This window comes from Camarhynchus parvulus, chromosome Z (genome assembly GCF_901933205.1).
Source record: "Camarhynchus parvulus chromosome Z, STF_HiC, whole genome shotgun sequence".
NCBI classification, from domain to species: domain Eukaryota; kingdom Metazoa; phylum Chordata; class Aves; order Passeriformes; family Thraupidae; genus Camarhynchus; species Camarhynchus parvulus.
Window position 1 is genome coordinate 4,552,847 of NC_044601.1, and position 72,089 is coordinate 4,624,935.

At 41.2% G+C, this 72,089-nt stretch overlaps 1 protein-coding gene across 2 annotated transcripts; it reads left to right on the top strand.

Annotated features, from left to right (window-relative positions):
• Positions 1-4,098: 4,098 nt before the first annotated feature.
• On the top strand, positions 4,099-30,824 carry PRRC1 (proline rich coiled-coil 1). 2 transcript variants are annotated; one of them, XM_030969109.1, is made up of 9 exons: positions 4,099-4,198; positions 10,463-10,582; positions 13,533-13,922; positions 15,122-15,279; positions 20,861-20,963; positions 23,999-24,162; positions 25,551-25,654; positions 27,827-27,929; positions 29,293-30,824. In XM_030969109.1, the coding sequence occupies exons 2-9, from the start codon at positions 10,483-10,485 to the stop codon at positions 29,500-29,502; spliced, it is 1,332 nt and encodes a 443-aa protein (XP_030824969.1). In that variant the 5' UTR covers positions 4,099-4,198; positions 10,463-10,482; the 3' UTR covers positions 29,503-30,824. The 2 variants fall into 2 exon arrangements, with proteins under 2 accessions (XP_030824969.1, XP_030824970.1); XM_030969110.1 differs by lacking the exon at positions 4,099-4,198 and adding an exon at positions 4,302-4,460.
• Positions 30,825-72,089: the final 41,265 nt, after the last annotated feature.

Consider the following 72,089-nt stretch of genomic DNA (forward strand, 5'->3'; position numbering starts at 1 on the left):
GTGACCCAGGCTGGATCATCCCCCAGCCCAAGAAAATGTCTGGGTTCCTTGGCCAAGTCCCTACAGCAGGACAACTTTTGTATGGCCACGGGAAGTGTGGACGATCCGTTATCCACATGTCTGGTGGGAATCCCCCTATCTGAAAACGACTACCCATTTGTATGTAAGAAACCCAACCCTGGGGACTCCTGGGAAGAATGGACGAGGATTCTCCCACATGCCTCACAAGAGCCCCAAGAATTAGACCTGCTGGGCTCCACTAGGTCAATGTACTGTGTTAACTTTGAGCATAAGGCGAGACCCAACTGGCAATACATGACAAAGACACAAAGCAAAGATGTCTCGCCAAATGACAAACGGTACAATACAGCTGAATGGTGCAATTACACTAACACCACATCATCCGAGTCCATGCCATATCCCAGAGTGCTCCCACAGGAGGTGTTTCTTATCTGCAGCGATAGGGTGTGGGCAGGAATCCCCTCCAGCATCAAAGGGGGTCCCTGCAGCCTTGGCCAGCTGACTACCCTCACCCCAAACACCACCCTATTGCACAATTGGAAGCAGAATAACAAATTGACGTGCCAAAAGAGATCCTTTGAACAATTCGATCCAGATTGCGATAGCCAAATTTAGAATTGGGGAACGACAAAGAGGGTTGCGGTATCCATTTTTCTGCCTTGGGTTGCTGCTGCGAAGGCCCTCAGTGAGCTTTCTCACCTGGGGTAATGTGGGAGATTGGGGACCAGCAAGATATTGCGATGTCACTGTCAGACGGAGCCCCTCCCCTTCTACCGTTAAACCATTAGCCCGTGTTATAAATTACCCTACCCTGCCGTTAATAAACGCCGTTTACTGTTGACCACATTGGTGTTGTTAGTAATTGGACCGAGCAGGCAAAGAGGGTTGCCACCGTGCCGTTCCTGACCCAGGACGCCACGTGTCAAGCGGAGGCAACAGGTGTTGGCTTAGTAAAACAGGCCAACGCGACGTCCGCTGCATTGTCCAATTTACTAGCGGACGAGATCACCAGATGTGCCACGCTGCAAAACAGGGCTGCCGTCGACTTCTACTACTCTCCCATGGCCATGGGTGCGAAGACTTTGAGGGACTTTGCTGCTTCAACCTATCCTCACACAGCAGCTCGATCCAGGCGAACATAGAAGGACTATTAGACCAAATAAAGGACATTAAAACTGAGAAGGCGGCGGCCGACTGGGTGGACAAACTGTTTGAACAATGGGGGATTCCTGAGAGGGCCTCCTCTACTTTAAGAGGCCTGCTGTGGATTTTCATCATAATTGGATCATTGCAATTCCCACCTTGTGCCTCAAGAAAGCTGTCTTAAAGATGGTAGGCGAGGCCTCTTTAATAAACAGAAAAGGGGGAGACGTGGGAGGAGGGGATAGGGAAGATGAGGCAGAGGCGCCCTGGGAGAATTCTAATACCAATCATCTGTAATTCACTATCTCTTCTGGAACATTCCCTGTTCTTCACTCCCCCATTGGACCTCGTCACAAGACCACCGTCTCCCCACATTCTTACAGGTGTACCCCCCAATCACCCCACCTTGTCCCCTCCTCTGAGCCCTCTCCCCACTCGTTGATTGGATCCTGCCTACCTTACCCTGCCTACCTTATCCCCTTTATAAACCCCAGTCCCACCCCAGTTCAGGGCTCCAGCTCACCCTGACACCATCTCCCTTTGACTGTGGTTGTACCCCTGCTTTCCCTCCCTCCTTGAACCCTTGGACTCTCCACAAATAAACCCAGTTGGATCTGCACCGGTGCCTCGAGTCCTCCTCCACCCTGGTCGTGCGAGAGATACCCATCTGGCACAGTACGCACAGTGGACGGGGAGGAGCCGCTCCTCCGGGACCCACGAAGGAGTGACCTGCCCACACCTGCCCTGGAGATCCCCCGTTACGAGGACAATCTCACAGTCCTTGCTTCTTTTCCTACCCCCGTTTCCCCGACATCAGGTAGACAAGGGAGAGCAACCCATCTGCAGTGGACACAGGGTTGCTACCGTCTCCCTGGCTCCCCCCAGGGTCCCCTTGGTACCTTCACCCTGACAGTGGCGGCCACACTCTCAGGGAATCTGTTCCTAAACCTTTTCCCAACTCCTTTGTCCCCGTAGCTAATCCCAAGAATATTCAAGGTTGCTTTATTCCTCAAAACCCATTCCTCGCACATTCCAGAGAAGTGCCACAAGATGGCCACCACCTCATGGCAGCCACCCCGACACCCCAAAATGGCCACCACCTCATGGCAGCCGCTCCCGCGCCACAAAAGGGCTGCCACCTCGTGGCAGAGATTTCTCATCCCCAGAATCCCTTCCTTCCCACATGACCCCACCACCTTTCCCCCCTCCTCTTGCCCTGCATCAAGGCTGAGGACGTTTTTTGTCACTGGATTAACAGAGTTTTGGGAAAGTCAGAGATCACGGAAAAGCTTCAGCTTTTGTTCACCCTCTTAATTCTTGTTTTTCTATCATTTTTTAAAATTATCGCTGCATGTTTTATGTATTCCTTAACAAAGCATATAATTAAATCATTAGTCACAAATAGCTCATCGTTCTCATTGATACAAAGCAATGCGCATCAACATATCAGGCAAGCATTTACAAAAAAACTGAAGGCATGTATTCCTTCTGCTTCTCTAACTGCTAATATCCCCTGCTTATCTCTGTTCTCTTGGTTAACATCCTTGGTCTTGTTCCTTTCAATGGGGGCTTCCAACTAGCTTGTTTTACCATAGTCTAGAGGCACAAAAGATTGCTATTTTCTCCCGCAGACATCTCCAGGCACACACAGCATGAGAGTACATTGACTCTAGAAGCACTTCACTCACAGCATCCCTCTAACAAGGAATTCTAAATTATTAACTACATCTGGGAACATATTGAAGAGCTAACGCACTTGAACTTTTAATCCAATTGGATTTGAGCACAGCAAAGAATTCTGGCAGTATTTTGATGTGTGTTTGTTTCTCTCAGGAGTGTAGTGAGTGTAGAAATTTATTCTCCATCATGACACAGCTTCAAGTGTGTATTACAGCCTCTGGGTGCTCAAATACTCTGCTGTTTTCCAAGCAAAATGTAAAATACCATCACGGCTGAGGACATTTTTTGTCGCTGGAATAGCAGAGTTTTGGCAAAGTCAGAGGGCACAGAAAATCTGCAGCTTTTGTTCCTCACTTAGATTCCCTCTTAACCCATGTCTCTAACCTTAAATTCTACTGTGAAATGCAGATACCACAAAGAGAGAAAACCACCTCCTAAGAAAAAAATCTTGAAATCTAATTTAAGAATACTTAGCTTTGCTGAATTTTCCTTAATAGCATATGCAGATTCAATAGAGTGTATCTGTTGAGTCTTATTTTTCAGGCCTTAAATGAGATACACTCCAAATTCCTGCATTAGCTGCAATGGGAGCCTAATAAGAGTGTCAAGCCTGCACGGCTTAATTAACCATGTAATTTTTTCTTCTCTTTCAGGCAGGGAAGGACACCAGACAGGCTGTTCATGTCCACGGTGCTGCTGATGCCCAGGGAACCGAGAAAGCCGATGGCCCCCGCGCTGTGCCAGCCGTGGGGCGGCGGCAGGAGCGGGGCAGGGCCCGGCCCTGTGCCGGCCCTGCTGAGGCCACACCGCGAGGGCTGCGGCACCTCTGGGCCCTCACACGGGGAATGGAGGGGCTGCAGCGTGGCCAGGGCAGGGAACGGAGCTGGGAAGGGAATGGAGCCCCAGGAGAGGCTGAGGGAGCTGGTCACAGGCTCGACTCCATAACCTCAGAAGCCTTTCCCATCCTAATTCACTCTGTGAACTCAAATCACTTCAGTCGAGACGTACTTCAAATCTCTACAATTAGAGATCTACACAGGCTGCCCGACTGCGCCTTAAGGCTGTCCTTTTAAAGCTGAGGTCTAAAGGCACTACGTAATTGAACACCCATTCCCTCACGCCGCCAACGTGGAGCTGCCGAGAGCCCGCCCGCGCCGCCGTTTTTATATGCCGGCGGAGCGAACCAAGCTGAGGGCGCAAGACAGGGGTGCGACCCCCCCGCGGGGCCGTTGAACCCGGCCGTGAGAGACGTGGCATGGCGCGGCGGCGGCGGCGCGGAGAATGCTGGGAGTTGAAGTCCGAGGCGGCGCCGGCTGCGGCCTCCTTCCGTGTATCCCTGGGACGGGAAAGGCCGGTAAGAGACAACACGGGAGCGGGGGATCTGTCTCGGTGAGGGCTTTTGGCGGCGGGAGGAGGCGCCGCGTTGTGACCCGTGGCTCCCGGCGGCGGGGAGGAGCGGCCGGAGGGCTGCGCCGGGCGGTGCCGGGGCCCGGAGCGGCTGCGGGCGGTGCGGGGTTCGCTCCTCGTGCTCTGACCCGGCGCGTCCTTGCGGGGCTGCGGCGGCTCCTGCGCTCCGAGGGCTGCCAGCAGCGCCGGGCTCCGAGGCTCGCTGTGAGGTGAGGTGAGGGGTCGGGGAGCAGCACTGCACAGAATTCCCAGTGTGATTTATCCCGGTGATTCCTTGGGTTGCCGGTGCCGTCGTGCTCCTGCCTCAGGCCGGGTTTCCTCCTGCGTGGGGAGTCTGGGTGCCGGGTTGTTCGGAGCCTCGGGGCACCGAATCCCAGCCCCGCAGCGAGGAATGGGACTGCAGGTCCTGGTAAAATGCCTGCAGGTTCATCCTCACTTTTGTTAATGCCGGAGGGAAATGGTGCTTCAGGAACCCTACTGGTTTATTGTGCTGTCTCTGTAGGCATAATCTGCTCTTTGTATGATTTATTTGATTTTATTACCGCATTAAAAAACCCCACATTATTTCTTTCGGGAGAATAGCTCTGAAAGTGCTGGAGCTGTTGCATCATGCCCTGTGATATCCGTACCCTGGAAAAACGATGTGAGTGTGTTGTTGGAATGGGCTGGGTCTGGCTCTCTTTCTTTGGTGCTGTTATTTCACGGTGTTATGCAGTTCAAGATGTAGTTCTCCTGCTGCAGCCATCACTGGTGTGTGAGGTTTTGAGAGGGTTTTGTGACACTGAAATATTTGATAGCAAAGGGAGGAGGCGGGGCGGGGGGTTGTTGTTTGCTGCAAATCCTGAGGGTTGGCAGTGGCGTGAAAAATTTGAAATAATGGACATTCTAATGATTCTGATAAGGTCAGGCAGCCTTTGGAAAAATGGAGCTTGCTGGGTTTATGGTGCCTGTGGACTCTGCCAGCACTAGTGACAAGGGAAGGTCAACAGCCCTTGCTGTCATGCCTGGTGTTTCCAGCTGTCCTGGTGTGTGTTAGTTCTCATGCACACTGGTGAAAAGGCTGCTTTGGTGTTGCTTTTTTTGGTTTCTTTTAAGGTGAAAAGGTTATGCTGTTGTTGTGGTTAACATGATTTATGTGGTGAATATGGAATCACAGAATGGTTTGGGTTGGAAGGGGCCTTAAAGATCGCTTTGTTCCATCCCCTGCCATGGGCAGGGACACTTTGCACTATACCAAGTTACTCCAAGCCCTGTCCATCCTGGCCTTGGACACTTCCAGGGATCCAGGGCAGCCCCAGCTTCTCTGGGCACCCTGTGCCAGAGCCTCACTACCCTCACGGTCAAGGATTTCTTCCTAATATCTGATCTAAACCTACTCTCTTTCAGTGTGAATATTTTTCAGTATCTACTGATAGTTCAATACACCAGATTCTGCATTAAGCTATACCACAAAACATGTAAACTAGCACATTGCACAGTTATTTCATTTATGGATTTTCTAGCTTATGTCACATCTTTGAAGTGCCCATGTTAACTTGGAGGAAGCACAACTTAAACAGAGCCCCAAAATAATAAGTGCACAGTACTGTTTACCTGGTGCAACCAGCTTCATTATGAACTGGGAGGAAAGTTGACTTAGCTTCAGTTTCCTCCTCTAAAGGCCTTGATCATGAAAAGTTATCTGCCACCTCAGTTTGAAGTCAAAGGATCACCTCACACTGGGGTACATTGTCAGAGGTATGACATCAGTGAAGAGCCCAAAGTCTCAGAAATCAGGTATAGGAGAGTTCTGGGGGGTTGGTTTGTTGGGGTTTTTTTTTTTGTGTTGTTTGTCCCCTCTCCCGATTGCCTCTCTTTAAGACTTTGGAACAAGCCGTTCACACGAGGTGATTGAACTGACGGCCTCTCTGTGCGCTTTCTTTGCACAGAGAAAAGTGATCTCCTCAGTGCTCTCCCTTTCTAAAGTGAGAGGGGGGAAAAAAAAAACCAAACCACGAGAAACTTTTCAGGCGCAAGTTTTAAATGTACTCAGGGTCCAGTTTGGTTTGGTTTGGTTTCATTTTTTGAAGAGTGTTGTCATTTGCTTGGTGCATTAGCTGCACCTCATTCCGGGCAGTTGTCAGCGTGTGTTTAGCCACGAGCAGTGCCTGCAGCATGTGGAAAACTTAATCAAAAGTTATGCTTATTGTGATTAAAGTCAAAGTGTTTAGTGACATTTAAATTTAGTGTTCCAGCTTACTGGTTATGTTTCATTTTAGGCTCTATGTGGAGAGCAGTTTCCTCTCTTAGTGTGCTTAAATATATTGTGGTTTCTTTTTGTGGGTTTTATGGGAGGGTTGTTTTTTGTTTTTGTTTGGGATTTTTGCTTTTTTTATTAGCAGGAACACCTACTGAAACAGAAGAAGGGACCAATTAAAGATGACTGAAAATACACCTCATTATAAACTCTGAAGTATAGCTGATTCTAGATGATGTGTTTTTATCCACATGAAATTTGCTAATCTCCATTTGTAGGTAATCTTACCATTAGCTGTGAATGTCTGTGTTTTAGAGTAATAACCTGAAGAATGCTTTTGAAGTGTGGTTAAGTCGTTAAGATGATTGCAAAATATTAGCACAAATGTAATTACTTTCTATTAAACTAAAGTGAAAAGATTAATAACTTGCCATTCTAGTCTCTAAATCAAATTATTTACTTCCTGCTTTTAGCACAAGCCCTGTAAAAAATTTCAGTCAAAGAGTTTGAGTCTGGTTTTGTGTTCAGTATACACAGACTAATTACCTAGTTTGAGGATTAGGTTAATGGCTGAGATTTTGTTTTAGATTAATGGATGAGGTTCAGCTGGTGAGAATCAGTTCTTGAGACAGACTTTGTGGGTGTACTGTATTTCCTTTGTGTAATATGAGCATTTAGTATCATCCTTACAGTGTTTTCATTGTACTGAAAAGGGTTTTTTTTTAAGAAAATAATTGGTCAAACAAAATTCATGCTTCTACTTCCTAAAGGGTTTGTTTTAAGGATGACTGATCACTGGAAATACATTTTTCCTGTATTTCTCATCACCTTATCCCTACTTTATAATTTCCATATAAAAACAGACCAGGATTTCCTTCTAGGAAGACGTGGCATTATCGAATTTGCAGTTTCTGGTCACAAATCACCAGATGGCAGTACTGATACTGTTTTCACTTAAATTCCATGTGCTTCACTTTGCCTGTCTCTGGGTTTCTCCTTTGCCCCTTCAGTTTCGTACACCAAAATGTTCTGGTTTGCAAAAAAGCACACAAGTCACTTCCTTAAGAAGTTAGGCTGAGTTTCCAGGTGCTCCCTGTTGCAAATTGTGTGTTTCTGGCTTGGATTATGAAGAGTTATTATTACAGATTTTGGGTTTTTTCTCAAGTCACTGAAAAGACAGTCCTTAAGGAATGGTAGGCTCATCCTGCTGGGAAACTTTTTCCCTGCATCTCCCCTGAGGGAAGTTGGGAACCCTCTCTGGAATTTTTGATTGAGTCCTTTTTTTCATGGTTTTCTCCTTCCCCCCATTCCTCTCACACTGCTGGGTTTGGGTATGCCAAAAGTTATGTTCATAAATACCCTGTAGGATCATTTTAATAATCTGTGGTGCTCGGTTATTTCAACACTGTGAGCTATTAGCTTTAAGTTACCCATTGTGCTTTCTGCTTTCCTTTTGCCTGTTCCTGTGCCTGATCTTTACCCTTAATTTTTTTCTTTAAATTATTCACTTTCTTCTTAATGCAGTACCTGGAAACCACAAGTGGATCATGTTGAAAAATCAGTGTACATAAAGCTGCTGTTCGTGCAGGCTCCATATTAGTCAAGACATCATTTAAGTCAGTTCCATATGGGATTTTTATCATATTTCAGCAGCTGACATGATTTTTTGCACATTTGGAATTACTGTTTCTGTCCTTAATCTTTCCTCTTGCGAAGTTAATAGCAAAGAACAGCTACAGAGTTATTTGTATTTCTACTAATTCCTGATTTTCCAGATGTCAGGTGGCTTTTTGGGGAGTTCTTCTACCCCCCAAGCACCACCTCTGTAATAGATTTCTGAAAATTTGAAAAATACTTGCACAGAGTTTTTGGAAAGTTGCTCTGTGGAACTTTACCAGGCATTCTGCATGACCACAGAATTTATTTTAAGTAGTAAGCACCTCTCAGCAGCTTTTAATCATGGAATTGGGTGAAATCAAGCAGCATATTGGAAGAGCTTCAAAAAATGTTTCTAGGTTTTGGTCAGTGATTACTTTAATTGCACAGTGGAAAATTCTTCATCTTTGCAGTGTATAACTGGAAGAATAATTTAAGAAATACCTCTGTGCAGAGGAATGTAAACTCCTGTAGACTGATTAAAAGACAAAAATCATAAATGTCAAGTTCCTGCCCTTAGTGAAGTTTAATGGAAGAGTTTGCATTTCTTTTTTATGGGATGATGAGATGTACTTTGCAAGGACAGTCTGTTCCCCACCAGGAAGTTACTGACCCCTTCATCCCACCTGAAGAGAAGCCTTTAAGTGAATTAGAGATGCTCAGAACCCAAAATCCATCTGTCATAAGAATTTGTTGAAGAGTGCTGCACATCAGCCACGTTGACTTGCTTTCCGTGGCTGGTCTGAAGCATTTAATCCTGAATCACTTAATGCAGATCATACCAATTTTACAGAGGGTCTGTGGCTTCTACTGTGTGATTTTGATGCTCTCGTTTGTTTTGGAAACTCCTAGTGCACTTGCCAAGACTGACATTGATGTCCTGCTCTCTGGATTTTTCAGTTTGGTAATAATAGTAATTTTTCCTTCGGATTAAACTAAGAGTTGTATATAGCTTTGAAACAACGATGACAGAATGAGGAATTTTTATTTTTGTTTTTTAAACAGAGGAAAGCCCCTGTGTTTTTGTAAGTGGAGCTCTTTTTTATATATATGTATTTTTATTCAACATATTATCTAAGCCTTTTCCTCTGCGAATTCTGAAAGGGAATAAGCTGGCAGTCTTCAGTAGCCACTGGTGTAATGGATATGGTGGAAAATGTCTTGAGCCTGTATGTATTTTGTATATATAATTACTTTATACAAGACTTTCATTTCAGTAAAAGTTCCCTAAGGACTGCTGCCTCAGGGAGTGGTACAGGTAGTTTACCAGACTTGTGAAGAAGCAGGACTTTTTGTAAGCTGCTGCTGCGCTGAAGCATGGGAAATCTCCTCATGTTCAAGAAATGCTGGGGTTGCTCTGGAAAGCCCGGTTGAAAACAGCACTTCCAGCAGTCCTCAGGGGCAAAGGCTTGCAGGCTGAGCAGCTGGCTCCCGAAACCTTCACCTAGGACAGTGCCTCCCCATGGCTAAGGTGGGAGAGCTTCACCGCCTTAACCCTCGAATGAGGGAAATCCAGCCAGCCAACGAAGGCCGACGGGAAGAAAGGAGGCAGCAGGCACTCTCTGCAGGAAAACATCGCTTTAATCCAACAAAGAATCAGCAAAAAGCAACGCACCGCAACAATGAAAATCTTATTTTTTCCATTTTTCTAAGACCTTTTACATTAATACTCTTAATTTTTTTAGAAGTTGTACATCTTAAAGGTTTATTCAAATATGTCAAAAAATTCTTATGGCCTTCAAAATAAAAAACCAAAGCCTTCAATTACTTCCACTTCTGTTAACATCACCAGAGAAGTGTGGTTTATGGATTTTACAGGAGTTGGCTATACTGGAAAACTTGGTGTCAGTATAATTTTAATCATCATGCTGGAAGTAACAGGGTGTGGTTTGCATTATTACAGCTCAACAATGCAGCAGAATTGTTCCCTGTAGTTAAGTTTTTCTTGCAATGGGGTATGGGGTTTGTGATGTGTCATTACTTCTGAATTATTATTCTTCCAAGTACCACCAGTATATTTTAGAAGCAGTAGCTGGGCAGGCACAGTAAGGCTTTTAGAAAGAGTCTGGGAGTTTGAGGTATTATCACAGTGCTAAAAATAAAGGGAAGATACAGGAGAAGGGGGACAAACTGTATAATTTTGTACTTGAGACAAGTCTGTGGTTTTGTTTTTTTTTTTTTCCTAGAGTTCGTATTTGAATTACCTGCTCTGTTCAGGAATGTAAATAACTGTGTTGTGGCCTTTGTATTCGAATTTAAAATCTTCTTTTCTTATTTCTCAAGATACTTTATATATATATTTTTTTTTTTCCCTCGCAGCTTTTTGTAGCTGAAGGAAGATGATGGAAGAGAGTGGGATAGAGACGACTCCGCCTGGCACGCCCCCTCCGAGCACAGCAGGGGAGGCTGCTGCTGCTGCTGCTACGCCTGTCACTTTAGGTACAGAAACCTTTACTCAGTCTTTTGAAGCACTACAAAACCAGCTGCAATCAGCATAATTGCAGTTCTCTTCTCCAGGCTAATTGGAAGGGTTCAAATTGTTTCTTAATCATGGAAGTGGGCTCCTTATCTGTAATGCGTCTGATACCGCACAGAATATTTTTAGCTTTTTTTTTTTTAAATTCTTGAAACTGTTATAGGAAGTGATGTGGATGCACTTGTATTTTTTAAGGATGCAAGGCTAGGGAAATAATACTTTCCACTACAGGTCAGAGTTGGATGAGCAGTATAAAAGGGAGTTAAAACAGACTTGCAGTCCTCTAGGGGATAGTGGTAAACCTGAATAATCACTTGTGTTTTAATACTGATAGAATCCCAGAATGGTTTGGGTGGAAAAGGACTCGAAGACTATTTTGTTCCACCTGTGCCATGGCAGGGACACCTTCCACTGTCCCAGGCTGCTCCAAGCTCTATCCAACCTTGGGCACTGCCAGGGATGCAGGGGCAGCAGGTGGGCCTGCCCACCCTGCCAGGGAACAATTCTTCCTAATACCTGCCCTAAATCTGCCCTCATCCAGTTTAAAGCCATTCCCCCTGTCCTGTCACTCCACCTCTTTGTAAAAAATCCCTCCAGCTCTCTTGCAGCCCCTTTAGGTACTGGAAGGTGCTGTAAGGCCTCACTTTTGAGGGATAATCAGAGTGATTTTTCTGATTTTTTACAAGATTCTGAACACCACGTTTGAATACTAGATACTGAATTTTTTGGCAGATGTGGCATTGTTAAATCAGACTTGTGCAGTATGTTTTGTCAGATGCTAAAGGAGGAATATACTAACAAGATCTCAGCCCGCAACATTAAATGAGTTGTATAATAAAAGCAATTTTTTTAAAATGAAAACTGTGGAAATGTAACCTATGATGGAGCAGTTGCTGTTGCTAGGATGAAAATGGTTTCTGGAGTAGGCTTGCCAGAGATGTTACCACACGTGTCATGTACTCACTGTCGCATTCATACACAAGCAAAGAAATCAGAGCCAGAAGTGCATGAAGTGTGCTTCAGGATGTCATCAATAAAGTTAATTTTATAAAAATAATCTTTAAATAGTATGTTTTTGGCAGTATTTTCTACTTACATAGGGAGTTACCATGAAAGATTTAATTTTTTCATGTGGCAGAGGTTTGCTGGCCACCAGTGGCAAGGTCTGTTAAAAGAGTTGTTGAAATTAATGTGGGCATGAACTTTTTTTAACAAAAAGTCTCAGATTTGCTGGTGTTTTCTGTGATGACAAGAGGCTTTCAGCAGTGCACTACCTAGGTGATATTTTCAAAAAAATATGCACTTGTAATTTGTCCCATCCAGGTAAAGGTGACATTTCAACAAGGAGTGATGCAGGAAATACTTTTGTAAAAAAGTCATGTTTTTGAGAAGCCGTTTCCAAAACTAATATTTTGAAATAACTTCCATCATTATTCATTCCTGCTGCCAAAACCGATGCAAGTGTTGCATAAAAACTGTCAGATCTGTAGACATCAACCTGCAAAGAGGATTTCCTGACCTGTGTGAACATCTTCCATACTGTTTCTGTGGGATTTGAACATGCTCAAAACAAAACAAAAATTTAAAATTTTTTAAAATTTATAAAATTAAAAATAAAATTAAAATACAAAAATGCAGCATGTTCATCTTGCAAGGGGGGAAGATGAGAATTTGCCAGCTAAATTCCAAGGAAATGCATGGTTTATGGGTGGAAGTGGGAAATGAATAGCATGGTACAGAACCAACAAGGCAATTCCTCCATGTGGATCTCTGTGAGGTGTTTTTTTCAGCCCTTAAACCCAAGCATCAGAATAGTCTGAATGTAGAACCAGACCTTTAAATTCCCACACCATGAGGTGTTAAAACAAGATGTAAAAATTACTGAGGTTTCTTCCGTTGCACTGCTCACCCTAAAAAGTTACTATCAATGATTGTATTATATAATATCATAACCATTATTAATTAACTATATTATTATATTGATAGTATAGTATCAAAACAATTGCCAGTGTAAACAGAAAATGTTTTGTACTCCTAAGAATTTTTTTTCATTTTTGTTTACCTCATAATTTTTGAATTTTTGTTATGTATGTTTTGTAGTATACATGACATAGTGGTACAGTGGTACATGTAAACAGTATATAAATAGATTTTACATGAGGGAATGGATGATCAGTTTTTTTACTGATGGGTGTGTGTGACCAAGTTTCAAGACCATGGCATTAGTGTGATTTGCATATGATTTGACTGTGGTGTTTAGGCTGAGGCCAGTGAGATGCTTCAGCTGGTTTAGCATGTTACTGCTATCAATAAAAGGCAATTTCTGTTTTTCTGACTTAATTTCCTGGCTTAATTTGGTTATAGACAGGAAAATTGGCTTATCCAAGGATCAGCTGAAGCAGGGAAAGCAGAGGGATCAGGGAGATGAGTGCCAGAGAAGAGAGAGCTGCCTGAGGTTCAGTCCATTTTCCAGTGCCACACCTCTAAAACAGCTCCCACTCTCCCAAATATTAGGAGTGTGTGTTTTATTCCTGAAGATGAGCACTTCCTGCATCCTCAGTTGATGCAGCAGTCACTCAGGAATAACAGAGCTAGCTTGAAATTTCTGAGGCAGGTTTCGGATGCTGTAAATTCAGTAGCCAAATGCTGACTTGTCTCTTTAAGCTAATGACAAGTAGGGTCATGCAGGAAGAGATGTGTCCTACAAGATGCTGTCACCAAGGATTAAGTGCCATTGGTGCTGTGTGAAAACCCAAGCAGAAGTTTCAAGTTCACTTCAAATGAAAAAAAAAACCCTGACTGGTTAAAAAAGTATTTGTGAAATGACTGAACAATTATATAACTGAATCTCTGAGATCAAGGCTTCTAAAATTATTTTTTTCTCTCTTTTTTTTCCCCCCCTTATTTTTGTAGCTTTTTCCAGCCTCCTTGCCACACCAAGCATGCCATCTTCTCCTGCCTACTCACCGCCCTTGCCAGCTGGAGTGTCCCCAGTTCCTCCTCCCATGATGACCTCAGCCTCTCTTCCACTTGTGCCTTCTGCCACTGTTTCTGCAATTGCACCACCCCAGAGCCCCGTCCCACCTCCTGCTGCCCCTGCAGCTTTCAGCACCCCCGTGTCCCAGTTCTCTGCTCCTCCTCCTCCTCTGAGCTCTGCTGCTGGCCCTGGCCTTCCTGCACCTCCCACTGGTCCCCCCATTTCAGGGTTTTCCATGTCTTCCACCTATGATATCACCAGAGGTCACGCTGGTCGAGCGCCTCAGAGCCCACTGATGCCTTCATTCTCTGCACCTCCAGTCACAGGTAACTCTCTGTTTACTGCTGAGGATCTCCTTGGTGGCTTATTATTCTTTTGGGTAAACTTAACTAATTAGTTGTTCTTAGAAGGGATAATACTCTTAATTAATTAGCTATACTCAGAAGAAGGTATAATCGCCTTTAAAATACACTCGTGGCCCAGGACAGAGTCTGTGTTAAGTTTTGGTGGCATTCAGGTTCACAGGCAAATCTTTTGTTTGAGAACTTTTATTTTTGTTACCTTGCACACCAAAGCCCAGCTTTCCTTCAGCTCAGAGAGCCACCTTCAACCATTATGTTTCCCCAGAATGACAATAAACTCATAATTTTCAGGGTTTTGTTCTGAAAATCTGTCTCTTGACAAGCTGTCTGTCACATGACACTTCTTTTTTTTTTTTTTTTTTTTTTGTTTTGGTTTTTTTGGGTTTTTTTTTTGTTTCCAGCCACGAAATTGCATTGGGATAGCTAAAAATACATAATAATACATACCTTCCATGCAGGCGGTTGCTGTGGTTGCTGAACTGATGTCATTTTCAGCTTGTGGAGTGGAAACTTCGCAGCTGCAGTTGGGCCAAGCTTTTATTATTACTGGTGATATCTCTTTTAAGTAATCTGTATTAGGAGGATGTTTAAAAAGAGCTATCAGTTGTATAAAAACGAAATAAAAATAACTCTCAGTTAAGGCTAGTGTTGGAAAACCTTGAGTAATAGAGCAAATTATCTGACTTTGTTTTTCTACTGTTTTAGTTTCTTTTGTTTTCCTTCAAAATATGTAAAGCTTTCATCCTTTTTCTACTACTATTGGTTTCCAGCACTTGGTGTTAGAAAATTTACTTTTCCTATTGTATGAAAACATTCCTGTGCCTTTGTTCAGAGACTAACACTTGTACCTCTCTTTACTGAGAGTTTATTATGAAAATTTGAATACAATAAAAAGAATGGCTTTTAAATTAGTGTGATAAGAGAAAGAATAATTGTTTAACTTCATACATAATGTGCAAGCAGTCTCAATTTTCTTAGCAGATATAATTGCATTCATTAGATCTGCTAGCCTTTAACAAGCAGAATTGTTCTTGTGCCTCTAAGAAGTGAGGTGAATTTGCCTGGAATTGTTTTATTCTTCCTGCTGTTTTTCCTGTTAAACAATTGCACGTTGCTTCAATATAACAAATCAAACCCTTGTGTTTTATATTTCTCTCTTACAGGTGTTTTGGCAGATCCCATTACTCAACAGGCAACTTTCTCTTCATCTTTGTCTCCTGGGGCTGGTTCTGCAATCACTTTTCCTGAGGAGCATGAAGATCCCAGGGTATCTACTGCCCAAAGTGGAGCACCTGCTGGTGGAATCTGGGGGTTTATAAAGGTAGGGGATTTGTCTGTTACCTTCATGAGGAATTACCAACTTGTACTGACTACAGGAAGACATGTTGCACTCTTCAAGTGCATGCTACTATAAGTAATTTTTTTTCCCCAGCTGTCACAGACATTTCTTTTATGAAAAATCCTCTCTTAGGATTTTCCTGCTGAAGCTGAGAAGTTCAGCAACCAGACATAAACAATAGGTTATCTGCTTCTGTGGAATGCAGCAGGTCAGTTCTGGATTGGCCCAGATTGAGTGTTTGGAGGTAATGGCCAATCCGGAACTGAGCTCTCTCGGACACAGTCCGAGAGAGCAAGGTTTGTTATTCATTCTTTACTTTCTATTCTTAGGTAGCTAGCAGCTTCTGGAAACTCTCCTTTTCTTTTTCTTTTTAGTATAGTTATAATAGATGTATATATCATAACTTAATAAATCAAGCTTTCTGATCATGGAGCCCATCTCGTCTCTTCCTTCACCCCGAAAACCTTGTGGCCAACCGGGCGACAATTGGTGACCTCGTGTTTCTGAGGACATTTATCACTTGGTGAGACCCCAGAGGGAGCATTGCTGCATTTGGGTAAACCCCGAATATGTGGCATTGATGGTCATCTCACAGGTGACCACAGAAGTGGATTTAGCCAGGAGCTGAAGAACCGAAGATCCAGATTTGGACAGAGTTCACAGCAAGGCTGACCACAAAAAGGACCTTTTGAAGCCTCCAGGAAGATGCCCAGAGAGCCTTTCAGCCTCGAACAGGAGCTGGCTAGAGAGTGCTGGATTCTCTCAGAAGGTACTATTGGGTTTTCCCTTCCTGAAGATGCTGCCCTGCAATGGTGGTGGCTGGAAAAGTGGACGAATTTTCCCACTGAAACAGAGGTCCATATCTCTCCGTCAGAGGAGAGACAAATTTCCCTCTGGCAAAAATGGGGTAAGGAGGATGGAATTCTCCTGTTGACAAAAGATTTATATGACTTTTTTCGATGGGCAAAGTTCTTTGGATTCTTTACTAATGTTCTATATGCATTGGATTCGTATGTATGGGAATGCATGCAATTTGTCTGCCAAGCTGTTTGGGGTCGGACTTCCCGTGTTCCTCGCGTTTATCCCGTCTTCATGGCTTTGTTCCCGGTTTTGAAACGAAAAGCAGCTGCCTTTCCTGGATCGCGCGAGCGGGGCGGGCGCCGTTCCCCCGACTCACGGGGGACGACCCTTCGGAGGGGGACAAACGGCTGCTTCCCAGCCCCCCCGTCCCAGCGGGGGGGGCGAAGTTTCGCCTGGAGCTGCAGGTTTTTTTCCTCCGTCCTCGGTGCATGTGCAGATGGGGCCACCTTCTCCCTCCCCCCGCCGCTCTCAGCGGGGGCAGCCAGCGCTGCCGGCCCCGCTCCGGCCGGTTCCGTGGGCTCCGCCCTGCCCAGAGGTGCGGGCGGCACCGTCCACGAGGGCCACGCCTGCCGAGGCGAGCAGGGCCGCCACAGCCGCGCCCCCCGCGGGCCCCCGGGGCGGCGCAGCACCAGCCGCGGCACCGGCCATGGCTCGCCCCGTAGCCCGCGTCGCTTGGTGACGACGGAGACGCGGGCGGCTGCTTCCGTCCCGGCGGGGCACGAGCTCCCGCCGCCCCCAGAGCCTCCAGCGGCTCCGCTTTTGCCCGCAGCACCGAGGTCGGAGGTTCCACCTGAGAAGAGCGACCCGCCGCCCCCTCCGGCCCCTTCCGGGCCGGCCCCACCACCTTCTGCGGCTGAACCAGACCCCCCAGCAGCCCAACCGTCTGCCGCCGAGTCGGTTCCAGTCCAGGATGATGCCGAGTGCGGCGATGAGCCCGCGGGACCGGCTTCAGAGCTGCCCACGCCAGAGGTTCTGGCACCTTCGGAGGCCCCGTCCCCTGCACCCAGCGTGGCTTCCACCCCGAGTTTTTCGGGCTGTCCCAGGGCCGTTCCTGCCGGGGGAGCTGGGACAAGGGAAGAGGGCTTCAGCCTCCCTTTCCGTGGAGCAGGTGTTGCTCGTCAGCTGAATGCTGGTGTAGCCAAGATCCCTGCCTTCAAAATTAGCGTTTTTGGGGGTTTGGGGGTCCTTCCTTGGAAATTGTCATCTCTGCCGCCCCTCATGCGCCCCAGTGGCGGGGGGGTGGTCCCAAAGGGTCTGCCTTTGGTCTGCAGCCCAAAGGGGGTGTTTGGTCGTTTTTTCCCCTTGGGGCGCGGATCCTGCGCGCCCCTCACTGCGCCCAGTGGCGAGCTGGGGGTGGATCTCGAAAGTTCTGCCTCCGGTCCCCAGTCCGGAGAGGATGGGGGTGATGCGAGGGGGCAGAGGAGAACAACACCCTCTGCATCTGCATGGCAGAAGCAGGAGGGACAACGGAAAGCCATCATGGCTCGTTTGCTTTGGGGAACAAATGTTCCCAAACGCGAGATGGAATTTCTCGGGGTGCTTCTATTCCCTCACTGCTGGCATGTGTCAGTGGTTTTAGGGAATGGAGGCCTTTGGTCACCCCTTCTGCCAAACTGGCAGCAGGGTGCTGGCCTGTGTTAATGCAGAGCTTGCCTGAGGGGCCTGGCCCCCCCAGGGTCTCTCTCAGGCCCCTCTGCTGCTTGCTGTTTTTAAAAAAAAAAAAAAAAATTATTAAAAAGGGTTGAAATACCTGCAGCAGCAGCTCAAAAGCATTGAAGGGCCAAAACCTAGCTTCAGCCCAAGTTGTTCAATAAGGGCTGTGTCAAAGACATTTTAGAAACTTTTTAAAAAATTGTTTGGAACTGTTTAACTATTGATGGATTCTCTGCAGCAAGTCTGTTTCAGGACCAAAAGAGACTTTCAGATATGGCAAAGAAGAACATCTTCAGTCCATGGACTTTTTCCTGAAACTCAGCTGTTGGGACTTGGACTTTGTGTTTGCATTGTTTTTGCATTTTCTTATATTGTAAGGTTGTTTTAGTGATATCATAGAATTTTATGTTTTATAGGGGAAGAAATTCCCTGTTCATCCCACAGAAGCACTTGATTGAGTTTGATTGGCAACAGATAACCTGTCAGGTGTTTGTTCTTTTCTCTGCATGACTCAGCAGAGAAAATTACAAACATTTTTCTTTTTAATTTAATTAAATAAAAAAGAGTCAGATGTCACAGACATTTCTTTTATGAAAAATCCTCTCTTAGGATTTTCCTGCTGAAGCTGAGAAGTTCAGCAACCAGACATAAACAATAGGTTATCTGCTTCTGTGGAATGCAGCAGGTCAGTTCTGGATTGGCCCAGATTGCGTGTTTGGAGGTAATGGCCAATCCGGAACTGAGCTCTCTCGGACACAGTCCGAGAGAGCAAGGTTTGTTATCATTCTTTACTTTCTATTCTTAGGTAGCTAGCAGCTTCTGGAAACTCTCCTTTTCTTTTTCTTTTTAGTATAGTTATAATAGATGTATATATCATAACTTAATAAATCAAGCCTTCTGATCATGGAGCCCATCTCGTCTCTTCCTTCACCCCGAAAACCTTGTGGCCAACCGGCGACACCCAGCCTCATGTGCAAGGTGGCTGTTTTTAACAGTGCTGTTTGCTGAAACTATGCTTTTACCTTTTCTCTGTATAGAAGAGAGGGGACTGTACAAATGCAGGTGTTCTAGGTTAGTTTTGATTGCTGTGATATGCAATCAAACTTGTGATAAAGCCTGTTCCATATGGTATGTTCTTAAACCAGACAAAATTCTAGAACCTTAAAGATCTGAAAGGTATTTTTTACTTCACAAAGACTGTATGCAGAAAAAGATGTCTGTTTTACCTTACTTGAATGCTTTGCATATCCCATTTATAACTTCCTAATTAACTGAGTTTGATTCCTGTGGGATGCGAATCATGCTTGTTCTGTAACAATCAAGTTATATTTTGTCTTTTTTCAAGGACAGACAAGCTACATATTTTTTCAATCACAGAGAAGCATCTAAGGTATTTTGTAAGATTAGTCTGCTGGAAGGCATGGAATGTACAGTGCAGAACAGATACTCCTTGTGATGCCATCTAATCAGACAGAGGAAAAAAGCAGCAACATCAGCTAGTAGAATTTCATTAGCCTGTAACCTTTCAGGAGCTGTAAGGGAGGCTACATTTAAGTGGCATCATGAAGATTGTGGAAGGAAGGTCTGAGGGCTGCACATCAACACTGAGCTGTCTTCAAGAGCAGCACCACATACTGTCCCATCTCACACTGAATATGAAGGAAGAATAAAGGAGATTATTGTCCCAATGCACTTGAAGAATTTTGGTTTTCAATCCCTTTTAAGCATGAAAACCTGGCAGAAGAAGTTGTGTGTGACATGGCAGACTGAACCCTTTGTGTCTCCAGTGACACAGCCTTAACGAGGAAGATTAATTCTCCCATCAGTACACTGAGAGCAGAGTGGTCATGCTGCCATTTTCAGGGAGAAATGTCTTCTCACGATCATAAAAACACATTTTCCTTCTTTCTTTAAGTAACAATGTTTTCCTTTCAGTCCTTACATTCCTCCTAATAGTTGCAGTAGGTGGCAGTGTGCTAGAAGAGAACATTTTACTTGTAACATGATTCTTCAGCCTTTCTTAGAGCACCAGAGCTTTCAATTGCAAATTAATTGAAAAGCCAATCTCATCCACATTTTAATGCTGCCACTAGGATCCAGAAGGTGTCCTGTTTCTGTTTGTGGAGCAAGTCTGTATTACTGATTCCAGTAAAAAGATTTTGGTTGAAGTATCAAGCATTCCATGAGCTCTGTTTGTTCAGTAACCACTTTTTGAGAATTTCTTGAGTGAAAGAATGAGAATCATTAGTTATACTGAAACCATCAAGTCCATGATGTATGTAAGCTCACATCAGAGTATGTGCTTTTTAAAGGTGAGCTAGAATCTGGGACATGTGGTGGTAATTTTTACAGAAATGCATCCTGAATTGAGGAGCTCATGCAGTAGTTACCACACTTACCTTTATTTCTGTTGTTGAAGTAATTTGATACACTCTTTTTCCTCTGGTGTTGTTAAGAAATCATACACCTTCCTTTCAGATTTCCTTCAAGCTCAGTAATATGAAAACTATGACAATCTTAAAATTGACAGATCAATGGTTTGGAATCAAGTGGGACTATTCCAGTTTCTTCAGTCATTCAAAGATGCCTGAGCAGTCCCATTGTAGTTCCAAGACTGATTTCCACATAATTGTTGCAATAACCTAATGTTTGGGATTGGTATAAAAATATGGATTATTTCACCCTGTTTGTGCTAGGCGGATGAACACATAAAGGCATCTTCTACAGGTAGAAGCAGTCTCAGTGTTCAGGAACCATCTGTATAATGACTTCTTGTTAGTTAGGCAGCCAGGATGCTACCTGCCTGGAAACTGCAAGGGCTGTTTCTGCATTAATGAGGAAGGTAATATTTAAACTTGAGGTAGTAACAGAAAAGCCATGAACTGATAGTCCTATCCTGCAGTGTTAGTGCTGAGTAATGCACAGCAGATGTTACAGAGCAGCTTAATATTTAGTTGTTTTTTTAATTGTAACATTTTGAATTTCTTGAGGAGGAAAAAAATAAACCAACCCAGGAAAATAATATGGAAATGTATTTGCTTACATTTAGGGTGTAGCTGAGAATCCCATGGTGAAGTCTGTTCTCGATAAAACCAAGCATTCAGTGGAGACCATGATCACAACGCTGGATCCTGGCATGGTTCCATATATCAGTGAGTGTTTATGATAAAACATCAAATATTGCCCATAAATCCTGGAGAAGCTTCTGCAATAGCCATTATTCGTACACTTGAAGTGTAAAAGCATTTCAGTTACAGCTTGAAAATTAACAGGAAAACAAGAAAGAAAAGCTTTGTGTTACTCACCATTTTTTATTTTATTGGAGGACACTGTAGCTGACCTGAGTAAAATAAGCAAGCAAAAGGCACCAGTTGTCCAGGGTGGTGGTTTGGTTTTGGTTTTTTTTGGAATGGCTTTTTTTCTTCTAGGAGTCTGATAAGCAGCTCTCCCTCCTAGGTGTGCCAGTACTGACCTTGTTCTGCCTATGAAAAAAGCTGGTCAGGAAACAGCTAAGACTGAGAAGAAACCATTACAATTATTTCTTTATTATTTTGTTTTCCTGAGATTTTTTTTTTCAGCTGAACCTTTTAGGCGACGCAGCTAACTACTGCTGCACTTTTGTACTAGTGCAAAGGACAGGGGAAGATGACTTAATTATTGAGTAGTAGTTAATTGTCTTGCATTTATGGGAAAATTTCCCAACAGCTGTCTAGTGAGGAGAGAGTGGGAATAAAACCAGTGAGGCCAGCCAGCAATGCCTTCTAAAGGTATTTGAGAAGAGTAGCAGGATGCAGGGCAAAGCTACGGTAAATGTTGATTTATGCACAATTTGACAAAGTGTATTTAAGGTTTCTATTGCAGTCATCACTGTCCCTTTTTAGAAACAGGATCTGTTGGTATCCTGGATAGTTTGACCCAGGGTTTATTGACAGAACAACTTTATCTGGAGGAGGAAGTCATACTAATAAAATGCTTGGTTTGTAGGATTTAGGTTGAGTAAACTAAGTCAGTGGTTACCTCAAAGCTCTCTAAAGTCCTGTTGGAAGAGGGAGTGTCTGTATACATCTTGGCCATTTATGTACTTCATTGTTTTGTAGGTTCAGGTTGTGAAAATGGGGCAGAGGTTTGTAAAATTAGCCTGTACTTCCTTGTAGAAATGTATTCTACAAAAACCATGTCCTCAACAATAGCCCCACTTCTCTCTGCTCTCTGTCCATTACTGCAATGCCAAAGGTATTTCATGTTCCTCACTGCCAAAACCTGAAATAACCAAAGTTTCTGGATGAGGTGGTTGAAATAGTTTTTTTCCCCCTCATCTGAACAAACAGTATTTCTGTAATCTCTTTCTTGAAAAGAGCTGAACTGTTTTCATTGGCAGAGGGTGAAAATGTTATCTAAGCTGCACTCCTGGAACAGACAATTTCTATCTAGACAGGAAATGGGTCACCTCATAAGCATAAACAACAGTACTTTTACAACAAAAGACAGCAGGGAATCTTAAATTAAATATGGAACTGTAATTTCAGTTTATAATGCACAAGGTACAATGAAATTTCACATTCAGGTGTCAGAGCTTAACTTGATATAAGAGTTCTGCCCCTGAATTTACCAGGGTGCATCTAGTTCTTACATTTTAGGTTTCCATTTTACTAGATTTTGTCACAAATGTTTTCTTTTAGCCCATGCAATATCTTTCATTTCAGCTCTGTAGTATCTCTGATGAAAAAATAGATGGCTTTGATATTTGATGATCCATAATACAAAAGAACATATTCTGTGTTCTGCAACTAGATGTGAGGCACATTGCCATTCTTAAAACTGCTAGGTAGTAATTTGCTAGGTATGTTATGGATTAGTTTTTAACTTCATTAAAAGCTGTTGAACAGTATTTCTGTTCCTGAGCAGTCAGGCAAGGCTAACTTCAGTAAAAGCCTGCAGTCAATGTTAAGCACTTGTTTAATTATGTTAAATTGATTTATATCAAGAAGGAATCAATGAAAAAAGATTCTCTCAATTACTTTTAGCCCAGTAGTTGCACAGCATTTAAAACAATTGCTCAAAGTTCAGTGATCTGTACACCTAATTGCATTCAGCAAAGCAATTGATAAATAAAATGATAAAAAATTACCTTAAGCTCCACAAATAGTAGGTTTTATTACAAGGTTCTAGCCTATCTGGTGATTATTCATAAAAATAAGATGATTCCTGTAACTGAGGTCTGCTGAGAAATATGACCCAAAAAGTTAATTGTTTTTTTCATTAAAATTTAAGCTTTGGGTTTACCCTTATCAGTGGAGGAACTTTTCTTGAATCAGGATAAACACTGCAAACTCTGTAAGCTCGTGTGGTTGATGCAGTTTACTTAGGCAGCTCTCTCTGATGTCATATTACACTTTTGAGGAAAGATTTATCTGTTCTTGAGAAGGCTTCTCACAGCAGGGATGAGTTTTGTGATGTGTTTCTGCACAATAAAAGTGATCCAGCTGTGACAGACAGATGTGAGGTGTGACTCTTCTCTTTAATTTTAGATTTCTTTTAACTGTGTTTTGTTTCATTCTGAAAAAGTTTTGTGAAAGCTCATGCTTCTTTATGGAGATACAACCCTACAGGAAATGTTTAGAACTCTGTACAAGCTTTTTGGTTCCATAGGCATTTAAAATGTAAAAAGAGCAATAAAATGACACTGAAGTTCACATTCCAAGGACAGCTAAAAAGTAATGGGAGCTTTTCTTTTAAATCTTGTGTAATTTGGCAGCTGTTCACTGGATTTTATGACCTGCATCAGTGTTCTTGAACCCATTCATGAGAGTTTGCAATATTCCTTGATGCTTCACAGGACACCAGAACATCCTTGGAAAAGGATGTCTTTGAGTTGTTTTTCTAAAGCTCTGTGAATTGTCACCTTGAATGAGTGGTATGATTTTTTTTTTTGGGCGCTGAACCTGAAAATAGGTCAGTTCCTGCTGCCTGTCTTTCACCCTTGTATCCCTTAGTTATTCATCTGAATTTCAGTTCCTAACTTAAATAACTACTTCTTCATGGAAGAATTATTGTCCAGTGCATGAGAAAGAAAAAAAGCAGCTGGAGAAGGTGTAGAACTGTGTTTGAACTATGCTGCCGTGGGAAGGAGGAACATTCCATGCGTGGATGTATTTTTTACAGATCACTTTACAAAATTATTTTGCAGGAACTGGCGGAGAGCTGGACATAGTGGTCACTTCCAATAAAGAGGTGAAAGTTGCAGCAATTCGGGATGCTTTTCAAGAAGTCTTTGGGATGGCTGTTGTGACTGGAGAGGCTGCACAGTCCAACATTGCACCACAGCCTGTGGGCTATGCTGCAGGCTTAAAGGCAAGTTGATATATAGTAGCGCCAAATAAAAACTCACACAAAATCATCTCATTTTCTGTAAAGTGAAGGTCAGTTTCTGGGATGGGTAAAAATTTTCTTTGGGGATATTCTTTGTGTTTTGGTTTTGTTTGTTGGGGTGTTTTTGTTTGGGGTTTTTTTGTTTTGTTTTGTTTAGTTTTTTGTTTTGTTCAGGTTTGAGGGGTTTTTCTGTTGGTTCATTGGTTTTGTTATTTTGTGGATTAAGGGGTTTGGCAGTTTTTTGTCTTTTTTTCCTCAATTTGGATCATTTGATCCAAAGCTCTCTCTCTGAAATACTTTCAAGGTTTCTTGCAAACACATTTGCAGAAAGTGAAGAGTACCTATGTCAGTGTATGATGCCATTTATGTCAATTTCTTTGTACTGTCATTGATTGCCATCATATCTTGCATACATCGTGCTATTACTGTGGCTTCCAAGTATATTAGGTATTTTTTGAATAGTCTGTTACCAGCACATCATGTTGGAAATGTTATAAATTAAAAGTCTCCAAGACTGATTTTTCTCCCCACTGATTCTGTAGATCAAAGACAATCTGATCAGCATTTGATCTTTCTGAACAGATCTGTGTTCTCTTTGAAAAATAAGAATTCCCTGTGCAGCCTTGCAAACTGCTGTGCCACTCTAGAGGAGGGCTTAGCAAAGGTTGTTTCACCAGTTCTGGCCAATAAGGGAAAATCCTGAAAACAGCTGTTTCATACTCTATTTACTAAATATAAGCAAAAATTCATGAAAAAGGAAGGCTTTCCCCCTAACTATTGTGGCAGTGTTTGCAGACTAAAGCCTGTCCTCATAGCAGTGTATTATCTGATGCAATTGAGATAAAGCAGAATAATGTGCATGTTCCTTTATTTGTTTATCTCCTGCAGTGTATTGTATATTTCTGTTACAACTTTAGAGTGATAACGGTTTTCAGGGGAATAATTCCTGTGTGTTAGTTGGATATGTAACACAACAAATGGATTCTTTCCCTTGCCCTTACAAAGTTGGTCCAAAGCTCTTAAACACTCTAAATCCAAGAAGTTTTAAGTGGTAGAAATGTCAAAGTAACACAAATATACACTGATGCTTTAAGTGAGAGTTAAAACCATCAAAGGTTAGGAATTCTTTGCATGCTACCCTGGGTATTTTTCTTGGAATGTAAAAAAACCTAAAAAAAAATTTAATTAGCTTTATCATAGGTTTTGTTACTGTTTGAGATTCCTGGCCTTTCACTAGTTTGGGTTGTTGGGTTTTTTTCCTATTGAGTCATTTTGAAAACTTTGTTCTGGGGTTCTTTTGGGATTGGTCTGCAAGCACAGCACTAAGCTGTGGTTCAGAGTTTTGCCTAACAGCTTGTGTTGCCACTCAGGGAGCCCAGGAGAGGATAGACAGCCTGCGCCGGACAGGAGTCATCCACGAGAAGCAGCCTGCTGTGTCAGTGGAAAACTTCATCGAGGAGCTGCTTCCGGACAAGTGAGAGCCTTGCATTTATTCCAGGAGGGTGGGGACACGTTGGGAATATTCCTTGTAAGGAGCTGGTGGCAGTTTGAGAGGGAGAGGGAGAAGGAGAAAGAAGAAGGAGGAAGACAGAGGAGGGCGAAAGAAGGAGAAGGAGAGTAAGGAGAAGAAAGAAGAAAAGGAGAATAAGAAGGAGAATAAGGAGAAGGAGAAAGAGAATTAGAAGGAGAAGGAGAATGAGACTGAGAAGGAGAAGGAGAATGAGACTGAGAAGGAGAAAGAAGAAGGAGAAAGAGAATGGGAAGGAGAAAGAGAATGGGAAGGAGAAAGAGAAGAAGGAGAAGGAGACTGAGAAGGAGAATGAGGAGAAAGAGAAGAAGGAGAAAGAAGGAGAATGAGAAGGACAAAGAAGGAGAATGAGAAGGACAAAGAAGGAGAATGAGAAGGACAAAGAAGGAGAATGAGAAGGACAAGGAAGGAGAATGAGAAGGACAAAGAAGGAGAAGGAGAAGGACAAAGAAGGAGAAGGAGAAGGACAAAGAAGGAGAAGGAGAAGGACAAAGAAGGAGAAGGAGAAGGACAAAGAAGGAGAAGGAGAAGGACAAAGAAGGAGAAGGAGAAAAAGAAGGGAAAGGAGAAGGAGAAAGAATGAGAAGATTTGTCTGAAGTATTTTGGCAGGCTTGGTTTTGGTGATGGCGTTCAGCTTTTTGTCCAGGCTTCTTGAGACCTTAATATAAAGAAATCCTTGTCAGGTTTTGTAGATTGACAATGTAAAAACACAGTGAAATGAGCTGAAAAAAATAAGGAGTGGTAAAATTTGGAATTTGGCTAATAGTTTGTGCATTGGGGTGTGCATCCTCCCTTCTCTCTCTGAAATTGTGTCAGAACAGATATTGGGAGATATTCTGGCATTTAGAACAATATGATTTTATCAAATAATGTATTTTATGTTTTCCTTTCACTGAGAATATATTATTGCATGTAACTTGCACTGCACAGACACAAAAATGCTGCTTCAAAATGCATTGAAACTTGATTTTGTAACATAGTTTGACTGGTAGTTCTTGAAGCAGCTTTATAATTGAATGCCAAAACATTGGGGACAATGCTGTTTTCTTAATGCAAACTTAAATAGTTTTCTTCTAGTGTTGACCATGCTTGTACATGTCCAAAAGAGAGGAGTTTCAAGAAATTACCCACACTACTAATAATGTATGTCATAGTTAATCCTCTTTGAGAAGACAATAAAACATCTAAATCAGACTAGATGGAAATAAACGCTAAACAAAAATTAAAACTTCTCCCTACTCCTATTTACTTTAGAAAATTCCTCAATCATATTGCACTAAAAATACTAAATGAAAGAATAGAGCAAAAGGAGAGTACCTGTCAAAAAAATAAATAAAAGCCCATCACATGGATAAAAATGCAAGCATTAGAAGACAAGAAAATATCAGCAACTTAATTATTAATTGGAAGCAAGTTATATTTAACCATGAGGCTTTCTCAGCAGTCTTTAATAGTTGCCAGTCAAAGCATTCCAGTGCTCTATTCCCTGCTACAAAGATGATGGAACTGCTTCTTCCTGTCTGGCTCCACTAAACGCTTACCATGAGGTTTATGTGGCCCAGACAGGCAGAAATGTTTCCCTGAATAAATGATTTAAATTATTGCTATAGCATTAGACTTCCCAAAAAATCTTCTGAATGTAGAACATGAATGATAAATAGACAATTTTCTTTAAAATTGTTAGGGAAGGTTATTTTAATGAGAAATGTTCTTTGAAAGATTGAATGAAAACTGTAGCAGAGTATCTGTGGCCAAGGGATTATGTCTGCCAGCTCTCATTTTTTCTTTGATTTGTAAGTTTCATGTAATTTATATTTCTGTGTATTTTATGCATTTTACATGCATATACGTGCACTATTATGAGGGATGGATGGATGGATGGATGGTTGGATGGATGGATGGATGGATGGATGGATGGATGGATGGATGGATGAAAAGTGACATATGCAAATTTCACTTAGCAAAATACCACAACAGTTTGATGAGTTTCATTTTTAAATTATTACTGCAATTGTAATAGAGCTTGTAAAATGTTCATAATTCAACTTCTAGCATGTTGGTTTTCACCAGAGTGATCCTAAGGACTCAGAAATAAAACAATTTGCACATCACTGCAGGTGGTTTGACATTGGATGTCTGATTATTGAGGATCCAATCCATGGAATTCACCTGGAAGCATTCACCCAAGCAACACCAGTGCCTTTGCAATATGTTCAGCAGGTGAGAACATATTTTCAATTTTTCCATTTTTCAGTTTTCTTACCAGTTAACAGCTGAGACATAAGGCTGAAGTTTTAATTTTAGTTATGATGTTAGTTCTTACTGGAAGTTATTACACTTAAATGTTTTCATTTATGGATTGAGGATATTTTTGCATCATGTTAATGAATTAATCTTTAGACATTTATAGTAAAGCTTTTCTTAGTCAAGAGTCTCATTCTGCAATATCTGTCACTTTGGATATTTGCAATATCTATCACAAGTTTTATTCTTCTGTTTAAGAAGAAATACTAACCAAGCAGGCAGCATGCTGTACTCTCTGAAAACTCATTCCTAAAAACAAGATTCCCATTTTTGAGATCAATACTTGGACTTAAGTCCCCTGTGAATACACAGAGTCCCAGCTAAAAGACAAGACTGATTTCAAATGTGCTATTTTGGCAAGGATGTACAATTCTGAAATCAGAATATTTAAATATTGGAAATACCATGGTTCATTTGAGTGGAAATAATGGGATGAACTGCAGTAGTGTGCAGTTCTGAAATACCACCAAAAGAAGTTTATTTGGAGGTGGTTTATTTTTGTTTGGGCACTGACTGGGAATTACTCCAGTCACTGCATGTTGCCTGACAGCAGCTATGAGTCATACTTCAGTTAACTCTGGCCTGAAAATAATTTTAAAATAAATGTTTCCATGAAGAATTTATAACCAGAACTGTTTGGGGTTTGATCCTCAGATGTTGTTTTGGGAGAGCAAACAGTAACTTTGGGGCTTTTTTCAGTGGCACCAATTTCAGAATAGCTGAAATTTGTGTGGTGGTGTTCACAGGGGTCCCAGGACGAGGGAAGAGACAGGAATGTTGACTCCATGCTTCAGAAGGCTGATTTATTATTTTATAATATGTATTGTATTAAAAGAAAATGATACATTAAACCTATACTAAAAGAATAGAAAAAAGGATTTCATCAGAGTGTTTGAAAGGAATAGAAAGGAATGGAATGAGTAATAAAATCTTGTGACTGACCAGAGAGTCTGAGACAGCTGGACTGTGATTGGCCATTAATTAAAAGCAACCACATGAGACCAATCACAGATCCACCTGTTGCATTCCACAGCAGCAGATAATTATTGTTTACATTTTGTTTGTGAGGCCTCTCAGCTTCTCAGGAGAAAAATCCTACCAAAAGGATTTTTTCATAAAATATGCCCATGACAAATTTGCTTCTCACACCCTTTAATTTTCCACATAGGTCTGTTGATACAAGAATGATTCTTGCCAAAGTCGCTTAAATCCGACAACAGATGCAAATCTACTAATTCCAGACTGTTTCAGTAACCACTTCTCAAACTTTCACATGCAGGCCAAGAGCCTCACCCCTCAGGACTACAGCCTGAGGTGGTCAGGGCTGCTGGTGACAGTGGGCGAGGTGCTGGAGAAGAGCGTGCTGAACGCGAGCAGGACGGACTGGCACGCCATGTTCACGGGCATGTCGCGCCGGCAGATGATCTACAGCGCAGCCAAGGCCCTGGCAGGGATGTACAAACAGCAGCTGCCACCCAGGACCGTGTGACAGCAGGGACACCCTCAGGCCAGGAACGCTGGGTTTGATTCTAGGGTCGAAGTGGAAGCCCTGTGTTCCCGTCCTCAGCAACGCCAGATTTGTGATTTTAACTCTAAACCGTCTCTGCTTGTTGAGAAGTGATGGTGATTTCCAGGAGTGGAAGTGAGCAATTGCAGTTTTTAGCTAATGTGTGATTTCCAGTATGATTCATAAAACAAACATGTATTTATGACTGCTACAGGCAGCATTGCAGTTTTTTAACTTAGATGTGCTGTGGTGTGACACCTTACCAGCCATTTGCTGAGACGGTTAGTTATTATTCTTCAAAAGGGGATATTTGTTTAGCTGTTTCTATTATATTAGTAATATAAACATGTTGACAGCATAACATATATGTTATATATGGATTTCAATCCAGAGAGACTACCTTCTGTATTACATGTGGGTTTTGGGGCATGTGTTTAGGGGATACTTATCACCTCCTTGGGTTGGAGTCTGTATGTAGTTCTCAGGAGTGATGCCAGGTAGTCTCTACAGCACCTAAGAGTGAGCTGCTGAAGAAGAGCACAAATCCATGCCCTTGTTAGTTGAAGTCGTTGCTAAATAATTCTGAATTTTCATTTTCTATGCTGCATCCTTCTGCTTTTTATGTAACAGTAATTGAATTCATGGCCAGCTGAAGAACCACAGACAAAATTTCAAGTTGCTTCAGTGGGTTTTAGATCAGGTACTGCACTCCCCACATGAAATCATCTCAGCAGTTTCAATAACATGATTTACTCCAGTGCTTCCAGATGTCATCTGTTATATGTAATTATGTAATTTTTGCTATGTATTTACAGTTGTCAGTAATTTGATATGGAAAACGGTCATGTGTGTATCACTTGCTTTGCTATTCTGGGGTTTCTAAACACTTTTAAGTCTAAAAGCTTTCATGATGTCATGAGTTCACTGTTTCTCATGTAAGTTTTGAGTGGTGTCTGAGGGGTTTTTTTGTGGCTATAAATATCTTCCATCCATGCTCACACAATCTTAAATCTTTACTTAGAAATATGGATGTAATTGTGAAGAAATATTTTGGTAATACTTTTTTAAGAAACAAAGAATAAACAAATACTTTTTGTTTGCCTTAAATAAGCAATTTTTCAGCTTGTATTGCTCAGCCTTTACCTTTCTTAGATGCTTTCAAAGAACATTTTGTATACAGTATACTGTTAAGCCAGCTCATATTTGTACCCAGTGAAAGCCTGTCTATTTCCAAGTAATATATTTGGCCTTAATTGGCTTCCTCTGTAAAGCAGTTGAATAAATGTTTTCCCTAGAGAATTGCATCTATTTTTTAAAGGCTTGTTTTTTATTACAGATGATGAACATCTTTATTGAAGTTGTATTTGCATGGTCAGTTTGCAGATTTGTCACATGCTGAACAAGCAAACAAGATCCAGCTCTCAATCTTGAGGTCCCTCATTGAGACTTCTTTCGCTGTTAAATCAAACAGGTTATACAGAGTTTTCTTTGTCATTATGCAGCAAAGGCATCTTTGAATTTACTGTAATTTCAATTTGCAGTAGATAATAAATTGAATGCTGCTGTTTTACCTGCTGCTTGCAGCATCTGTGATGCAAAGGAGGAGGGCATGAAGTCATCAGTAGATTTCAGTGCCCTGGCATGGCTTAAAATTTAAACTGAAAAGGAACAACCCTTTTCTTTCTCCTTTTCCTGTCCCTGGCCTTCACTTTTTTAAGAGGTGAGAGGAGTAGAGGAAGACAATGTGGTCAAGTGAAATGTTTTTTCTCTGGCTCATGAAGGTCTCGTGATTTACTTTTGACAGCTCCCAGAAGAATTAAAGTTATGTAGCTTTGCAAATCCCTCTTAGTTCTTTCCCTTTGGGGAGCATTATTTGGTCGTGTATTGAAAAGTAACATCCTCACATGAACACCACAAGCTCAGCTTCTTCCCTGAGAGGCCAAGGGAAGGAAAAATGTCTGGACTGTGATCTGAGAGGCTAAGAAGTTGGAAATTGCTTCCTGCATTTTTCTGGAGGCCTTGCTCAGGCTCTGAGTTACATGGATAAATTCTGAACCGTATTATGGAGACCGTTCAGCTTTTTACCAGCCCCAGGGTTGTGTTGTGGCCAATAATAAGAGAGAAAGCTCAACAAGGGGCATTAAATTTATACACAGATCGACTTAGAAAAGCAGAGACACTTGGGACATGTAACTTTTGTTACAACTCTCAACTGCCACATCTTGGCAGGGGGTGACTTGTAGATGCAGCTGCAGAAGCCATTTCTGCCAAGTTTCCTCCAATGTGAGTATCAGAAGAAATCATAGAAACTACTAAATGTATTACTATTATACTACCATTTTAAACTGTGTTCCACATTAAAAAAACCAGCCAAACTCTTTGAGTTTGCATTACATGAAGATCTATGGTCCTTAAACTGAGATTCTTTAAAATGCTGGGAAAAGCTCTGCACTTGTTGCTGCTTTTGTGGAGAAGTTACTGCTCTGTTCCTGGCCTCAGTTTTTCATCACAGCACTGCCCAGAACAGCATGGCTCTGAGATGAGAAAAATGGTGGGAAAATGATGAGAAAAACCATGGATATAAAAATTCCCCACACATTTCTGTTGAAATTAGTCTGATAGCTTTCACCCAGCTGCCTCTCTCAAGATTGTCCCTAAATTCTGTGAAGGGATGGGGGCGTGTGGGGTCTAATGGAGCAGCAGTTACAGCTTGGTGGCACATCTTGGTCCAAAATCAGGAACAAAACATCCTCAATAACTGCTGATACACCTTCCAGAGTGTTCTCCTCATTTTAGAAATAATAATACCAGTCACCCTTTTTAGATCCCCGCTCAATTTGGGCAAGATAGTGAGGAGCGGCAGAAGAGGGCAAAGGAAAGAACAGAGTGTGGAAGGATGTGAAAGCAATCAGGGGAGTGCCAGAGAAATAGGAACATCTGCTGAGTCCTGAATGCAGGAGGTGGTAAAGGGTAATTGAGAAATCAGGAATATGGAATAACTTGTGTCTGATTGTCAATTTTGGCCAGCTTTAGAAGAGCACAAACATGCAAACCTTGCAGCAGAGACACTTTGCACAGATGTGATTCTGTACCTTTGTCCGATGAAGTTTACAAGCTGCTTTTGATGTTTACCCCTCCATGCAGCATAGGGGAGTTTTTTCAGGGGGTGTTTTTCAAGTGGGAGATTTCTGAAGGATTTCTGTAAGTATAAACCCATGAAAATGAGACTTTTTGTAACAATTCTTAAGGATATTTGTAAAAGTATCCCCTTTTTCTTCATAATAGTAAACTTTGCAGATGAAAGTAAGGAATTTCACTGAATAGTGTTCACTACAACATAGAACTGTGTGTTTAGTTTGCAATTACATTTAATGATTTTGAGCAAATTTTTAAAAAGAAAAAAAAAGCTTTTGTTTATTTCCTACTGTTAGCAGACACAGGAACAAGTATTAAATTAGAACATTCTGTATCCCATTAAAAGTTGTTAACAGCCTTAAAAGCAAGGGTAAAATAGCTTCAAACTTGATTAATTTTCTGATGTGGATTTTAACTTCAACACTTCCGTCTGTAACCTCAAGAAGTCATGTTTTGAAATCCTGAATTTTGGAATCATTTGGCTTTGACTTTATGGCTTTGTTCCATCCATAGTTACATAATTCAGGAAAAAAAAGTTATAAAACTAAGGGTGAATGGATTTCAAGTTCCTAAAAGAAAAAGGGGCCAATTGGTTTGATTTATCATCTCATTGTGCAGAATTCTGTCAAATCTTTGGATACTCCAGCCAGCTGATTCTGCTGGCCAGACTATGGCCTGTCAGCAAAATTGGGAATACACAGAGGAATAACAGGTCCAAAACCACTCAGCAGCTGCTTCTGAGCTAACACAGGGGGTTTTCATGTACTGGATTAAAAGGAGATGTAGCTTTAAGATGACAGGAAAAATAAAATATTTCGTGTTGAGAAAGTGATTTTCAGCTGTCTTGGTATTTTACATGTGTGAGCAAATGTAGCTGTGTAAAAAATAGGGAAGTACCTCACAGAAGTAAAGGAGAAAGCAGGTTTTTCCCAGATTATGTTGGCTGTTTTAATACAAAGTCACAGGGAATTCTGTGTTATGCCTGGGCTTTTTTGGTGTTGACCACAAAAACATGCTTCCTGTTAAAGAATGCTCCATGACACAAGTGAATGTGATTTTTTTAAAATAAAAAAATCTGGTATTGGAACTCATACACCAAAACTTTCAAACGTGTTTTAATCTTTGTTGTCAGGTCAGTGCAACCAGCAGCCTGTGTTTGATAAAGATCAAACTAAAAATTAGCTACTGCTGTAGTTTTGTTGTGAATAATGCATTGAATCACTCAGTCAAGTACCCTTTCTCAGCTTGGTTTTGTATTCCATCAAGAGTTCTCTGAATTTTGAAAGTTTTCACTTGCCTTAGCTTGAATATCTGTGTATTCATGCCTTGCAGTTGAGTTCACCGCTGTGAGAGGGACCCTAATTTCTTTTTTCCTCAAGTATCACCTGCTTTCTCTGCTTTTACAATAACACTTCGAATGCACAGTACCCAGGGGTCGTTTGCATTGTGTAATCCTTACACTTGCAGGAGCAGCCATTGCAAAGTAAGTGCTGAATGCTCTGCAGGTTCTTGGAAAAGTGCAGTTTTGTGTGACTGTCTTGACCAGTAGTGGGATTCTGAATAGCTGTGCCATCCAACAAGAGGTGAAAAACAGTTTCTGGCACAGCAGCAGGCTTAGAAAGAATTCCCAGGCAGACCAGTTATGTAATAACACTAACAGTATGCTATAATATATACTATAGTATATAAATAAAAAAATAATAGTATCTATATAATATAATCTGTATTATATAATATATAGTATATTATATAATTGTTACTAACATCATTCCTAATTATGCTATTAATAGTGGTGGACCTGAGATGTTGCTCTTGGATTATAATGCTCTTTTAATAATCTGGTGTGAATAAAACAGAAAATAATGATATTTCAGTGCACATATGTTTTCAAGTTTGTGTAGTAGGAGGGTAGGAGTAGGAGTAATTCTGTTTACCAAGCCTGTGTCTTGGTAAACCGAATTACATATGCAAGGCAGAAACTGAAATTAGTTATTTTGATAAAATGCATTAAAACTTAAAATCAACAAACCTGTGTCTGAAAAGGAAAGGCCAGGAGAACATTTTTAACACAATGGGAGTTGCTGTAATAAGTAATTGCACTGTTACCTGGTTCTTTATTTCTGTGGGTCTCAGGGTATTTATATCAGAATATATATCAGTATATATATGAGAAGTCAACATCCCAATATTTAGAAAGTTGTAATCGTGATAAAATAAGCATTGTAGGATTTGTCCCATTATCTGATACATGTGAAGCAGTATTGGCAAAGTCCATAAATTAATTGCACAAAGTCATTAATTGCACTTTTAGAAAAAGGAAGCAGAAGGAGTGCTGCCTCTCCTTAGATTGATTTCTAGTAGTGAAGTTTCTCCTGCTATGAAAGTTTTATCATTTTGCCCACAGAAGACCTCTGTTGCATTTTTGAATTACCTGTTTAATTTACTCTGCTAATTTTAGTTTCCTCTCAGTGCAGGCTGTTTATATTCCATATACACAGTTTGCTCTCTGTTTTCTTCATAACGAAGAATTCTTTCCTCATAAAGAATCACATCTCACTTTTTTTGTTGACTGAAACATGACTGGTTTTAGTCAAAGTCCCAGTCCTAGTTTAAATCAGTGTTTAAACAGCAGTTCATGTGGGGTGATAAGGTAGCTCCACCTTTTCATTATTTTATTTCATTTAAAGACAGTAGAGGTCATGAGAGATTTTTTTTCTAAGATCTGCAGAACTGTCTAACATCAAATCATTGCTCCCATACACTTAATTGAATAAGGAAGAAAGAGTGTTTTCTTCACAGTTTGTTTTGACTTCTGAGTCATGGCAAAACAAACAAACTGGGTTTGAATCCACTTCTTAAAAAAAAAAGTTTAATAAAGCCCACAGAAAACTAAGATTGCAGATTTCTCTTAGTTTTGAGAACTGAGAGTTTAGATTTCCCCAGAAATTAATCTGTCTGCTCATTGGCTGTGACCAAACCCACCCTGCTTCTTGGTGCTGGATGAACTCATCTGGAAGTGGAAGAATAGTGAATAAACACTATTCTGTAAGAGCAGATCCTTCCAGTGAGTGTTGACACACGTTTTCAGGATGGACTTGAGCAGAATGTCCTGCCTCTGCTGCATCCTTCCAACTGTGAAGTTGCCTAATAACTAACTTGTAAATTTAATTTTTTGATGAAAGGCATGTTGTTGCTGAGAGTTTTTTGAAACCATTCAAAGTACCTACTCAGAAAATTCCTGCTTGTATGGGGAAATTCTAGCAAATTTTAATAATCTGGTGTGAATATAACAGATAAAATAATGATATTTCAGAGCAGATCTTTTTCTGAAATTTGTATAGTAGGAAAGAAATGTTTCTTGGCAAAGGATGTAACTGTGTCTTCTACACATCTTCCTTCTGTGCTTGCACTTAGCACTATTCATAATCAGCTTTAGTGCTGTAATTCTGTATTAATTTTATGGGTTGCATATGCCATGTGCTGGGCCAAAAGCATTTTGGCATTTTACATTCTGGATGCGTAATCCTCGAGTGTGTGTTTTCTTCTGTGTGCTCCTCTGAAAGGGAGATGAGCTACCCTGAAAACCATCCTGTAATTACCCACTTGAGGGATACCAAGGCCAAAAAACAAGAAAGGGAAATCACAAGAGGTGCCAGACTCCTGTGTGAGGGGTTGCAGATACAACAGCTGCCTGTGTCTGGTGTCTCTCTCTCTCTCTACTGAGCACAAACACCTGCATAAATCTGCTGTGTCCTCCTTCAGCCGAAGCCAAAGGCATTTATTTTGCCATTGCACAAGCAGAACTGATGAAAATCTAAAAATTAAAAAAAAAAAAAACCAAACCACAAGACGTGTGATACCTGTAGATAACAGGGGAACATGGTGACTTAAAACTTCCTTGCACTGGGGGTGGTGGATCCAAGACTTCCTCAGGAAGCCTGTTCCAATGCCTGACAACCTTTTGGCGAAGAAATTTCCCCTAAATTCCAGTCTAAACCTGCCCTGGCCCAGCCTGAGGCCGTTCCCTCTGCTCCTGTCCCCGTTCCCTGGAGCACAGCCCGACCCCCCGGCTGTGCTGTTGTGAGGGTCCCCAGGATGAGGTGAGAGATGAGAATTGACTCCAAGTTCTCAGAAGGCTGATTTATTATATTATGATATGTTAAAAGAAAATTATATACTAAAACTATACTAAAGAAAGAGAGACATCAGAAAGCTAGAAAAGAATGAATAATAAAAACCCGTGAGAGACTCAGAGTCTGACACAGTTGGCTGTGATTGGCCATTAACTAAAACCAATTCACATGCTGGGTAAACAATTCTCCAAATCACATTCCAGAGCAGCAAAACATGGAGAAGGTGATGCTTCCCAGCTTCTCAGGAGAAAAAAATCCTGCTGAGGGGATTTTTCAGAAAATGTCACGGTGACACCCCCCGGCTGTGCCCTCCTGGCAGGAGCTGTGCAGAGCCACAAGGGCCCCCTGAGCCTCCTTTGCTCCAGGCTGAGCCCCTTCCCAGCTCCCCCAGCCTCTCCTGGGGCTCCATTCCCTTCCCAGCTCCGTTCCCTGCCCTGGCCACGCTGCAGCCCCTCCATTCCCCGTGTGAGGGCCCAGAGGTGCCGCAGCCCTCGAGGTGTGGCCTCAGCAGGGCCGGCACAGGGCCGGGCCCTGCCCCGCTCCTGCCGCCGCCCCACGGCTGGCACAGCGCGGGGGCCATCGGCCTCTCGGCCCCCTGGGCACCCCTGGGCTGTGCCCAGCTGCTGGCACAGCACCCCAGGGCCCTTTCCTGTGGGAATCCATACAATCAGAGGGGTTTGGGAAAGCTGCAGAAGGCAGGCCTCAGAGACAGCGGAACTGTGATTAGAGCTAAGCAGTAGCCATGAGATAGGTCAGCAGAAAAATTATGTAAGAATAAAAGTAAGACAAAGAAATGAAAGGACAAATAGAACAATGGTGTATGTATTAACACTTGTCTAGAATAAATCCCTTAGCTACAGAAAAGTTTATCTAGAGAGCTATTAGGAAGCTCTAAGCTTAATAATGGAGCTCTGTGCATTGTGTTTGAAGGCTCACAAGCAGGTATTGTATTTGAAATAAGCAAGCATTGTTTAACCAAAGGTATGTGTGCTTATAGTGGTTGGATAGAACTACTGTCAATGTGCTTTTGCTTTGTGTGATTGGTCAAAAAACTTTTAAAGTGAGTTGTGACATTAAGTTCTTGGTCTGCTACCTGAGACGTGAGCTGCTGGCATCTTCCCATTGTCATAACCATGTAATGAGACTGATGCTGGAAAATAAAACAGCTCAAGGCACGTTCCTCAGCAGTCCCATCCTGTTTGTGATTTGTACATAGACCCTGGTCAGTGATATTTTCCAGCCCCTTTCCCCCATCCTGGAGCTGCAGGTGGTTGTTGTGACCCAAGGGCAGGATCCAACACCTCACACTGTTGTCCCTCACCCCACTGGCGTGTACGTGATCCCCCTGATCCTCCTTCTGGGCCTCTTGGACGTGGGTAATGCATTTGATGTGAAAAAAGACAGTCATTTGTTTTTAAAATTTTTAAAGTTTGATAGTAATAAAGTGGTTATAAAAATAGTAATACAATTAGAGTAATAATAATTTGGACAATTTGGATTAGGACAATATGAGACAATAGAAACAAAGAGTTATGGACGTCCGGGTACCTTTTTCTGGGCAGCACAAGCCCAAAAAAGGACCCACGTTAACAGAGGATTAACCCTTAAAAACAACAGCCTGTTGCATATTCATACCTCTCATATATGATGCATGAATTCCATTCAAACACAGGGTTCTGTCTGGTCGGTGTCATCGTCCTGCCTGAGCAAGACAGGAAGAAGTTCGTTTCTTCTGATAAGAGAGTAATGAATTCTCTTTCTCTGAAAGATTTAGGTGTCCTGTGGCTGCTATCTCGCTGCAAGTCCTTTCTTTAAAAAAAAAATCTTACTTAGCATAGTTTCTATTTTAACATTTTGTTATAACCTAAAACTATATTTAACACATTACTTCAGAAAATTAAGACAGCATAACTTTCTAACATAACACATATAATATTCATTTTAATATTTGTGGAAAGCAGTGACACCTCTGAGTATGCTCTGCTTGAGCCTCTTCCTCAGCTCTGCTTGTTGGCTGATTAGAGTGCTGCCCAGAGGCTACTTTACTGATGCTTCTTTGACAAAGAATCCTCCTGGTTTATTCACCATGGACACAGTCCTGAGCACCTGGTAATTACTGGCCTGGTTTAAACTGGCCCTGTTTAAACTGGCCCACCAAATGAAGAGGCTGTAGTTGCCCTACCTATAAAAGCTTAGGCAGAACAGGGCAGAAATTGTACTCTCATCAAGAAGTCTGGCTGGTTTTTTACTATGGTCACGTGTATATATGTGTATTAACTTATATATGCATGATCATTAAAAAACTTTAATGTATTTTCTATAGTATATTAAAAAGTATATGTATAAAGAAGGCAAATCAGCATCCTCATTTGAATGTTTTGCCTTTTTTTCCCTTCTAAAGTATAAGAGCTGTGTAGAAAGGACTGTATCGCAAGAACAGTTCCAAGCTGTAACACACAACCATTCATGGTGCCATGGGCTTCAAGAAGAAAAGTTTCTGCACAAGAGAAAGAAAGCTGGCTTTGCTGTGATTTTCTTTTGCTAATCCAGATTTGTAAAGGGTTTTTTGGCACAGCAAGTCCTTAAAAGTGTCACAGTGGTTTGATTAGGACTTTACTGTATGGGGTGATAACCTGTTTGCTTCAGACCTGAGAGATGCTGTCAAATGCTTCCATGCCTGAGGCAGAGTAAGACAAATATATTTTTATGGATTTTTTTGTGTGTGTGTACATATATTTGTATAAGAATGGAAGATAAAACTTTGATTTCTTTTTTCTTCTCAAGGGAGGAATCTGTCCCTTTGTCCTTGAGGAAAGACAGTGAAAATTTTAGCACCAAAAAATAAACTCCAGTGAGTGATGCTTTCACACCATTTTAGAAGATTAGAGCAGAAGAGATTCTGCCTGTGTTTTAGAAAAGGTTCTTTTATTTTAATACTAGGAGAAGTCATGGCAGCTAGCAGTACAGATCTGAGGCATTAAGGAGGCTCTTAACAGCCAAGGAAATTTTAACTGCCAAACACCTTATTGATGTGCTTTTTTTTCCCCCAGAAAAATAGTTTCATTATTGTAAATACCGGATTTTAAGTGAATGTAATTGTTTGTCCCTAGAAAAAGCTCCTCTGAGGCATCCAGAGAGTAACAAATTGTCTCCACATGGTGGCACTGGATGTCAGGGAGAGTGGACTGGACAAGCGTCCAGCCCTGTGAGGAAAAAATTACTTTAATTAGCCAGCGTTAGGGAGATAATCTGCCTGCCATGTGACACAGAAATATTAGGCATGGCTTGAAAACTTGAGCTCTCCTGATCAATCATGAATCTGAATGGAAGAGCTCAGTAATTGTAATAAAAAAAAGCCACATTTAGCTGCTTTCAGCTTTAGCAGTGCAGTAACTTCTGCCTCAAAGATTTTGTTGTGTTCCAAAAATTGTTTCCCACTGGAAGTGTTGCCCTTAAGACAATACCTCAGAGATAACTCAGGTTATTACTGCTTCCTGTAGCTCGGTCAACTCCTTGTAAAAAAATACTCTTGCAGTTTGATGGGACTGCTGTACAATCCTGTTGAATGTTTCTCTTAAATTGATGGGAAATGTTCAAAAAGTAAGTTTTGGACCAAGGAGGCATGAAAATACTGGAAGTATTTGGACAGGTAATTTTAATCTGGCTGCAGAGGTATCATAAGCAAAATTGGCTCAGTCCATTTTGCTTATAAATAAACAAACAAAAAAAAGTCTAATAAAAAAATCAAAATAATCATTACCCTGAGATGATGCACCCTTCCCATCTGCAGGAAACATCTCAACCTCTTATCCTTCCTGCTGTTTCTGAAGATATTTCTTTAATTGAAACATTCATTTCTTTTCAAGGCCTCAGAAATATCTTGCTGCTTTTTTTTTTTCTTCTTGGATTTTTTAGCATGTAGTGCCAAAGAAAGGAAAACCCACTGTATCAACAGTGGTAGACAGGTACTTTTAAACTGAAGAAATAAATTAAAATTTATAATTAAAACTGTTTTTAACAGTCCTCTGTGTTTCACATGTAACCCACCCCTTGGAGATCCTTGGGTAGTTTAAATGCATGTGAAAATTGGGGAAGCATAATTAATTCCAGCAGTATTTAGCCAATTGTTTTAGGCTTCTGGAGGAAATGCTGGAAATAATGCTTTCTGAATAAAAGGTCTTCAATAGAAGCTGTGGCAGATAAAATTCATGACCATAACTTCCACTAGCCATATTTATAAGTATCATCTCTCTCTGTTCCAACTGCGACTCCAAACTACATCAATGTCAGCCTTGCTGCATTGGTAGTGCTTCTTCTCCTATAAGTTAAATAATTTGCAGAAATCTTTTTCCTCTTATACAGCAGAGGCCTCCTATTCTTGGATTTTCAGCTAAATGGAAAATACAATTTTTCAGCATTTTAAAAAAGTAAATATACATGAGAAAACACAAGCCTGTTAAGTATCTCCGCGCTGTGGATCTTTGCAAAGACCTTTATATAATAGTGTGCATTTGACCTGAATGTTTCACTTGATTAGATGTAGGTGGTGATGTTTGTCAGAGCTCAGCCATCAGCCCTGGCTGTTTTCTCTGCTAATGAAAAAGCAAATGTCAGGTTTCTTTCTGTCCTTATTAACCCCATGCTTATTCCTGCTCAGGAATGCATGCCTGGATACAAAACCTCCACTTCCTCCAGAGAGGGCAGGAACTCTTAGGAAACAAGACCAAAAAAAACCCCTCAAAAAACAAGAACAACAAAAAAACCCAAACAAAACCAAACCAAGAAAACAAAACAAAACCAAAAGAACAAAACAAACAACAAACAAACAAACAAAAAACCCAAACAAACAAACAAAAAAAAATCCCAAAGCAAAACAAAAAAGGGGAAAAAAATAACAAAAAAACCAAACCCAACAACAACAACAAAACAACAACAAAAAAAAACAAACCAAAAAAAGGGAAAAAAGGGGGGGGGGGAAGAAAAACAAAAAGGGAAAAAAAAGGACATTTCAGACTCTCTCTGTGCCATTTACTCCCATCCTGTTACTGCTGTGGAAATACAAGTTGTGGCTCACAAACCACAGTGCAGCCACTGAAACAAGAGGAAGCACCTGGGTCCCAGCACAGCCAGCAAGGAAACGTGTGCCTCGTGTCCACTCCAGTGAATGCTGAGAGGCTGCCTGACCTCAGGGTGAGGAAACCCTGTTCCTACCACCATCCTTACAGGAAAAATGTCAGTGATCACCCGCTTGGGAACAAATTTCACCCGTGCCCACCAATCCAGCACGTTCACAGTGCCAAATTTTCATCTCTCCTTCACTGACTGCTGTAAGGAGTTATAAAGTTAGAATAATGCACTATCCTGCACCTTAAATTTTATGTTGTCTTACTTTTTGCATATTACTATAAAACAAGATGAACTTCAACCAGTTTTGTAGGTAAAAGCTGGGAAAAATCAGACTAAGTAGTTTGTTAAGCAGAGGCACCTGGGATAGACTGTGGGAACCAGAGAGGATGGTTTTCTTCTGATGTTAAAGTTGTGCTTGCACTTCTTTATTACATTAGAGCCATGTAGAGCCATGTTTACACTCAGTCATCTTGTGTTTTCCCAGGGCTGCCTGGACATTCTGCCAAAGTGGCAAATAATGAAAAATCAGTGTGGCATCTGACAAGACTTAGTAGTGCACAGCTTTTTCTGGTTGCTTGTTTAAAGTCTTTTTCCCCACAGAAATTAGTAAGGATTTAATAAGAAAATAATAAGGATTTAATGCTATTGTTCACATAAATATCTGATCTTTTGTTGCTGGGCCCACCCATGACCAACAAGGGCTTATGAACTCAGAGTTTCCTCTGTGGTCTCTAGAGATGGAGAGCCATTTGAAGGCACATCAAATTAATCTAATTTAAGTGCTCCAAGTCATTATCTGGAGTACTTGTACTCATCTTGTGGTCAGATGCATACTTTCACGTCTTTCCCTTCACTTTTTAGTCAATTCTCAGCTCGAAACAGAATTTTTCCATTTGACCCTCTGTGCATAGCAGGGGTCTCTATTTTAAAATTAAATCAGGTTTGTGTCCTCAAGTTTACTCACTTCCTATTTGACAAGGTGTTCTCTTCTCACAAATATCTTTGTGCTTTACCTCTCCTATTTTATTTTGTAAGTGTATTCAAACTTTTCTGTCTTCACAGTTTCTCTTCCCTGTAAGGACTGGAGAAAAAAGTATCAGCATGCTCAAGTTATTCCTAGGGCTGATGTCCAGATTTATTCTTTACCAAACACTATGACAGCAAAAGGCCACTGTACTCGCTCTTGTCTTGGCTAAGGGCATAAACTGAAAACAGAAAATCACAGTAGATTTTTTCTGGGCTCTTCTTCCAGATCTTTCAGCTAAGTTTGAGACTTAAGGAGTCACATAGTCCACCCATTGAGAAGGTAAAACTTAACCACCAGACACATATTCTGTTGCGCTTCTTTCAGCTCTTTTTCCTCCAGAAAAAGAGCTCTTTTTTCCTTTCAGCTCTTTTTCCTTCTAAAGTATAAGAGCTGTGTAGAAGGGACTGTACTGCAAGACAAGTTCTAAGCTGTAACACACAACCATTCACGGTGCCATGGGCTTCAAGAAGAAAAGTTTCTGCAAAAAGGAAAGAAAGCTGGCTTTGCTGTGATTTTCTTTTGCTAATCCAGATTTGTAAAAGGTTTTTTGGCACAGCAAGTCCTTAAAAGTGTCCTCTTTTAAGTGTAACTCTTAAAAGTTCTCCCTCTCCTCCAGGGAGAAAATTCCGTGCCTTGGAGATAATCTTCTTCGTCAGTCCTCCACAACACACGTAGGCTTGGCACAATCTGCTGTAGCAGTAGGGCTCTAAAGTCCTCTTTGTTAAAAGGCCATTTTGTGTTGTGCTCCCTCTTAAACCTTTTCCTGCTCAGTTCCTATTTTCTTGAGTCCTAATCTCCGTTTTGTCAAAATCATGGGATCATGGAGTTGAAGGATCATGAAATGGTTTGGTTTGGAGGGGCCTTAAATCCCATCCAAAATGGGATGGGATTTTGGATCCCATCCAAAATGGGACCATGGCAGGGACACCTTCCACTGCCCCAGGGTGCTCCAAGCCCCAGTGTCCAACCTGGCCTTGGGCACTGCCAGGGACCAGGGGCAGCCACAGCTGCTCTGGGAATTCCATCCCAGCCCCTGCCCACCCTGCCAGGGAACAATTCCCATTCCCAAGATCCCAGCCAGCCCTGCCCTCTGGCAGTGGGAAACACTTCCCCCTTGTGCTGCTACTACATCTTCTTATTAAAAAGTGCCTCTCCAGCTCTCCTGGAGCCCCCTTAGGCCCTGCAAGGGGGTCTGAGCTCTCCCTGGAGCCTTTTCCTCTCCAGGTGGACACCCCCAGCTCTCCCAGCCTGGCTCCAGCCCTCAGAGCATTTTTGGCCTCCTCTGGACCCACTCCAGGAACTCCACACCTTTCTTGCACTTGCATCTTTCTTGCAGTTGAGTGTCATAATTTTCTCCATCACACCTTCAAGCCCATATCCTGTTTGCTGCTGACTCCAGTTATATTTGTGGTCACACCTGAGCCTCTGATAGTACTTTATCTTATTCAATATGCTTATATGGACAATCAGTTTTATCAGGTACCTCTTTGTCTTGTGCTGCCCCATCCTTACTAGGGCTTTTTTTGCCCTGATTCCCAAGAACCTGTGGCATTGTCTTTAAAGATTATACATTTTCACAATCATAGTTATTTTCTTTTATAATAGTTACTTTTGTTCATAAGGACACTGGGAGAACACAGAGCCCATCCACAAATGTCTGGCAGATATTTTAGCAGGGAAAACACAGCCTTTTTCATCACAGCATTACAACTGCACCTTAAAGTCAGTCAGCCAGTCACAGATTCAGTGATTTGTGGGCAGCTGTGCACAGTTCTTATTTAAACATTTCTGTAAAGTTTTTATTTGTACTGTGAGGGGCATTTGATGTGGAGTTCAAAGCATTTCCAAACAAACCTGTGCCAGGAGAAGGGATGTAAGAAAGTCCCACAACATGGTGCCTGTTTTTCTTGGTAGCTAAGGATAGAAATGACAGTGATTTATGACACTTCTGAAAACCAGTTGAGCCCCAGGACTGCCAAATTAGAATAATGTGCACAGAGAAGCTCTCAAAACAATGTCGTGTGTTTTCCCTTTGTGTGAGTCAGAGCTCCACTTGAGAGCCTCCAGCTACTCAAAAACTCACCCGCTTTTCTCTCTCAGCAAGTTCAGGGGGTGCTGCCAGCTCCAGAAATTCAATTATGGCCATTTGATGCTTTACTTAAAACCCAGTTCCTACTGGCTTGTGACCACGTGAGAACCTCAGCTTCCATTTAGAGAAAAATTAAGATTCTGGCCTTCAAAAGGCAGGATTTAAGGGCAAGTGGGACCTAAACACACACAACCATCTCACAAAATGAAGGAGGAGGAGGAGGAGAAGAAGGAGAAACATTATTTGTTGGACGTCAGACAAACATCTACTGGAGTAATTCTGCTGTAATTGGTTTTGCCCAGGGAAAAACTCATGTTGGCTCCAAATAGTGCACTGAAAAAACATTGATTTCAAGTTTTTGTTTGTAATGACAAGAAAAGGCTGTGAATGGGACAATGAGATTTTTCATCACTGTTTTTATGTTTTAAAGAAGACGTCATTTAGTCATTTAATATGAAACTTTCTGGAGAATTTTCAGAGAAATGCCTTTCATTGGAAAATGCAGTATCTGCAGGATCAAAATCCTCTGCAGGGGACCACATTTTTTCTGAAACAAAAGCAAACTCAGAGAATCTTTTACACAATTAAGAGTTTACCATAAATATCTATCAAAAGAGAGTGTCTTTTCTTTCTCAGTGAAGAAGCCCTCTATGCTTAAGAGGTTGTGCAGAAAAATGAAATCAGTTAAGTCTACCAGCACACCAGGTTCTTCTGAACTGGAAAAAATCAGAGAGCATGATATTTTGCCCCCTCTATTGTGATGAAGAACCAGGTGGATGCTGATGACAGTAAATTTAGGCCAAAATATTCATGTGACCATTTAGAATTCTCTGAAATTAAATATACTTAGACAAGCAGCATATGAAGGGGAGAAATAGCTCATTTTGCAGCTGTTCCTGATGTTATTGCAGCAGTGACAGAGCAAGGCTGTGCCTTGTGGTGTGAGGGCACTGCCTTGCTGAAAATCCAGCATTCCAGGCACCCTCAGTGCCCTGCAGATGTGGATGCAGTGCTGATCAGCAGGGACTGATCAATTGTTTAAGGATGGGTTGGCTGCTCTCTGTGAAGCCAGGGTGTCTTGGAGAAGTGACTCAAGTGCAGCTCTTTGGCACAGGTCCCTGGTAGATGCCCAGATGAGAGGATGCTGAGGTTTTGATGCCAGCTGGGGTCCAAGTACAAATCACAAACGGGATGGGACTGCTAAGGAACGTGCCTTGAGCTGTTTTATTTTCCAGCATCAGTCTCATTACATGGTTATGACAATGGGAAGATGCCAGCAGCTCACATCCCAGACAGCAGACCCAGAACTTAATGTTACAACTCACTTTAAAAGTTTTTTGACCAATCACACAAAGCAAAAGCACATTGACAGTAGTTCTATCCAACCACTATAAGCACAGGTACCTTTGGTTAAACAATGCTTGCTTATTTCAAATACAATACCTGCTTGTGAGCCTTAAAACACAATGCACAGAGCTCCATTATTAAGCTTCAAACTTCCTAATATCTCACTAGATAAACTTTTCTGTAGCTTAGGGAGTTATTCTAGACAAGTGTTAATACACAGACCATTGTTCTATTTGTCCTTGCTTTTCTACTTTTTAAATAATTTTTCTGCCGACCTATCTCATGGCTGCTGCTTAGCTCCAATCACAGTTCCACTGTCTCTGAGGCCTGCCTTCTGCAGCTTTCCCAAAACCCTCTGATTTTGAGGATTCCCACAAGGTGTCTCTGCTGACTGCAGAGGGTGAAAGGCTGCAGAGGGTGACAGCTCCTGATGGGACCTGTGCCCGGCAGGGCTTCTGAGGTGGCAGGAGAGGTGGGACAGCAGGGTCAGACAGGGAGATCTGTGCATCCAGATTGTCAGAATGGCTGGGCATGGAGAGGAAGAGGTAAATGTGTGTGTTGTTTTGAATGAGCAATTGCCAAATCCTTGGAGGGCTGATCGCAGGGCAGGTCTACTGAAGAGGAGGAAGCTCTGCCCCGCAGGAGAAGAGGCTGTGGCACATCACCAGGCACTGCTGGGCTGGGAGTTTTTATTGCTCACCCCTTCAAAAGGAAGCATTTCAAATAATGTCTGTCAGAAGGTAAAAGGTAAACCGGATTTGTTAAATAAACTCTCTGACCAGGGCTAACAGCAGTATTGGCTTGCCGTGTATTTCTTTGTGGTATATACCCCAATTAATTTTTTTTTTAATTAAAAAGCCTGAGGCCTCTGTTTGAAGTCAAGTGAGGGTTTTGAACAATAACTCTTTTGTCTTACAGTTGACTGGCAATAAAGGAGTGAATTAATGAATCAATATTAGCTCCCACCAAACCAGAACAAAGTTTCCTGGGCAGGCAACAGGGAAAAGATCTGTCATACCACTGAAAAGCCTGAAAAACAAAAATGAGGAGTCTCCAGTTCTGATAAGCCATCTTCTCTCTTAAATTTCACAAGTGTTTCAGTATTATGTTATATCTTAGTTTTTGCATGCATTTCATGTGAAATTTGGTTTCATAATGTGGAAAGCCTTAAGAGCTACTAAGATGTAACACCATCAGGAAGGTTTATTGATAAATAACCTTGTGCTGGCAAAAGCAATGACCCCCCCATCCCCCCAATCTGGTAACATTTTCAGTGTTCGTTGCTGCAGCCTTTAGTTAGAAATCACCCCAGTTCCTTTCCTGAACCTGCCTTCAACAAGGCTGAATGAAATACTGGAAGGAGGTTTGAAAACCAGTGTTTGAGATTAATGAGAACCATTTAGGAGTAATGAAAACATTTTTTCCTCTTTATGGTGTTTAACGAGACTTCCCAGAGCAACGCTTATTGATCCTCTCTTTTTAAATTTTGACAAATCAGATATATCAAACGAGTCACAGAATCACAGGATAGACCAGGCTGGAAGATCCCTTTTGTGGAAAAGCAGCATCAAGGGGATTATCCAGCACCTTGTCCAATCCCACTTGAAAACCTCCAGTGATGGAGACCCCACCACGTCTGCAGGGAGTTTGTTCCAGTGTTTGATTATCCTCTCCATGAAAAAAAGGTCTTATTTCAAGATGAAATGGTTGCCATTTCTTATTAAAATAATTTGAGAAGGATAGATAACACAAGGAAGATGTTTAAATAGTCCTTTTATTTTCTTAAAGTGTTTAAACCATTAAAGTGGTTAACCATTTAAAGCTTTAGCTTTATCACATTAAGTTTAAAAACACTACAATCACACTTTTCAACATGCAAGTAAGTGATAGCTAAATGATCCCCCAGAATTCGGGCCCTGGAGTTTTCCCCTTGTTTTGTCTCACGGTCTCACAACAAGAACATAAGAAAGGTGACTGCTGGTGGTGTCAGGGGGTGTACAATGAGTGTAAAGAAGTGTGGCTATGGATGGCTGAGACTCTTGCAGTTTGCCATTAATAATCTGCTCCTTTACCAGATATGCCTTTGGTTTATGGCGTGATTACAACCTTTAACACCTTAATATGTGTCTCCAAGTATGCACACACCCTCTGAGCTGGTCTTTTCTTGTGCTTTCTTCCCAGGTGTTTTGATATGCAGGAAACTTCTGCTCCTTCCTTTCAGTCATTACACTTTTCTCCTACTCTCACGTGCACTTAAATGAAACCATGGTTTTGCAATTCTCTGTCCCCCAAGTCTTCTCTGCCTTCAGCCTTTTTTCCTACAGCTTCTCCCAATCCCCTCTCACAGCTGCTTTCCCTTTCTCTCCAGGCTCACAAACTGCTGCAATCGGTGTTTGTCTGCTCCCTTTTACCCTTGCTGTGCTCCTGTCCTGCTGCAGGTGTGGTTCCCACAGCTCTGCCACACCCTTGGGTCCTCCCCTCTGTCCTAAACTCTTTGTTTCTAAGAAGAGGTGACTGCACAGTCATTTTCTGTAAGAGCCTAAATGGGAGATGTGGGACTCCAGGCAGCTCTCCAAAATGCAGTTTATTCCATCCAAGAGGTTACAGCAGCCCAGGGTGGTGGGTGACAGAGCTGTGCCCAGAGCTGTCAGCTCCAGCTGCAGGCAGGCCTGGAGACCCTTTGGGTTTTGGTTACAGTGCATTACAGACTTTTATTTTCTGAGCATCTTAATACAGTAGAACCAATCTATACCTTAACTATTATCTATAGCCTATCATAACTACTATAATTACCATATTCATGTTGCTGTTCTCCAATCACTAAAAGTCAGTACATTACAGTTTAAGCCAGAAGTTGTTTTTCAGTTTTCTTGCAGTGGGAAATTCTGAGACCTTTTTTCTACTTGCAACTTTGCTGACTTGTTTGCCTGTGCTATCTTTCTGCTTGGTAAAAACATCTTGTTTGGGGTGGGTTTATCCTTTGCTCTAAGCCATAAAAACCCCTTCTAACTAACACACCCTTTACGTCCTTGGCTAGCCAGTAAGACTGGCTCAGCAATTCTTTTCTTCTATATCAAAACTTGCTTCCATCTCTATTCCTTCATCAGACTCTACATTCAAAAAATCTTTCTGCTAAGCACACGCATCTATGAGACTTTCTTGTCAAACTTCCATCCTTCCCAACAATTTTCCTCCCCACCTCTGCACCAAGGCTTAGGATGCACTTTCAATCTGCAGCCTAAAGCCAATTTAATCATCAGCTGCTCTGCTGGAAGAGGCAGCCCTGGTGCTCTGTCTTCAGTTTCCCCTCTCTCTGCCCATCTCTTGAGATGCTAACTGGTCTGATGACAATGTCTTTGTTTTTCTTCACTTTTCTTCACTTTTAATTCCTCAGGTGAATTTTCTACACCTGATTTATGCTGCAGTTGCGTAACAGCTGTGTCTGATGCAAAGGGAGTGGTGGCAGCCTGTGGGGCTGGAAGGTGGGGTGGGGGTGAGTTTGCCTGTTTCTGTCACACACAGTGACTTTGTTGGACTGTGAAAAGCCTCTCTCAAAGCAAGAATCAGGGAGGTGGATGGTTGGCTGCAGACTTTTCCAGCAGAAAAGGTCCTCAGTTCCTTGGTGGAAGCACCAAGATATGGACAACCTGGAGGAGGTTGGAGGAGGGAGTAGAAATGGAAGGGAACTTCTCACTGCTCCCTGTCCAAAAGCATTCCACAGTAGCTTAGGTTCTCTTTGTTGGCTTGGTGATTTTTCATTAATGCTTCAAAGCAAAGGAAAAAAGGCTGAAAAAATGGTGTTATTTGAGACCATTGCTGATTTTTGAAATATCAGGCTAGAGAAAGTGAGGGCTGTATTAACCAATTGCTTCTCAAAACAGGAATGTAGATGAACTTTATTGACCTATAATATGATTCAAGTTAATAAAGATTTTTTTACACAGAAAAATGTAGTAATTCACAGTGAAGCTTTGCTGCTTTTGAAATATCTTTTTCAAACTATGTAAAAGTATGTCCCTTGTTTGTCACAGTTCAAGAGTGTGCTCCATTTAGTACAGAATCCTTCAGATTAATCTTAATTAATGTGTTGTGGGCCTTTCAAATAAAACCCATTACATTTGTTATTACCTTTTAAAACAGAATTAAGTCATTTGCCCCAGTCATGGAAAATGTGAGCTGATCTTGAATGTAAATTAACTGCAGTAGTAAATAGCTTTGTCTGTGTGTGTTTCCTTATGTGGACTCACATGCTTTTATCTTTAATTAAGGACACTAATTTTACTTTTGGAGAATTATAAATTCCATGAGTCAGAACATTAAGTGGTTAGCATTAAGATATGCTAGTTACTATTCTATTTGGAAAAGAGAATTGCATAACTGATCTTTTGTCACATGAAATCTTAATGCTCTCCGTTGAAATGTTTGCAGCCTTTGTTCAGGTAGTATTCTTTACACTGAATAACTGCTTTTATGACCATTTTCCTAAATTACTGTACATTATACTCAGTTATTTCCTGCTCTAAATGCAGTGTATGACATTAGATCAGTGGCAACAGCAAACTGTGGGGGGAGAAGTCCCAGTTTGGCTGCATCAATGTGAGCTGTTGCATTGCTGGGCGTGTAAAACATTCAACATGGAATTTCCATGGGTTTCTCTGAGAAAGCACTGCCACCTTTGTCATCTCTGGATTAGCCAGAAGGATGACTTTAATTTCTTTAAAGACCAAATTTAACCAAAACAGTGAGTAACAATCACTTGGGCGGTACCAGCTTCCTCATCTGGGATTCTGCAGCACATTGTGTAGAAATTTTAGCTGTGTGGGCTTACTTAAGGGAGCTACCTCTTCCTTTCATGACACACTCTCAAAGGATGACATCATTGTGAGAAGGGGCACTTTTTTTGTAAAGGAAGCAGGATTCTTGAAAGGGAAGAACATACTCACCATTCCAAATTGCTCTGAAGGTCAGCAATTGTGTCCCAACCTTTCTGCTGAGACAATCCTGCCTCACTTCTCAGCAGCAGCTCTCAGCTCTGCAAAGTTGTTGAAAATCAAGGCAAAATCAAACTGCAGGAAAGCCAGCAGCCTGCTCATTAAGCTTTCACATATCTCTTCATCCTCATTATTCCAAAGGGCTTTATGTTATTTCGAGATGACTTTTAAGGCAAGCTAACTAATGTGGGTTAGGTAGTGGTTATAATTCCTTGCTAAAATCTGTTCAGTGATGTTATTCTGGGGTTATTTTAATGAGAGTTGGACATAAAATGTGTCTTGGTTGGCATTACTGAACTGCATCACATCAAATCACAATTCCTACATAATGCCTTTTGTAAGGCATCCTTCTTTAATCTTCAGAATTATAGCAATAAAATTGCACATTACTTGTTTAATTACCAGTAAGCCTATGGATTAAACATAGATCTATCTGGCCACTCTTATTCTGCTCTATCCGTGCAAAGTATAAGTTTAAATCAGTGTTTTTCTGGAGCTGCCAGCCACCAGATATCTAGCAATCTCTTATTTGCACACACCACCCAAATTTTACCCAGCTGTCTGCATAAACCTGCTGAAGGAAGAGAAGCAGAATCTTTTACAAACATTTATATTTTTGGCAGCAGAATTTCTGTCATGTTATGCTAGTTTCACATCTAGGCTGTACTGAGGCAAAATTGGGAAGTAGAGGAAAATATGGAGAAAGTAAATTAACTCTGAAATCTTGGCTTTTTTGGTAAGTTATGTAAATGATGTTAGGGCTGTTTTTGGTATTGTCACAGTGCACACTAAAGAATACAAATGAAGGAAAAATAAATCAGTATGAGTGCAGGATAATTTGCAAACTACTTCTGCATCCAATGCCATCTCTGGGTTAAGATGATTTAAAGCTGCCTGTGTCATACTGATGGTTTGAAAAGATGTTGTCACCCCAAAACTTATCCTTATTTCTTTTTCTCCCTTCCTTCTGCAGACAGACAAAACAGCCTTCTCTGCCCCAAAATTTACTGTTTTCACCTTGTTCTTAGGCAGATTTTAGGAGTCTCCTTAGGCTGAGACCGTATAAACACACATCAGTGTTGCCCATCAGATTATGAATTATATTTACACTGAGTGCAAAACAAAATCTCTCACATCTTCCTCTGGCCATGCCAGGATTGCAGGCTCTCTGCTTTGTGCACAGGCTGAGGCAAAGTTACAGCAGTGGATGCAAAAGTGAGAAAATCACTTATGTTAGGGCAGGAGAGAAGGGAAGCTACGATCTCCAAAGTAAACCGTATTTATGGTGTGACTGTTCCTTCAGATTTCTGAACATTTTTAATCTCCCCAATACTTTATCTTTCTCACTTTGCCCTGGCAGCGATACGTATTTCCTGTCCAGGCTGAGCCTTTCTTTAAAAATGCTCCATTTTTTAAAATGTTTTCAGTTTTACACTGTCCCATAAAAAAAAAAAAAAAAAAAAAAATCTGGTAAACTGAACATAAGTGGGAGAGCACAAGCAATTGTTGTGGAAAATGCTGGCTGATATGTGGATCACAGGATGAAATTCCAATGTAGAAGTGTGCTGAGTAGGTAGAGAAAGAGGTTGTGCCATTTCAAGGTTTTCTTCTGAGGTTACCACAGGGGAGCCAGGTGTGCTTCAGACAGTGCTACAAATGAGAAGTCAGGAGTCCTGCTGCTTGCTTACTACCCTCAGATAATGTCTAAATTACATTTTGAATGGTTTCTATTAAGGCAGATATTTCACACACCTGCCAAAGGAAACATTCCTGAACCAGGAAATGCATCAGTGAGAGGAACCTCGGCAGGAAAAAATCAGGTTTGCATGGTCCTTTCCCCTCTGAGTGGGGTGGCAGAGGACCTGCAAGAGGGACACCTGGGTACAGAGTGTGTGGCACACTGCTGCCCGTTCTTCTTGGGGGAGCAGCAATTCAGGGCCCCCACCTCCAGCACCCAAATGTAAGTAACAGATTCTGTGGGCAGACAAAAATAGAAGCACACTAACAAGCTGGTAGGAGCATCTCTTGAGTTGCAGTGAATGTCTCAGTACTGCAGTTATGGATTTAAATCAAAATTAGTTGTTGTTTTTGGGGGGTTCTTTTGGTGTTTTGTTTTTTTTTTTTTTTCCCTGAAAGGCTGCCTATATTTACACTGTTTGAAATGGATGTAGAGTTTGGAACTGAAGCACACATAAATATTAAACCTAATTATCTTCATGCCTCCATTTTCAAAAAGGGTAAGATACAGCTTCATAGCAAAGCGAGTCAAGGCTATGGAAAATATTTTAATGACATTGGCTCAGAAAAAAGTTTTCTTTGAAGGGCAATGAAGGAACTTTTCTGTTAAATACCCGGAGATGCAAATTCACCCCATTACCAGTGCTGTAGGAAATTACTTGAAATACCAATGTTTTATGGTATTTATTGAAGAACTTTACATTATTTTCATTCAGAGGCATCTGTGAAGCATAATATTTTCAAATCAAATAAGAGTCTTGGAGTTTGCCATGTCTGGGGGTGGAAGCCAGGATATGATGCACTCATTTCAAGCCCTACTAGAACTGACCCTATAGCATCTGCAAAACCCATAATCACACCCAAAAACTTTAGGTGTCCAAAGCAACGTTAAGGGCACTATATGAATGTAACCCTGAAATCCCAAACCCTCCCTGGCTAATGACTGCTGGAACTCACAGGACTGTTTTCCTGACTCCCAGCTTGGTCAGAGGCACCTCAGGGTTTTTCCTTCTTATTTCTTGGCTCCTGCTTTGACCTTACTGGGACCAGGTCCTGGCAGAAACACTGCCTCCTCTGAGCTCACTGTGTGGCAGCAGCATCCAGCTTTTACGTACTCATAAAATGTCTCCTGGGATTATTTCTGGTTCTTTTTTTTTTTTAATCCAATAGTTACTTGATATAAAATGCATATAAAGTGATAGAAGCAAACCTCCCCTTCCTTAGGAGTTCCTTAATTTATAGGATTTATGAATTTATAGATTCTCACTGTTGCATGATATTTTTTCCTCTAAGAGAGTAACCATTCATTTTGTTTTTGCAGACATGCTGGGTTTCTTAGAGCCGAGTGGATAACAACCTTTTTTCACAATGAGGATTGTTTAAAGGGAAGTGTGTGATGACGAGTTTCTTCCTGGCAAAAAGGTACTCCCAGGAAGAACACCAGCTTGCCTGGATCACAGAGCAGCAGCACTGCAGGAATTTGTTACTGAGTCTGTAACACCTTGTGTGATCTGAGGGTACTTAAAGGCAAAATACAAAGCTTCTGTCCAATATTATGAAACCTCTATGTCAGAGATCTTCTGGGAATGCAGTTCAGCATCTTTTGTCAAGTCTCATCATGAATCTTCCAGACAAGGAGAGGTTTCTAATCCTTGTGAATTACCCTTGCAGAAGTTGCTTCCTGTAGCAATCGGGCCCTGGGACACCCTTTGTGAAGCTCATCTAGAGAAACAGATCCCGAGGAAGGAGAACAAGGAGCTGAAAAACCCTTCCTGAAACATTTTCCTGCGGGGGTATACCGTGATGTGAGATTAATGGATTCATAGAGCAGACAGCCTTGTGATTTTACTGAGGTGTGTTCTCGTGTAAATGCTCTGCAAAGAGATGTGCAGGCAGCTGAAATAATGGTCACATTCCCTCAGAGAGTGTGCCAGGCCTACGTCCCTGGATTGCTCTGGATACCTGCAAAGGATAAGGTTTAAGGGAGGCTTGTATGGAGATTTTTATGTGACAGCAGGAGGAGATGCTTTCCTCCTTCTTTATATTTGTGTATGACACCTTGAAGTGGCTGCCTAGAACAGAGGCAAGACAGAGTTAAGAGAATAAAGTGGGTATTTATTAAAGGCCTTCAATAGCTACACCTCAGGCAGTGCAAAATCCTTGCAGAAGCTACACCCAAGATGGTCATGAGTTTTTCACACAATTATAAGTTTGGTCCATTTGCATATCTGGGTTAATTCTCCAGTTACAGCTTCAGGTAATCACATTCAGGAAATCACATTCCCCCAGTTTGCTCCTCTCTGATTCACTTTTGTTTATACTTTTTGGGGCCTGAAACAGAGGCTGACCTTGGTTCTCAGGCCTGGAAGGATTGTTGTGTCTGACCCAAATGTGAAGACAGCCTACTAACACTCTACATGGAGTTCAGAGCTATACACTAATGCAGCACAGGACTTGAAAAATATAAAAACTAAAATGTGAGGGCACCACGTAAAAGCATGAGAAGCCAGCTGGTGAACGATCCCAAGCCAGGCCACCCCCAGGGTGCACAGGGGTGTCCCCAGAATGACAATCTGTGCACTGTGGTGACCTGGGTGGCAGCTCTGCATCATCTCTGCAGGCACAGTTTGTCCTGCTGCGTGCACAAAACCGCGGTCCCACGCTCCGCCTGCCTGACCCTGACAACCACAGCGCAGCTGACACAGTTGATGTTTAAAAATAAAAGATGCCTCCACGGGAAAAATCCTCATGGGTCAGAAAAAGGAAGATAGTTCTGGTGAGCTTCAAATCTATTGTCCGTAGGAGAAGTCTGAAAGAAATATGGGAGAAGAATAATATCCCATATTCTTTCTCTGGTCCGTGAAAATATGGAATATCTGAAAAGTGAACTTCCCTGTAAGAGGAGAAAGCAAATGACCAACCTAAAATGGTTTGGGGTCTCTGTGTGAGAATATACCTATTTGCTTTTAAGTAGAAACTCTCAGTTAAAAAAAAAAACCAAAAAAACAAAAAAACATTTTTTAATCACTCAATCTGACTGACATTCTAGAACTGACTTCATTTTTCTCATGGGAAAGGGAAACAGGGACCTTTTCACTTTCGTCATGTATTTTCCCCTCAAAATAAAAAGCAGCTAGATCAAGGGCAGCTTTAGGACACGGAAATGAGCAAAGCTCCCAGGGCAAAAACACCTAGAGAGAAGTTCAGGAGTTAAGCAGCAAATGTTACTGACTGTACCTCTCCCATTGCATGGTCAGATAATTTTCTAAATAAAGTACACACTGGCATCCTATCATCCGCTATATTTTAAGGCAAGGGATTGGGGAATTTCTCTGAAGACCATAAATTGTCGTCAGTATTCAGAATGACTGATACCTGTCTGTTTAATTGCAATTAAACAGACAGATTGCTACCAATAATCAATAGAGCAGAAGAGAGAAGCATATTTTTTGCTCTGATTTTACAGAGATATGAGAATACTCTGTTGGGTTTTTCAAATATTTTTTTTGGTGGTGGGTTTGGAGGTTTTTTTGGTACACCTTTTGAATGTTAATATTCTGCTGAAGAATGTTTCAGACAGGGTGGCTGCTGTACTCAGCCAAACAGGATTCTCTGCAAAGCTTCAGGGCTGAAATTATAGCCTTGCTTTAAGAAAACAACAGCACTGTGAGCTAATTGCTTCTTAGACAGAAAGAGGATTTTCAGTTGAGTTTGTGGGCTTTTTTCATGCAAAATTCTGAGCCTTAAAAATGCAGATTTTTAACTTGTGTATTCACCATTCCTTTGACAGTCCCTGATAATTTATGTTTAGAAATACAAGTGCAGAAGAATGGAAATTAAAGATTATTGTAACTACCTCTAACTGATGTGGGAAATGGTTCAACTTCCTTCACAACTAGATGAAGGTATCTCCTTTCAGGGAAGTTGTCCAATTTTCTTCATTTATTTAATAAAGCTGTAACTGTCTATTATGTCCTATATAGCAAGATATCAGTGAAAGCCTAGTGTAAAACCAATGTATTGACATTTTCAGCTGCAAATATTGTTTTGGTGTGGATCTATGGCTGGTAAGATAACAAGTTTTCCACTTGCTGATTCATCTGCATGTCAGCCATATTGGTGCCTCTAAAAGATTTAGCATTTTGGTTATGTTATTACAAGTACACATTTAAGGTATTTGCTGTGGAGAAGACTTGCAGGGCTGGTGTCTGTTGTACCTGCAAATGCAGTGAGTAATTCAGGCTTTTAGGATAACTTTCTATGTGTAAATCATCCTCACGCACCTTACGTAGATGAATTGAAAATATTTTGTGTGCACATTTACACATTAAAGGGGAGTTTGCATTTTAAACATTCCACAGTGCATTAAGTAAAACTGTATTGGGGAGGGTCTACAGAAAAAAACAGATCAATTTCTAGCACTGTTTTATTGTTGAAATTAAACCCATCAACCTCTTTAGCAACGCCAACAGCTGAACAGTGCACCAAGAGACTCTTTTTGCACAGAGTTTTGTCTTTAAAAGCTGTTCAAAGAAGGGGAATATGTGCCTGCAAGAGGAGGGCAATTTCAGCCTGATATCAAATTTTCAAGAAGAAAAGGACAAAGCACCAGTGAAAAGGGCAGTGCTGGTGTATCCATTTAGACTACACAGAAAACTACAGTGCAGGATACCTTATGGAGGGCTGTAATTTAATTTGTTAGCCTGGTGTTTTCTGTAATCAAGTTTTGTTTGGTTAAGGTAGGTTTAAAATGTCAGTCACAGCAACGGAGGTGTGAGTGAATGGAAACATCTTTGCCCAAAGAGTTTGTGTACAGATGTTTGAGCCTGAAGAAACTTGCCGTGTGTTTTTGTAGCTAAGGAAGTGAGTAATCAGTGAAACTAGTATGGGTGGTATAGGAAAATCATGCACATGGTCTTGGCACAGCTGTGTGCTTGCTACATTCCATCATATATTTCATAATGGAAAACCAATTGCTGCACTAATATAGGATACCTGCATATCAGGATTGTGCTGTGGAGCACCCGGGGATGTCACAGGACTGGACAGATCCCTCCAGTCCATCTCAGGTGGAAGAGAAGGGCCAAAGAAGTCCCCAGGCCTTAACTTAGAGAGAAGAAGATCTTCTTGGGTGTGTTTGTTGCTTAATTGCAATTTTTATCTGCCAAATTTTGAACGGCCAAAAAGGGTAAGTGGTTGCTAAGTCAGCAGAGCTATACAAATACCTGCAGTGGTAGAATATTTGAGTTTGCTTAGCAAAAGTGCAGGCCCCAGTGCCTCAAATGGTTTTCTGCTGACCACATTCCTCCTTTGAACTTCCTTGTTTCAGAGGCTTATCTATATTTTGCATGTAATTTACACAGAACATTGTGCAGTGAATGCCCTATCAAGAAATAGCAGTAAGTCGGTGCTGCCAGTCCATTGTAAACATTTCTAGTTAAAATATTTGCTTTGAATTCATGCACACATACATTGTGTGTGTCACATTTCTACCTGGATGCCTTCAACAGTTTCTGGAGCGACCAGTATCTCACTATTGCTAATCTGTGTGTACCTCTGATTATACTGGGGTAATTTATGGCAGCTGAAGGTCAGCCCCAGAGCTTCTGTGTCTCAGAGAAATATGTGGTGTGTTGCAGCAACGTGGCTGGAGTGATACACAAGTATTAATAGCTATTATCCCCATCAGGTGTTTAGCCTGATTCCAAAAGGAAAATAACAGACTGCATGTGCTTATCACTGAGTCATTAACTAATTTTATCTTTTTAAAATCAGGTTTCTTCAAAACTGGAAAGATATTGTGTGTACAGAACTTTGTCTATTCTAAGTTTTGCCATTTAAAACCAGTGCATCAAAAGCTGATCTTTCCTGGCACTCACAGATTTTCCATGTGCTGCACTTTTCTCCCATGGTTGTTAACTGCATTCAGATAATGCCTAGAAAAAAAATGCCAGGAAAACCTTTTCTGAAACAGCTTGGTCAGTGAAAGCAAGCACAGTTACTGTGTTGTGTGACTGCAGCTTCAAGAAAGGCCTCTAACTGTGCATGATGTGTGCATAATGCTTAAATAACATTAAAGGCTGGGACATAATGTGTGTGCTGAAAAGCTTCCTGTGGCCAGAATACCAGAAGTCCTTTAGAACTGGGCACCACCACCTTTGGCCACAGTGGTACACTGTCTCACTTTATATCTTTCTTTTTTTTAATAACGATGTTATTTATCACCAGAATTCTGTGTTTCCTTCACCAGGTGACCAAGTCCTCAGGGGAAAAAAAAAAGAAAAAAAAGAAAAACCAAACAACAACAACCACCAAAAAAACCCCAAACAAACAAACAAAAAAAACCCAAACCAAACCAAAACACAAAACAACTCAAACCAAAAACCAAAAAACCAAACCAAACCAAACCAAACCAAAAAAACCCCAACAAAAAACCTTTATCAAACTGGTTATCCGTAAAGTTTTATCTACTTCTATTAGTCAATCCTCTGTAATTTTATCAGCTGGTGGCTGAGACACTGTTACTGAGGTTTACAAATCTTTACTGTCCCCAGTCCAGTGAAAGAGTGGTTGTAATCCTGTGAACACTTCACCTGTCCATCCTTCAGTCTGCTTTGTGTTCTATTTCTTTTCGTTCCTCCCACCCCTAAGACAATGCTCAGCTGACTTAGCCCTGTTCTTCGACCACTTTTGAGGAATTTCTTTCCCTGGAAATACTTTGCAGGTAATTTCAGAGGTGCCAATGACCAGGCCTAGACTGCCTGTGGCATCCAGCAGTGCTTCTTTCCTGCTGGAGAGAAGATCCAATGTGCAGGGGAGAAAGTAAATGTGGGCAGACACCCAGACAGACATTTTAGGGAGCAGACATGCCAGGCAGGCAGTAGCACAGCATATGCTCCGTTCTCTAGAAACAGCCAAGTTGAATCCCAAATCCTGGCAATTCTCTTGATGTGGCAGATCTGGTGACATAAAAAATATTTTCTTGCTAACTGTGTCTGTAAGCCTGACTCTGGTTTTAAGTAAGAAGAGGAAACCTTTGACCTTGAACTAGACTACTACTTGACTTATTTCAGGCTTCCTTCCAAAATCTTTTCTCATTTCAAACACAAGTTATTTATGCCTCTGGATAAATTCTGCAGTGCTGCAGGCACTGAGTGGCTGCTGCCTTCCATCCTGGGGGGCACATGAATTTTGTCAGCCTGCAGCAGATCCTGGTCCATCCCACATCCAAACATTTTTGGTCATTGTGTATGAAACCATGGATACATTTGCTTTTTTAGCCTCTCCTCCCCAGCTTAGAGGATGTTCAGCCATCCTGCAGCAATGCTCTTGCTTAAAGACTAGAATTATGGAGGTTCATTTAGCACCCTGATAAAGAAATATCCCAGGATGTCTCATTATTTTTTTTCTGTTTCACGTTTTTCCAAATATTGCAGGAGTTGCAATGTACAAATACGCACAAAATTATTTTAATTAAATACAAAAGCAAATCAAGTTCTTGAAAGTAGATTAATGAATATTCTCACTGTGAAAAACCTAAAAGTTTGTGTTAGCAAAATATTTCAGAACTCATTGGAATAATATGCTCTGTATATGATCTTTACAAAAAGCTAAGAGACACTAGAGTACATAATATCTTTTTACACTAACAAGAGTTTGTAGAGAAAGGTATAATTTCGCTTTTCAAGCCCCACAAGGCGCTTCTTACTCTATATCCAAATACAAGTGAGGAAGTGTCCCATTCCATAAGATTGAAAGGTCAAGAAGACTTCCAGAAAAAATTCTGTTTTCCCATGTATTCAATAAAATGCTCTTTCTTAGTATTAAGCAGTGATTGATATTAGCAAATCACTGTAATCTTTGGTGCAAGTAAGATATATAATTATTTTGGCCTATCTTTGTCTTTTTCTGCCCAAACTGTTTTCTACTAAAATAGATTTTTTGCTTTGTTCTTGCAAAACCATATGCAAATGAATTTCAGCCTTGCGTGTGTTTCAAACCCTGTGTTTTCACCAGTCTGTTTATTTGGTGAACTCAGTCTGTTTATATGACTGAAACATTGGTGCTAAGAATCCACAAATAGCCACCACCCACCTTTATTTATAAAAGTTTTTGAAAGCATTTCTACAAGGAAGATCCATTCCTGGAAGTCAATGTAAACAAAAAACTGTCTGCAGGACAGGTCAGGGAAGGAAAGGTTTCAAAGATTCCTTAAAATTTAGTAGATCTACTTGCAGTCCAAGTGAGTATTTGCAAGAATTGTTGAGCAGCATTGGAACACTATAGCAGTAACAGCATCTCTTGTCCTGCCAGAAGGGAGAAAAAACCACACTCTGCACACAGATGAGTCTTGAAGAAGCTCCCAGTGATGCCAGGCTTCTTAAACATCGTGAAGAGGGAGGGAAGGCACATGCTGCCTGTTTTCAGGCAAAGTTTTGGATTTCACTCATCCCCTAATAACGCCAAGCAGTTGGGAGGTTTTCCTTTGTGCTTTGGCTGGCAGTCTGCAAGGGGAGAATCACAGCCAGCCCTGTAGCTGGTACAGCTGGGGCTGTGCTGACTCATCCCAGCCGAGGCTCTGGCTCTAGCTGTGGCACTTGGAGTTATTTATTTTCCCTTTGCTGCATGTCCTGTCCATGGGGTAAAGGTTGCTGCTATTTGTGGCAGAGCCAGTGGAAGGAGGGGTGGCTCTCACCGATGGCTATCACAGTTCACAGCAGGGCAACCAGACCCCAAACACAGCTCCACGACGAGCTCACATAAAGGAGCTGGGCTGTGACTTGTCACTGCTGAAATTCGAGCACAGCTCGTTGCGGGGGTGATAACCTTTGGCAGGAGGCAACCTGGGCAGGAGGGGACAAGAACACAGCCACCTTCTCAAGGAGCCAGGAGGTACTGGCACCATCTGCATCTCCGTTGGTGCCAGGGTGCCCAGATCATAGCAAAGCCAAGCTTTCAGATGATTTCCCAAAGGCAGTGACAGTGTGGTGTACAAGAAATGTTCCTGTTGGCACACTAAACCCTGCCTAAAGCCATGTGTTGACAATATTTATGAAGGAGCAGTAACAGCGTTTCTCCCACTCGCCTGGGATTTCTCTCCTGTGTCAGATTCTGTTTATTTGAGGGCTCCATAAATGTTTTCTTTTAAAAGAGAAAGACATTTCCTTATAATATCACCCCAAAGGGGGAGGTGGTGACTCGGATCGAGGAGATGTGGAACAAGTGGAACAAATGGCCAAGTGAAGCAATTTGATTCTTACGTGGAGTATGGAAGTTGCTAACTGAGGACTGTTTTGGAGAACTTGGCTGGCCAGCATCTCTGGTATGTTTGGAAGCATCCTAAGGAGATATTTTTGTAAACTACTGGGATAAGGCAGTCTATTAAGGGTAATTTAATACTGCTGGGCAGTCACTTCAAGCCAGTGTATCTGTGGATAATGCTAAATTGACTGTAGCAAAGATAGGAAATTCACACCAGTTCCCCCACTGCAGCAAAGAAATTTTCCATCACACTCCCAAAGTCTAGCAGAAGCTTTCTGAAAACATGATGGTGATTCAGTCTCATGACACTTCACTTTCTCTTTTCTCTTCTTGAGAAACCAGACCAGACTTTGAATAGAAAGATTATTATTCCAGCCCTCAGAGGAGTCTCTGGCACATCATTACGTCTCACAAGGATATGTATTAGCTTGGAAAGACTGAAATATTAATAAGATTGGAAAGGGAGGGCTTTTGTGCTAATGCAGCTGTGCTCAGGCAGCTCTGCATCACTCTGCTATGGGCTTTTGTTTATTCTATCAATTTCTGTAGAAAATCCTGTGCAACCTTTAAAAATTCTTTTTGGAATTAAAATTTCTTGATGTAATTAAAGCAAAAATGCTGCAGAATTGGAGGGAATGTGTGTTATATTTTTATTTATTTCTTTTTTAAATGCCACATTTATGTTAAGTTTCCTCTGTGTCAGTACAAGGAGTTCAAGTGAAAGGGTTACACTCACCCTGGAGAGATAAGGCCAAATAAGGACAGGCTAAAACTCTTTATTGGAAGGCACCAGGGAGCAAAGCTCTTTTACTCCAGTGAGGATTTCAAGAGTTTTATATCTCAGCCATGACCTTTAAATGAAAGTGCTGGACTGACAGCAGGGAGCTGAGAGGGGATTGTGTTCTCAGTGACGTCTGGGGGGTGTGTGTGGGAACAGCCCTGATGCTGCCTCTGTGCTGCAGTCAGTGTTGTCCCAAAAATGGGTTGTACCCAGAGTGCAAGAATATAAGTAGATAGATAAAGATAGATAGATAGATAGATAGATAGATAGATAGATAGATAGATAGATAGATAGATAGATAGATAGATAGATAGATAGATAGATAGATAGATGGATAATACATTGATGAAGAAGAAATATTTGTTTACTCCCTGCTCAGAGATGTGTGCTGGGGTAAATCCACAGAGCAGCCCCCTCTCTGCATGCCACCTCCCCACTTTTACACCCTTCAAACAGTGACTGATCAACATCTCCCCTGCAGAGAACAATATTAAACTGCATTCATTGGCTAAATATTTTCTCACCTTCATTTAAATAGTACTGACTTTAGCCTTCATGCTTTGTCTGGAAGGGGATTATGTGACTAAGGAGCATCTACAGCCAGTGGGTGTGAGCTTGGCTGTGACAATGGCTACAGGTTAGCACAAAAGTTCAACCCAAATTCTTGCTTGTTCTTATCAACAGCCTTTTCCTGCTTTATCTCCTTTCTTGGTGGATTTATGGTGCCATCCTCCTCCGCTTCTCACTTTTTTGGTAGATTTATGGCATTGTCTTGTTCTCAGGTGTCCTCACAAGGACCTTGACCCATGGTTCCGTATTTCTCTCCTGCAGAGAGAGCAATTTGATTTTTCTCTGTCTCACACACAACGAGAGGTCTGGGTACAACGTGTGTGGGCATGAGCCGACTCCAGAGCAGCTCACGTGCCAGGAATGACACACAGAAATCCACATCTCCCTGCCAGAACCACGCAGGGATTACTGATGGGCAGGTGTTGGACCTTCAGGGAAGTGCACCCACCCTTTGCCACACAACTGGCAGGATCTGAGCTCTCTGTTAAAGCAAGGATCCATCATTAACAGCTGACTGGGAGAGAAAAATAACCCATCAGTCGACTGATGCAGCTGTCAGCAAGGCAAACTTCTCTAGAAACCAGAGACGGGGTTTGTGAGGTTGAATGGGCTTAAATAATGTTTCCAAAAAGAGTTTTTTTTGTGAATTAAAGGAAATATTAATCAAAAATGTGTCTTATTTGTATTTTTTGTGAACTTATTTGTCTTATTTGGGGTTTTTTTGTGAATTTTTCTGATGTGAACTTTGAGACAATGTGTAATGCTTAATTTTGACAAAGTGGCCCATGAAGCATTATGATCTTTTGATCAATTTATGATCAAATTAATGATCTTTTACCACATACAGCCACCAAAGGAGGCCTGGAGGTACCTGAAGTGTGGCTGCCTGGCCTGTGAGCCCATTGGGATGGGCACACAAGGATTTTGCAGATTCAGAGCCCCACAGAGAGGTATTAGACCTACCCACATGAGTTGTGATCTCATGGGGTAATTTCAAGGAGTCTAGCTAAGGAATTGTAACTTCTTCTCTGATCTGGAGACTGTTTGGTAGGACTTTATATTAAATTTGGCTCAAAAATCAGCAAACTTGCCCATGTCAATGACCACAGAGAAGCAGCCCACAGACCCCCACAAACTGCATAGAAGGAGACAAAAACCTTTGATCTACAGCAAGACTAGGATTGTGGCAGTGACCTGAATTTTCTTCAACACAGAATCTAATTTTTTTCTACCCTTGTTTATTTAAATATGCTTAGTCATATGTCTGTGCTTATGGCAAGTGTTCTATTCACACTGATGTTGTCTGTGTTAAAATAAAGCTATTGGTTTTCCACCTTGCACATCCTGTTTTCAGTGCTTCTGGAGTTCTGCTGCAGAGTTTTGGATTCTTTTAATGGACAGATTTGGTGAAATTTCTGCAGCATTGACATGTGAAGCTGCCAGGGCTCCTCTTCTTTTCTGGCATAGCTCTAAAGCAGCTGACACCAAAGCAATTTCTCTATTTTCCCCTCTTGGCGCATCAATGAACAATCCCCATCATGCCCTTAAACATCTGCATCGTCATCTTCATGGTGGAGAAGGAGCAGCAAGGAGTGAAAGGTCTTTCTCAAGGCAGCAGAGACAAAGAAGACTTATAATCATTTCTATGGTCAATTTTTAATTTTTTATCTCTTTTTTATTTTAGGAGCAATGTCACTGGTTGTTAAGCTCTAACAGTTCCTATAAATGCCAGAGTTGCCATGGTGACAGTATGCTTTTACAAGCTTTCAGATTTAGCAGAATATATCTTTATTCATGATGTTTGGCTGCTCCTTTAGTCTCATAAAGCAGGCATTACCATTGATACCACCACTTCTGTATTCTATCACTATTTTGATTAGGCTTTGCAACCGAATGAGATGGTTGGATTTTTTGCTTTGCTTTTTTTATTTATTCTTGCTTTGGACAGGTTTTCTACAACTTGAAAATTATCCTTTTTTCTATAGAATCTCAATTTGAGGTTTTTGGAACATTTTTATTAATGCTTTCTAATCAATTTGGATAGATTAAAAAAAAATCTCACTTGTGCAAAATTTAACCACCTCAAAAAACATCTTGCTGGTATTTTCTGTGTTTTGTCTTTTATGGTGAACAGCAAAGTTGCATAACCAGAAAGCAGTGACCACAAAGCATTACTGTGCATGGGGCAGTTGTGTAAAAAAGAGATTCCTCCTCTGTTTACTATCTGGATTTCCTGATGCCAGATATCCAATGTGCCTGTGCACTGCACATTGCTGCTTTTCTTTCTTAAACATGATTGGCACAAAGCAACTTTTTTTCTCCTCTTACCCTGTCATTTCAGCGTGTTTTGCCTCAGGTAGAGTTTTATGTCTTAGCACTTTTTTTTTCCCTGTAGTTTTTTCTTCTGTTTAGGGTTCCAAGTTCTATCTGCCTGTTGCCAAAGCTTTTCTTCTCCCAGGAAGGGTCATTGTCAGATGTAATCAAGCAAGAAGGCATACTGCCATGGCCCAAGTAACAAAATATAAAATCAGAGCTTTAAATCTGTTGAGGAGCTGTGATTTTCATGTCATCTTTCATTTCCCCTGTAGTTTACAGGCTACCTGATCAAGATTATTATTTTTAGTCATTGTAGTTCTTACTGTAAACATGGAAAAATCACTTCCTTTAATGTGAAATCACATCCATTAATCCACCCTGAGTGAGTTTTGCACAAAAATGCAGCTTATTTCCCTGAGGTACTCTGGTGTGTTGGCCCTACATATCTCACTGGCAATTATTTTAATACAGTGTAAATTTACCGTATAATGCAATGCTCTCAGCTTTTCTGAGCTTCTCTCTGGACTGTATAGAAAATGGGTGTTATTAAAGTAGCATAATGCTTGTGTACAGATTAATGAAAATGAAAGGTTTGAGTTGAGCACAATATAAAGTTCTGGGGAATTTCAGTGATCGATGTGTGTGTTGCTGGTTACACAGCAGCAGGCACACAAATAATAAACAGAAGCACAATTTGCTAAATATATCCTCAAGATCAACACAGATGGAGAAACTTCTTGCCTGAAAGAAAAGGATAAAGCAGAAATGCCATCTACAGCAGTATATCAAGACCAGGATGTCTCCAATGTGTTTAGGAAATAATTATTTACAACTAAAATGTGGAGTAACAAGATTTCTAGTAGCCCAGGTACAGCATGTTTTGTCTCAGCTCTGAATACTTGTCCTTGTTAGGCTCCTTGTCAGACGCTTGGTACTGATATCCAAGATACAGAGTTCACACTCAAATTTTATAAACTGGGAGACAAAAATCTCCCTGTAGCACTTGTCACGGCCCATGTAACTCTCAGAGTAAAAAGTCCTTGCTCCTAATTCTCTTGGGAGGTGTCTGGGAAGTGTGTGTTATACTAGCATTACAAGGATGCATCAACATTAGAGGTGAATACAGGATTTTTTTTCTGTCTGCACATTAGTATCAGCATTAGTAGAGGTTGTCGATAAACACATCAAGTCACTCAGCTCACCAGATTTGCTCTCCCCAGTGCTGAGCAGAGAATTCTCCCTGGACCTGCATGAGGGCCCAGGATGTGCTTGGCTGCCTTCACCACAAGGGCACACTGCTGGCTTGATGGTTTTTTCTTCACAGCAACACTACTCAGTCATTCCAAGTGCATTTTCTTGCAATCACACTGGAAGCAGATCAGCTGCCTGAAGTCTGCCCTCACGGAGGTTAATTTCTGGGGGGTTTCTTTCACATGGGCCGATTTAATATAGTAGGGGGATTGTCTCTTTGAAATTTTCATCTGCAGATTTTCAAATTAAAAAAACAGAGAGCTGATTGCAGGTAGCCTAATTTTCTTGTTTTTTTCTTTTTGTGGAGAAGTATAAGAAGAATAATTTGATGATTGAGTAATGGAAGATAGGACAATAGGAAAATGATATATTTCCTTTTATTTAAAGCCCCTTTCAAATCCTCTTTTTAGTCATTATCTGTTCCAAACTCTACCCTGACAAAAAAAAAAAAAAAAAGAAAGAAAGAAAAAAAAGAAAAAAAAATCAGACAGAAATACAGGGCCAGAATAAAAAGCCCTTTTCTGCAATCAATTTCAATGGTTCCTTGGGCATGCAAGAATAGTTCTTTTCTTAATACTGGAAGGATACTGATCTACAGTTCACTTCCCCTTCATAAAGCCATCTGGTAAATTTTTTCAAATTACCTGAATTACTAACTATATTCCTCATACTACTATAGCTTATTACTTCTCCCTATACTCTGCCTGATGTGTTTAGACCATTTTGTCTCCAACAACATTAAAGCTATAAAATGCCAAGGTATTATGTAGCAACCCATGGCAGAACTGACCTTTTCCACAGCACAACAGGACAGTCTCCCATGTCCTGGTTTGATGAGTGTTGCCTCCACACCTTTTCATTTCAGGAGCCAGCTTTTGAGAGCAAGGATTAGTGACAAATCATTGTGGCTGCTGCAATGCAAACCCACCCAGAAGTAATAATGAAGCTGTTTTCCTCACTCTGTCTGATATCTATTTCAAATACTGAGTATACCAGAGACTTTTGGACAGGTTTCCTGGTTTTATTTATCTAGATATAGGGTTTCAGCTCATCCACTCTGCTTACATTGTATTGCTTTAGGTCAGGTCCACATACCTCAGTTTTTAGAGAACTCATGTTTTTTCTTTTCCCTATACAGATCCCCAGTATTCTTTTCCTTTGTTTTTTTTTTCTTCCTCTCTTGTTGCAGAGAAAACAAGAACATATAGAAATATTTTTTTAAAAGCTGTCATTTTCTGTTATTTTTCTTTCAGCAATTTGGAATAGGATGGGAAGAGAAAGAGGTGCCTATTTCTCAAACCATTCCCAAATTCGAGAGCAGGGTCAAAGGAAGTTGTCTCAGTTAGGACTCACTTCTGTCTCATTACTTGTGAAAAGTAATTATTTCTCTGGGAAAGTTATTTTGCAATCTATAAGCCCTCCATAGAAAAGAAAATCTCATATCAGTAGAATGATGATACAGGAAGATGAATAGCCAAACAAATACACTGCAAAGCAGAAGTTGCTAAGAGAATGTTGTTTGTTCATGACGTGTGAGCTGTTGATGTATGTAATTCAATTAAGTTTATTTTGTTTTTATTGATCCAGAACAATTTCATAGCTTTCAAATTGCAAAATCAAGACAAGCACGTAGGATCTGTACTTTGACTTTGCTTCTTCCAGGCCCACATCTGATTTTCACTGGTACATTATGGGTAGAGTAAATTCACCTAAGGTCAGTTCTGTGCAGCTGAGTCTGAGTATCCTCAGCTTCAGGCTCTGCCACACTGAATGCAAAATATGTTTTTAGAGATTGCAATCCCATTGGGGGTTGGGGGTGTGGAGGTGAGAGCACATAAGGGAATTTTCACAGAGTGGTTAGCAGACAAAATGCACCTCCTGCCCACTGAAACCCTGTCTCCTGTCGATTCAGAGCTGAACATGCTGGGCATTACAAACCCAAAAGTCATAGCATGTACAAAACCTAAGAGGGAACCTATGAAAGCACCACTTTTCTTTCAAATAGAATTGCCTGCCTTCTCAAAAATGGTCAAGAGTTGCTCTTAGTAGTGCCAAAATGTTTATCATGGAGGGCTTTTGTATGGTGAGGCAACCAGTGTGTTTTCTACTGAGGTTATCACAGAGATGTGATCACTGACACTCTTCTTTTTGTCCACACATCTGTTCCTTTGGATTGTGCACAATAAAACAAAATTTGACTCTGTGCTCGATGAAGAATCCAAGGACAGTACAAACTGATGGCTTGCAACAATGGGTGCTTGATAATTAAAACTAGGGTTTTGTGTAACTTGGAAGAAGTTGAGCGCTATTGTTAGGACAAAAAAACATTTCTTCCAACTTTAAAGACCAGATCAAGCAAGCTCTTTTGCACCTTGTAAAATGTAAAGAAGCAATTACTTGGTTGTTTGTTTTTACTAGCTGTATATAAATAAACTGCAGACAGGTTCATAGATCTACCAGAGAGTGACACACAGTACAAACTGCCAACTTAAGTCAAAATCTATCAGAAGCAGCATGAATCAAAAAGAGAAATACTTTGGGAAAGAAACAAAAAACCTAATCTGGCATGTGCATGTAGCAATGATAAAAACAGAGCCAGAGGCAAATACTGACTCTTGTGCTCTGCATACAGTGTTCATCACAGAGGGGTGAAGTGGCAGGGAGCAACTGCAGACATTCAGTGTGAGACCCTAACCCAGAAAAAGTGAACCAGTTTGCTCTTATCTGACCTAAGCCTGCAGGAACATAGAGCTGCCCTTGATGCTTCATTGCAATGCTAAATTGAATGTAAGATGAAAAAAACCTAAAAAATTAAAGAAGCAGCTATTTCTATTTTGTCTTTAATTAGTGGACTTAATCCAGATGCAGCAGAGACCCTTTCAGGCAATTCATCTGCATCTTTCAGTATGCCAGTAAAAATCATACAGGGAAAAAAGCTCATCATTTGTGGAAATTGTTCTTGTCTAACATACCAAGAGCTATTCAGTTCAGAGTACAGCTTGTTTTTCCTCTGACCCTCTTCTGATGCATCACCCTTATTTATCATATCTGGTTCAGCTGAAGTACAGTATAAAATTAACTCCAAGCTGAACATTTTCTACTGTAATAATTCTGCCTGGAAAGTGTGTGGGGCAGATGAAAAGCATTCTGTGTGATCAGCCACAATGAGACATTTCAGGTGGCTCAGATGGGATGGTCATGGCTTGAACGTGAAGTGTTCATTTATCCCTGGGGTTTCTGCTGATGGACTGGCAGCAGGAGAGTCTCAGCTCCTTCACCATTAGATGACTCTGTTTGATTATACAGTTTTCAGAAGACTTTTAAGAAGATCTGTCATAAAAATAAAGCCAAATTGGTCAAAGCCCTTGGGAGAGAAGAATGGCCTGGAAGGATGATGGGAAAAATGGATTTTTTTCATACTGTATTGATAACCTATTTATGTCCCAAAAGCTGGTAGCTCCACAATGTAAGCAGGATAATAACTGTGACCTTTTGTGAGTACTTGTATGAACATTGATTTAATTTCTGCATGTGAGGTTTTAAAAACTGTAATAAAGTGTTTAGTTAGTGAAGTGTTTTTTCTCCTCCGCTCCCACTAAAAATAGAATTAAATCTGTGTATTACAAGTAATGGGCAGACATACTGCAGTACTTGAAGTGTTTACTATAATTTCCCTATAAGTATTAAACTTTTGGTAACCTCATTATTAGTAATATTCAGGCAGTTACTTTGAGTTATTTTGTATACCCAAGAATCTGCTTTTTCCTACTTTTAAAAAGTTATAAATAAACAGATCTTTTGACATTCATGGTAACTTGGAAAACAAGATGTAAAAATTTCCAGTGTATCTGATCCATTTATCTACTTCATCTTGTGCTGTAGATTTAATTCATGTGTTTCTTCTCCACATTATAATGATAATAATTGACATCTGCAAGATATGAGGGTGCTAGATATACCCATAATAATCAGATAATGTAAAATTGAAACTGAAATTAACCAATAAGCTCAGTGAGGGGAGTTTTGTGTTATTAATGTCTATATTTAGAATATTGTATAAGGACTGAAAAATATAATCACTAGCCTATAAATTTGGTAAGTTGCCCAACTTTCAGTCATCACAATGCTAGATTTAAAAATTTTACAAATTATTCTGACTTTGGGACTATATTTGGGATTGCAGCAGGCTTTGATAAAACCAAATACACAGTGTTAACATATGTGAGACTGCTTCAACTATTTCCCAGCTGATTCCTGAGGAAGTGCTCACCTCACTTGGTATAAATGTCAGAGACTGTTCTGTGACCTTGTTATGACATGGCTGACTCCTTACCAGGATATATAAACAACTCAAGATTTATCCTCTAGAGCCAGAAGTATTTTAAGACATATATTTGGATCCCTGCTGGCTTCCCTTTTCTTTTCTACCACAACATCTGGCTAAGGAGTTCCTGAGCCTGCTTTTTAATGCTTACCACAGTTCGAACTGAACCTGAGGTGGATAACATTGCTTATGTAAGACTTGTTTTGCATCTTCCCAATAGTGTGACCCACTGGTGTCAACTCTGGTGGACAGAAATGCAGCTAGACTGGCTCGATTTCTCCACAGCTCTTTAGAGCCCCGAGGAGCAGTTTTATCTGTCAGTAGCTGACACATCCTATGCAACGCTGCATCAGCTGTGCCAGGCACACACCTTCCTCTCGAGGCTATGAGGAAAATGCTGAGAGCCTGCACGCCTGCTTAATCCTCCTGAGCCCAGGAAGCGCCATGAATCAAACATGTCAGGCCTGGATCAGGCCCAGG

Coding starts and splice junctions, on each gene's coding strand:
- PRRC1 (XM_030969109.1), top strand. CDS start 10,483: ATGATGGAAGAGAGTGGGATAGAGACGACTCCGCCTGGCACGCCCCCT. Junction 25,655..27,826: donor GAGGAGCTGCTTCCGGACAA/GTGAGAGCCTTG, acceptor ACATCACTGCAG/GTGGTTTGACATTGGATGTC. Junction 27,930..29,292: donor CTTTGCAATATGTTCAGCAG/GTGAGAACATAT, acceptor TTTCACATGCAG/GCCAAGAGCCTCACCCCTCA.